We start from the raw sequence: 69857 nt of genomic DNA, 5'->3' as shown, positions 1-69857 counted from the left end.
ACTCTCCATACTGCAGAATAGTTGCACCAATTTACATTCCCACCTACAGTTCACAGTGGTTCCCTTTTAACTACATCTTTGTCAGCCCTTGATACCTGTGGTCTTTTTGCTAACAGCCGCTCTAACAGGTGTGAGGTGGTTTCTATTGCGATTTTGATTTGTATTTCCCTGATGATTAGCGATGTGGAGTGCATTTTCACGTACCTGTTGGCTATCTGTGTGTCTTCTTTGGAAAAATGTTTATTCATGTCATCTGTCCAGGGATTAGTTTTTTTTTTTTTTCTATTGAGTTCTTTATATATGTTGGGTATTAACCCCTTATCAGATATACGTCTTTGCAAATCTTTTCTCTCATTCGGTAGGCTGTCTTCTCCTTTGGGTGATGGTGTCCTTTGCTGCGAAAAAGCTTTTTAGTTTGATGTCCCACTTGCTCATTTTTGCCCTCGTGGCCTTTGGTTCTGGTGTCCATACCGTGCTTCCTTATTGTTTTAATCCTTTACTCTCATAGTCCTTTGAGTTGATTGATCATATTGCTGCTTTGCTTAGAAAGTTTCAATAGAATCCCTTCAGTGACAACCTTAACTTATTGACGGGCAATACGGACACTTCATTTGTTCCCTTTCAGTGTTTGAACCATATTAACTTGTATGGCCTGCCACCAACAAGACGACTACCTAAGCGTCCCTTCCCTTCCTTCCGCCACCTCCAGCTCCATCCACCTCCACCTCCACCCCCACCCCCACCCACACCCACACTTCCACCTTCACCTCCACCTCAGCCCCAACCTCCACCCACACCCACACTTCCACCTTCACCTCCACCTCGGCCCCAACCCCCACCCATACCTCCACTTCCCCCCCACACACATACCTCCACTTCCCCCACCTACCCCCACCCCCCCAACACCCACACCACCACCCACACCCACACCTCCACCTCCACCTCCACCTCGGCCCCAACCCCCACCCATACCTCCACCCCCCCACACCCACACCTCTACCTTCACCTCCACCTCGGCCCCAACCCCCACCCATACCTCCAACTCCCCCCCACCCCCACCCCCACACTTCCACCTTCACCTCCATCTCGGCCCCAACCCCCACCCATACCTCCACCTCCACCCCACCCCCGCCTCCCCCACCCCCCCACACCCACACCTCCACCTTCACCTCCACCTCGGCCCCAACCCCCACCCATACCTCCACCTCCACCCCCACCCACCCCCACTCCCCCACCCCCACTCCCCCACCTCCACCCACCCCACACCTCCACCCACACACCCACACCTCCTCCCACACACCCACACTCACCCACACCCACACCTCCACCCACCCCCACACCCCCCCACCCCCACCCCCACACCTCCACCCCCCAACCCCCACCCCCACACCCACACCCCCACCCCCCACCTCCACCCACCCCCACACCTCCACCCACACATCCACACCTCCTCCCACACACCCACACTCACCCCCACCCCCACCTCCACCTCCACCTTACAGTTTCCATTTTGGCGTCATCTTGAGTCTGGCAGCCACGTTGCTGGGGACCAGTGTTCCCATTCGTGGCACCTCCTTTCTTCTCCCATCTTGCTGTCTGCCCTCACCTGTTGCTGCTCCCTCCTGAATTAATCCCTCTTACCATTCGTCCTAAGTTCTCTCAAAGGGTGTCTATGGGAGGTGAGTTTTCTGAGCTTTTGCATATCACCCTTCCGTTAAATAATAATTGACCGGTGCAGTTTTACATTCAGACCTGCGATCTATCATCACATGGGGGTGTCACTCCACTATGTCTTTGCATCTACATTTGCTCTGGAAAAGTTGGATGCTGGTTTGATTCTTATTCTTTTGTAAGTAACTTTGTCTTCCTGGGCACTGTTGTGATTTTCTCTAGTTCTTTGATATTTTAAAATTTCACTAGTATTTATTTGGTTTTGTTATTCTCCCTCCACCCTCACGTCTATATTGCTCATCATGCCATGAACATTGCAGTAGGATAGAGTGTGCCTTTCGTTCTTGGTTAAAGGTCCTAGTCATTAATAATAATAATATTCGTTATAAAATTCTTAGTTGATATTTTATCTCCTAGTGTTTCCCAATCCACTCTCTCTTTTGTCGTCTTCAGAGAGATTTTATATGACAGAAGTTAGAACTTTTACTTCTATTATCCACAAATCCCAACTGTGCCCTTAGGGTTTCTCTCTCTGTCCCTTACGGATGCCTTTGGGACAGTATTTTCAGCTCATTCATTTATTCCTCAGCTGTGTCTTCTGCCACTGAACACACCTACTGAGTTCTTTATTTCAATAATTACATTGTTCATATCCCTTATCCCCATGTAGGTTCTCCTTCATCCCAGCCGCTTCTTGCTTCAGGTTTTCAATAACCTTCCTTATTTCTCTAAGGATATTTATTATGCCTGTTTTACATGCCTTATTAGCTCCACTTCATTGGGTATAGTTTCTTCCAACCCCCATTGAGGTATTTGGGCCTCCTGGGCATGCTGGCAATTTTGCACTTCAGGAAAGGTTACAATTCAATGCTCTTTAAACCTGATAGTTTTACATTATTATCATTTTTTTGAGCATTGATTTAGAGGTGAAGTAGAGAAACTACTTTATATTCATCCCAAAAATATGGGCAAAAAGAGAGAATTACTGCTTCTGGCCAAAGCAGAGACAATTTTCCAGTTCTCCCTGGTCCCCCTGCAGCTGGGGCGGGCAGTGCCCAGCATGTGGACAGCCTCTCAGCACCACACCCACGCCTTTCCTTGTGGCTTTCTCTGGCATCACTCAATGTACCTGGACTTCAGGTGCCATCCAAAAAGTTGTTGGGGGTGGTCAGAGGTTAATGTCCCCTGGGGCTATCCATACCCAAAGACGGGTAGGAGTGGCTGCATCTGTGTCCCAGCCTCCCCATCCTGCAGTAGGAAATGTGTGTTCTGTCTGGTTTCTCAGAGGGTCTGCAGCAGGCCTGACCCCCAGCTGCCCACAGCCGTGCCTCACTGAGTAACACATCCTTTACTGGCTCCTCTCCTGTCTCTGCTCAGATCTCTGCTTCTTCACCCCTGCTTCCTGAGATCACTTCCCAAATCAACCACCACCCCTAAGTCATTGTCTCCAAGTCTGCTTTTGGGGAAACCCAAGCGAAACAGCCTCTCCTTTCTAGATCTTGCCCTATTCTCATTCTTCTTGTGTGTGTGTTAGTGCTTCAGACTTTGTTTCCTTTGGGGGAACATATGAAACAGTTTAAAATCAGAGAATAATATAAATCGCTGATTTCCAAGAAAATATCTCTGCCTTTTTGGGATTTTCAGCTGACTGCAAGTATGCACTTAAAACCAAACACAACAATAGAAACAGAGCCTAAGAAGAGAGCCTAAAACATCTCCACGGAGGGCAGCATCTACATAGTGAGAGTAGGACAGGAAACTCGACCAATGTCTCCCAGCAATGCTCTAGCCCAGTGCTTCTTAGCCCTTAGGGTGCCCAGGATCACCTGACCTTTCTGTTGAAATACATGCTCTAACTCAGCAGGGTGGGGGCGGGGCCTGAGTGACTGCATTTCTTACAAGCCCAGGAGATGCTGATGTTGGGATTAGGGACTGAACTCTGGGGAGTGAGGGGCTTAAAAATAGCATTAAAAATGAATAATGTAAAGAGCTACAACACTGCCTCACCTGACCCATTTTCCCCTGTTCCCCCGAACCCAACTCAGTTTAGGATGTTTGAAATAAGATAATCTGCTGGTTGGAATGCAAAATGGGGCATGCACTTTGGAAAACTATTTGTGACTGTCCAAGTTGAATGATGTCCCCCCAAAAGATACATCCACCTGGAACCTGTGAATGTGACCTTATTTGGAAATATGGTCTTTGCAGATGTAATTAAGTTGAGGATCTTAATATGAGATCATCCTGAATTATCCATGTGGGCCCCAAACCCAATGACAAGTGTCCTCCTATGAGAAAGAGAAGACAGAGACACAGGGGAGAAGGCCATGTGCACATGGAGGCAGAGATTGGAGAGATGCAGCTATAAGCCCAGGAATGTCTGGAGCCATGAGAAGCTGAAATGGGCAAGGATAGGCCTCCCCTAGAAACTTTGGGGAGAGTGAGATCCTGCCCACATCTTGATTTCAGGATTCTGAACTCCAGAATTGTGAATGAATAAATTACTGTTGTTTTAAGCCATGCAATTAATAGCCATTTGTTACAGCAGCTACAGGAAACTAATACAGTCAGTTTCTTATAGTTAAATATACACTTACCAGATGACCCTGGAGCAATGAAAACTTAGGATCACAGGAAACCCTGCATGAACATTTACAGCAGTTTTGTTACTAATTACCCCAAACCGGAAACAACTCAAATGTCCTTCAGCTGATGAGGAGGTAAACAAACTGTGATATAGCCATACAATGGAATTCAAGTCAGCAATTAGAAGGAACTTTTGATATGTACGTGTGACACAGATGAATTTTAAATGTATTAGGCTAAGTGAGAGAAGTCAGGTTCAGAAAGCCACATACTATATGATTCCATTTATAGGACATTCTAGAAATGGTAGAACTATGGTGATGGAGAATAGATCAGTGGCTGCCAGGGGTTAAGGATGGGTGGGGGTCTGAATACAAAGCAACAGGTCCAGGCATGGGACTCTTCTGTTTTGTTTGTGGTGGTTACGTGACTCGGTATCTTCATCAAGACTTAACAGAACTTACATCCGAGAGAGTGGATTTTACTGTATTAAGATAAAAATAAATTAATAAAAAAAATCTTAGAACTGACATTTTAGATTCAGAGATGCTCACAGTCTTTATACACTTACAGTTTTAGAGTTAGAAACGTCTAGAATTTTCAGAGTAATAATAATAATATGGCCTCTCCATTCTATATTCTGTCAGGGTTGGCACTTCTCTTCCTAATCTGCTTCCGTTCTTGTGAAGTGCTTGGAACAGCACCAGGCTCCTGGCACCTGGCAATCACTCAGAGAGTGTTGGCTGCTATTATTATAGCTATTATTATTATTATTATTACTATTATTATTGGTGCTGTTTTCTGCTGGCCTTTGAGAGGCCCTTTTCCTGATGTGTCCTCCAGCGTCTGCCTCCCAACCTCTCCCTGGTGGTTAATGCCACCTCCTGGTTCTTAGGTTCAGCTGGTGCCACAAATTCTGGTGAGGGAGTCTGGCCCGGGTCAGAAGGCTGAGTGGGCCCAAGCACTGCTGCTGATGTGCCCACGACATCCTGCCTCAGAAACCGCTGTGGTCACAGCTGAGGCGCCTCAGCACAGATGACCAACCTCTGCCTGGCTCCAGGCTTCCTGTGGCAGCTGGCAGGTGGTGGCTGCAGCCATCCGCTTTGCCCAGCCCCTTCAGAGGGTGCTAGGGATGTGGATACAAAGCATGTGTTCCATGTACCACTTGGTCACCATCCTTTTCTGCTCCTGCTCTACTCCTTTCCATGGTGCACATTTTAAGGCTCTCAAGACTACTTAAAAAAGAATACACTTTTATTGACATATAAGATACAGATAGAAAAGTTCACAAATCATAAATGTTCAGCTTAATAAGTTTTCACAGCTCAAGGTCCCTGTGTAACCAACATTCAGATCAAGGAAGAGAATGTTACCAACCCCCAGACCCCTTTCTGCCTCAGTGCCTCTCACAGTTTCTACCTCTCAAAAATACCCCTGTCCTGGCTTGTAACACTAAAGTCTAGTTTTGTCTGCTCTTGAACTTCATATAAACAGAATTATATAGTATATATGCTTTAGTGTGTGACTTCTTTCACTCAACAGAATGGCTTTGAGATTCAGCCATGTTGTTTGTTGCATGTATTTGCTTTATTACTATTTTTTCACATTCTTCTTTACTGCTGTATAGTAGTCATTGTGTGAATATGCAATTTATTTACCCATTCTACTTTTGATTTACTTTTGGTTGGTTTTCAGTTGTTGGTTATTATGAAAAAAACTTCTATGAACACCCTAATATATCCTTTTGCTGGACACATGTTTGCTTCTCTAACTACCTAGGAGTGGGATTGCTGGGTTGTAGATTAGGTGTGTATTTAGTTTTGGTAGATACCATCAGTTTCCTAAAGTGGTTGCACTATTTTACACTCTCTCCAGCCATGTATGACAATTCAGGTTGCTTCACATTGTCAACAGCTCTTGATAAATGAAAACTTATTTTTGTCTTAGATTTTCTGGTGGGTGTGTAGGAGAACCACACTGTGTTTAATTTGTGTTTCCTTGATGACCAAGAAAGTTATTAGCACCTTTCTATGTTTTTATAAGGCTTCTTGAGTACCCTTCTTTATGAAATGTCAATCAAGCTTTTGGCCCACTTATTCTATTGGATTGTCTTTTTCTTATGATTTGTAAGAATTCCTTATAGAATCTAGGCACAAATCCTTTGCTGGAAATATGTAATGAATCTCCTTCCACTCCTTGGGCTGCCAGGCCTACCGTTTTTTTCTCTTGGTGCTAACTGAAAGAATCCTAGTACTTTGAAACTGTGGGTCTTTCTAGCTACTGATGAAAACAAATCTCAGCAAGATAAGAAAAAAATTTTTTCCCCCTTCTTCCATAATCCCAGGAAGCAGATAGGAACCCACATCCTAAAAATATTGGGTAAAAATTGTTTCTAACAATGGAAATCTGTAAGACACCCAAACTTCAGATTTTGTTGTTATGTCCTGTGTAAGTAATTTTTAACCTCTAAAAAAATCTGTCATTATTATTGATTGTGTCATAAGATTTGACATTGCCCAAAAAGAGCTTTGGATTTTTCCTCCAGCTCCAGGGAGGTAACTTCTAAGCCCTTGGAATGTCCTGCCTAATAGTGTCTTTGTTAACCTTGGGCCACAAAGTCAGCCACACTGGTGATCAACCAGATCTATGTGACCAAACTCAGGCAAAGACTGGGCACCAAAGCTTGGGTGAGCTTCCTGGTTGGCAGTGCTCCATCTGTATTGTCACACACTGGTGCTGAGAAACAACTTCTCTGTACAACTGGAATCTGTGAGTACAGAACTCTCCTGGTCCCTGCCCCATGCATCTCTTTCCTTGGCTGATTTTAATCTCTATCTTTCCAATGTAATAAACTATAACCGTGAGCATAACAACTTTTGGTGACTTCTGTGCATCCTCCTAGCAAAGTATCAAAGGTGAGGGTGGTCTTGGGGACCCTTAAACTTGCAGTTAGTGTAGTGTCATAGTAAGCGTGGCTTTGGAGTTCCCCAAATTCTGCAGTTGGTGTCAGAAGTGCAGTTGGTAGTCATGTGGGCTGTTCCTGTATTTCAGTTATCTGACTTAATAATGTATGGCCCTGGTAGTATTATTTGAATTGATACCCCTGTTTTCTGGGCTATGTAAATGTGTGTGAGTTTTCTTTGGTAAACCAGAAGTTAACCATTGGCACATCCTTCTTCCCTCATACATTTTCCTCTGCTAGATTTCTTACTTAAGCCATAAAAATAAGATTATTTTATTTAAATTAAAGTTGCCTTTCCTGATGCTGTTTGCAGCTGACTTCCAATTGCACTCTAGCACACGGGGACTCCAAGAAGAAGATATTCCACTGGAATAGAATCTTAATGGGAATACCCAGCTCAGGACAAGGATTCTCAGCCTCCCTGGCAGGTAGGTGTTGCCATGTGACTACTTTCCAGTCAATGGGCTGTGAGTGGGAAGCAAAGTGCCACTTCTGAGTTTCACCCTTGAAAGGACTGGACATCTTCCCCCCTGACTTCTTTTTCCTTCCCTTTTGGGATGTGGTGAGAGCCTAAACAACCACCTTAGACTCCAAAGTGGAAGCCATGAGTTGTGCACGGTATGTGAGAGAGAAATGAGCTTAAGGATAACACTCAGAAATGGCTCTCCCTGTCAAATCATCTGTGTGATCTGGCACGTGGCTCTGTGTAGAAAGGGCATTTCATTACAATTCACACAAAAGCTCTGGCTGGGCTAATGGTGGCTCTTGTTTTCTTATAAAAATATAATGTGAGCCACAAATGTAAGACTCATAGGTAAATTAAAATTTTCCACTAGCTATGTTAAAACAGTGAAAAGAAACAGATGAAATAATAATAAAAGTAACCTATTTAATAATATACTATATATTAGATTAATAGCAAATATATTGATGTATAATATAGTCAGTAGTGATGTTAATATTGTATATTTATATTATATCATTCATATAATAATCTTTAACATGTAATAATAATAATGTAATTAATAATATATTTTGCTTAACCAAATTTTTCCAAAATACTAATATTCTAGCATATAAGATATAAAAATTATTGCGGTATTTTACAATCTTTTTTTTTCTGCAGTAAGTCTTTGAAATCGGTGTGTGTGTTACAGTCATGGCACATTTTAATTTGGACTCACCACATTTCAGTTACTCAGTAGCCACATGTGGCTGGTGGCTGCTGTATTGAACAATACAGGTCTGGGTCTTGAGGGAGAGAATGAGGGGACACCAGCATACAGGTTATAAGCACTAAGAATGGTGTCCACCCATTGTGCCCTGCAGTTATATTTCTAGAACGTTCTCTGCAATAAATACTTGTACACAGGCACCAGGCTGTATGTATGAGGATGCATACTGTAGAATGAACAAAAATATTGGAAACCACCTAAAATTCCGCCAATAGAGAAGTGATTAAATAAACAACTAACAGTGGGTTTATGATGCTGTTGAAATGAAACAAGGTGTTTTAAAATGTATTTATGAAAACATTCTGAAAAAAAGAGTGATAAAAGCCCATTATTGGGACAATTAATGAAATTTGAATGAGGACTGAGGATTACATAATGGTGTTGTACCAATGTATTACCTCTCCTCATTTTAATAATCGCACTATGGTTCTCACAGAGAATATCCTTGTTCTTAACAGATACACATTGAAGAATTTAGGGACAAAGAGACAGGACATTCCTAATTTACTTTCAAATGACTCAGGGAGAATGCAAATAGACGTACAGATAGAGATACGGATACAGATGGAGGTAGCAATGCAGATCTTGACCTCCTGTATTAGTTTCCAAGAGCTTTTGGCCCCTTGCAATTGCTTTACCAAGTCCTTAAGACAAATCTTTCTTTGCTATTGATTCCGCTTCTCTGGAGAACCCTGATTGACACCCCGACACACAAGTATGTTGTTGGAGCAAACGCAACAATGAATGAATCTGGGTGAAGAGTATATAGGGGGTGCTTTTATTATCCTTCCTACTTCCCCCTTCAAATTCGAAGTTACATCAAAACAAAATGTTGCAAAGAAATTATTCTGAGAAGGGGTTCATAAATTCGCCAAGGGTCCAGAGCATAGAAAATGTAAAGAACCCGTGAATTAAGGCAATATGCAATTTTGTTCCCAAATCTTGAAAAACCAAGAGGGCGTGGCCTGGCCTCCTGAGTCTCACTCAGCTCAAGCGCCCCCTTGAGGTCGGAGTCAGTATAACAACACCCTATTCCTACCTGCACTAAATCCCCCAAAATGGACTTTCAAAATCCTTGCTGAGTAAATGCAGATCATACACATGACTTTGTTTGGTGGAACTAACACTAGTCAAACATTGGGCACCAGCATATTCATCCCCAAACACAAACACCACATTTGTTAAAGACTGGGTGACTGCACTCCAAACTGCTATCAGGAGTTTCTTAATGGTGGTGGGGTTTCTCAATGCTTTTTTTTTTTTTTTGTAGGAGTGGTGCATTTCCAGATTGTTCAGATGTTTGCCATGTGCATGGATGACCTTTGCAATGAGGAGAAAGTTAGATCTTTAAAAACTGAAGGTTGCTGAAAAAAAAACAAAACTGAAGGGTGCTGTAGAAAAACGCTACTTGTAGACAAAAGATGTGGGTGATATATTGTGGAGCTTCAGAAGAGCATGGGAAAAGTGAGCCTGCTTCTGTATTCATCGTCATACTCAGGCTGAAAAAATGGTCCCCAGTGATGTCCACCTAATTCCTGGAAGCTGTGGCGTGATCTTACACAGCAAAATATGAAACTTTGCAGGTAAGGTAAGGATCTTGAAATGGGAGTTTATCCTGGATTATCAAGGGGACCTCAAATGTAATCACCAGGGTCCTTATGTGATGGAGGCAGAGAGAGACTTGAGACACACAGAAGGAGAGAAGGGGATGTGGCCACAGAGGTGGAGGCTGGAGAGATGGTCAGATGGAGGAATGCCGGCAGTCACCAGAAGCTGGAAGAGGCGGGACCAGGTGGAAGCCGACAGACGGAGCCCTTGATTTCGGATTTCTGGCCTCCTGCACTGTGCAGGGATGCCTTTGGGTTGTTTTTACTCATTCAGTGTGTGGTACTCTATTACAGCATCAATAGGACACCGATACAGGATTCTTCGATGGTCTATGCTCAGCCTTTCTCCGTGAGAACCCAGAATGAAGCCCAAAGCATGGTTTTGGCTGGTGGGGGCGGGGGGTGGGGGTAGGCGATGTCAATTTCAAAGCCCCAGGAAGGAAGGCCTGACAGATCTCATTCCCCGGGCCGCCCGCACGGACCTGCTTTGCCTCTCTGGGCCCCAAAGCAACCTGGCTGAAAGGCTGGGGCTCACGATCCCTGCTCCCCGGGAGTTTAAGACAGTTGGACCCTTGAGCTTTTTTTCTGCAGCTGCCTGGGGCCCTGGAAGAAAACAGAGAAATGGTCCCACACGGGGAAACCAAGGCCCAGAGAGAGGCCGAGCTTAGAGGGGGCAGTGGTCTTGATCAGCTGCCTTCCTCCTTCCTGGGGCTGGGAACTTCCTCAGTTTTCTGAGCCCAGCGCCCCTCCTCTGACTGGGGGGTGTTTAGAGCTCCCTGGGTGTGTGCCCTACGGGAGGCGCCCCAGCCGGGGTGCCCAGTGGGCGGACCAATGAGAGCCCCAGAGGGGAGAGCCGGGTCATTTCCTCCCCGGCTATCTGTACCCTCCCTTCGGGCCTTAAAAACCACAAGCTAGTGGGCAGGAGAGAACTTTGGTCAGCGGGGAGCTCCAGACGCCTAAATATGGTGAGTCCCTCAGAAGGGGTGTGCGTGCGGGGACCTGCTCCTCCGCCCTCTCATCCCTGGGGCCCCCTCTCCCTCAGCTCTCCCCTCTTGCTCTCTCCCTTCCCTTCTTCCTTCTCCCTGTCTCCCACTTTCCCCCTGGCCCGACTCTCGGACTCTCCAGGGCCGGGATGGAGCTAAGGAGGGAGGTGGTCAAGGGATGACAGGGCCACAGCAAGACTGGGATCCCAAAGTTCCCCAGGGCACAACAGCTGGCTGGATGACGTCCTTCCTCAAGTGGAGAGATTCCTGAAAAGGCCTTCCAGGCAGTGGGAATGGCAGGAGTGGAGGTTAGGAGGCTGGGAAGAGCCAGTTTGGAAGAATGGTAAAGTGCCTTGCCTGGACCTTTGGGTGTTCGGAACCGTAAGGACAGGGAAACCGAGGCCCAGGGAAGGGTGGTGGTGGCCCAGGTCTTCAGTGGGTGGTGGCAGAACCAGGCTGTCCCCCATGGATTCTGTGGGCCTCGGAGACTGCAGGCTAAATGAGGGGGGCCCCTTGCCCACCTGCATCCTGAAGCCCTGGTCTGGGCGAGGCAGGGTGGCGACTGAGTGCCTGCCGAGGGTCTTGCCTAGCTTCATCTGGGTGAAAATGGAAACAGAGAACACGTGGGCTGGACCAGGGAGGAGCTCGGTGTTGCTGACCCCACTTTTGAGACCCAGCCTGGGCCAACCAGACTTCCAGGGTGGCACCAACTATTAGCTCTGACAGCTTTCCCTTCCTGTAAAATAGTTCCAAGTACCAAAGGGTTGTTAGTGAAAAGTCACACTCCCTGCCCATCCCGGAGCCCCAGACTCCTTGGCACTGCCTCCACGGGCAACCACAGGCACCAGTTTGTGGGGGATCCTTCCAGGAACAGTCTAGCAGGACGCATGTGCGGGGAATGAAATAAACAGTAGTTCGACAAGGGGGCTCAAGTCGAAATGGGTTCAAATTCTGCCTTTCCTGTGTAATAGCTGAGGAAATTTGCTTATTGTGGGCTTCCTTCTCCTTATCTTTAAGATGGGGATAAATAATCCTATAGGATTGGGATCAGGGAGAGAATTAAGTGAGATACTACATGGAAAGCTCTTACAACAGTGCCTGGCATAGAGTTGGCACTCAATGCACATACATGTTCATCCTTTCTTCCCCTGTTGCAAAAGGAAGTATTTTTTTTACACATTATCTCGCATCTTGCTTTTTTTCATGAATAACCTAATGTTATTAACCAGCATTCATTGAGAGCTTACTGCATGCCAGGCACTGTGCGATGCATGTTACATTTACTCATTTCATCTTAAGCACTCTATGAGGAAGGTATCATCGTCCCTGTGAATTTCAAGGGACTTGCCTCTTTCTTTTTATCAGCTGTATAATACTCCAACAAGAGTTTTCATCCCCTATCCATGGAAATTTAGGTTCTCTCCCATAGTGTGTCTTTAAAAGCAAAATTACATCTTTGGACCCAGATCTGGACTTTCAGAACTGCAAATGCTGCATCAAAGGCACGGGCAATTTTTGTTTTAACAGGTATTGCCAAAAGCTGTACCAGTTTATATTTCCCACCCACAGTGCACGAGAGTGTCTGTCTACACCCTCTTCTGCACAGTTACGGCAAACTTTTTTATTTTTGCCACCCTCAGAGGCAGTTCATTGCCTTCTCAAAGGATCTGGACGCTTGCCTTTCCCGCATGGTTTTAAAAATGTGAGCCTTCCTAATCCTCAATGCCTAAGGATTTGGACTCAGTAAGGTGCAAATTCAAGAAGATAAATCTGAGTCGAGACACCCACTGCCCCCTGGTGTCCCATCGGTCACCGGACATAACTTATAATGGTTTTATGTGGTCCTGTGGGTGGATTGTTTAAAGATGCGTCCATTTAGGGACAGGGAGGGGAATGTTCAGGAAACAAAGCTGACTTTGCCTTCTGTGTGCTTAGCATTCTGAAGTGCGTCTTTCTTTCCATTTTTGTTTAGTTATTTCCACTTTTGTGGGAAGACAGTTGTCAGGACTTTCCCTACTGGAAGGTTAGGGAAACTGAAGCCCAGAGAGGGAGGGAAGGGGCTGGGGCAGAGCTGACGGGCACCAGCAGAGCAACTGTGGCCAAGTCGTGCCTCTTGTGTGCGCTTGAAAGTCTTCCTTCTTTCCTACTCCTCTTGGCCATCACCCCCATCTGAGCCCCCATCTTTACTGGCCTGGATCCCTGCTCCAGCCTCCTCTCCGCTCCTCCTGCCTCTGGTCTCACCCTCCCAGGGGCCAGAGGGATCTTTCAAAACAGAAACTCTAATCTCATCCCTCTGCAGCTCAAAGACTATCCATGGCTCCCCATTACCCCAGCATAAAATACAAATTCTTTAACATGGCACCTGTGGATCTTCTAACTTTGTTTTGGCCACTTCATCTTTCATTTTCTGGTGTGTAGCACAGTCTCTCCTTCTTACCTCATGGCCTTTGGCCTTGAGTGTACATTCCCAGCTCCCACCCCACTTTAGGCCTGGTAGCCACTCAGAGAGGGATCTGGAGTCTGACTCCCAGAAGTTCTCTCCTATCTCTGCCACTCCACTTGCCAACTGTGAGGACTCGGAAAGGTCTCTTATCTCTGTAGCTTCAGTTTCCTCATCTGCAAAAACTTGGTTGTTCTGTCGGTTAAATGAGATAATAGGTGAGGAAGGCTGAGCAGAGAGCGAGCCCGTTCTGATGGCTGTTCTCGCGAGAGCCGTGTCTTCGCCTTCACCCTGTTCTCTGATCCATTCACACCTGTCACTGCCGCTGCCCTAATGCAAGCCACCACTGTCCCTCACCTCACCTGGACAATCCCAGTCTCCTCTTCTTCCCAGCTTCTATGTCTCCACCCAACAGACCCGGGCTCTCAAGATGGGGCAGCAAGAGGGTCCCACCCTTGCGGTTGCTGTGAGCTCCTGGGAGGTCTGCAGAGAAGTAGCTGGCACTTAGGAATCCATCAGCAGCCCCCGGGGCTGTGCTGTCTGATAGGGCAGCCACAAGCCACCTGTTGCTATGGAAATTTAATTAAAAGGACAGTCACATAGGGCTGGTGGCTACCATCTGGAGGGCGCACACGGGGCACATTTCCATCAGTGCAGAAAGTTCTGTGGGTCTACGAACCCTTGCCCGGGTCCCACACCAGGCTGCGGTCTCTCCTGAACACTGTTCTCGCCTCTGGTCATTCATTTCTCTCTCCGGGTAGACCAGAACCTCTCCGAGGGCAGGTGCCAGCAATCAGAAACCAATCCCCTGGCCAGATAATATTTGTGTGATGAAGAACTATTCTTAGGATCTTCCTAGATTCCTAGAATTGTAGAACCACATCCTTTTTTTTTTTCTAATGGATGGTGTACTCACTGGTATGGTTCCTATACAAGAAAAACATACATACACAAGAAAAACAAGCATATGTGGTAAAAAGCTCCTTATATGCCCCCCGGCCCCCTACTTCCCCTCTCCCGGGGCAACCACTGATACAAGTTTCCTTTGCTTCTGGAGCTGCCCTAGAGATACAGAGAGATAAAATGATAACGATAGGAGGGAGAGCGGGAGGGAGGGAGGAAGACAGAGTTCCTCTTCTGTAGGTGGCATGCTTTCTACACTGTCTGGTCCTTGCCTTTTCTATTTTACATTAGACCTTGTAGCTCTTTCTACATCAGTACATAAACTTCTTTGTTCATTCTGATTGTATTCTGTTGCCTGGATGTGTATCATTAATTTAGCCAATCCCCTCTTGCTGGACACTTCAGTTATTCCCAACCTTTGTGGGGATGCTGCAGTAGCAAAGCTCTGCGAGCTATTTGCATCAGGACGATCCTGGAAACCGCAGTGTTAGCATCAGCATCTTTTTGCTGCACCAATAAAGTCCGTGTGAGAAAGGGCCCTGGTGAGCAGTGCTGTCAGCTGTAAGGGCAGTGGTGACCGTGTGAGTGCAGGGGCTTGGGAGGCTCCCCTTTTGAGGGGCTGAGCCGCTCTGCCGTCAAGGATGGTGGAGAGCTTGTGAAACCAGCAGAGGCCAGGTGACCTTCATGCATCATGTCAAAGACGAGCTTTCAAAAGATTTAACAACCTGCTAAGATGCAGACCCAGCCTGGCAGGGTCTGGGGCCTCCTGCTGTGCCTGGCGCTAGCGACTGGAGCCTGGGGACCTGAAGGGGGAGCGCAGAGTAGAGAAAGGGAAGCCAGGCAGTTGGCAGGGGGTCGGGAGGCATGGGTGGCTCAGGACCGGGGCTATTTCCCAATGGAGATATGTCAACAGTTTTAACTTTCTATTTTGAAATATTTTCACACTTAGAGATTTCAAGAATAATACAAGGAACTCCCACATATTTTTTACACAGATTTTTCAAATTTGCTTTGTCCGTTGTTATCTGTCTAGTATCTCTATCAATTTATCTATCACTTATCTATCTATCAATCAATCTATTTATCTATCATCTATCCTATCCATCATCTTTTTTCTGAACCATTTGAGCGTAATTTCTAAAAACCTCAGTGTCTGTCTGTCAGGAGGAAGGGCACCCACCTCCATGAGCACAGCACAGTATTGCATCAGAAAAGCTAACACTCAGTGCGGTGCTGTTGTCTAGCCTACAGACCATGCTCAGACTCGCTCAGTGGTCCAAATGATGCCCTTTAGAGTGGATGTCACATTGCACTTGGCTGAGCTGGCTGTTTGGTCCCTGTTCGCCTGGAGCAGCCCCTCAGCTCTCCAGTGCCTTCATGACAGTGGCATTTTTTTTTTAATTGAATGTAATTCACAAAACAAAGAATTCACCATTTTAAAGTGTGCAATTCAGCAACCACCTCTATGTAGTTCCAGAACATTCTCATCACCTATACCCATTAAGCAGTCACTCCCCATCCCCCACCAAGCCCCCAGCCCCTGGCAGTCACCAGCCCATCCTCTGTGTCTCCATGGATTTGCCTGTCCTGGAATTTCATATAAATGGAATCATACAATATATGAGCTTTTGTGTCTGTCATCTTTCACTCAGCGTAATGTTTTTGAGCTTCATCTACATTGTAGCATAGATCAGTGTTTCATTCCTTTTTATGGCTGAGTAATATTCCACTACCTGGAGATACACTGACATTGACATTTTCCCTTTGAATCATTTAAATGGATGGCTCTACCAGCAGTATCCCTGACACCTTAGGCAACACAAAGGGACTAGAAATAAAAAGAGTGGTTCAAAGACCTGAGCTCATCAATAATCAGTCACAATAGTGATAAATAATGATAGCATTGGCTGCCAGTTCTTGTTCCCCTACTGTGTGTCAGGCACTGTGTTAGGGGCCTGAACATGTCTCATCTTATTTAACCCATGAGGTGGGTGTTATAGTGGGTAGAAACCTCAGCCGGAAAATTCAAGCGCACTAAAAAATCCAGCTTTGAATATTTCTGTAACAACAAGCTCTATTTCTCTCTGTCTCCTTGCCCTGGGTTGGTGACAGTGGCCTTCAGGGATGGGCTAGCTCCGAGGGCCACAGAGCTCACCCTTGCAGTGTCCTTACCCCCTCTGTAGCACCCCCTGGGTATTGTCAGGGTGGCCTACATAAGTTTGCTTCGCAGCCTCTACAGGTTTGAAGGGCTATCTACGTGACTTGAACAGGGCAACTTCACCGTCCGGTAACTATTTCCTTATCAAGAAAACGGGCACTTTAACAGAACCTATTAGTAGTTGTGGTTAGGAGTTAAAGAGCTAATGCCATGGCTGGCACATAGTAGGTGCTCAGTAAATACTGGCTGCCTTAGTATGACCATTCCATGCCATGCATGGCTATTTTTCTGCTGTATCTGGTGCCTTGGGGGCACAGATTTGCCTACAAGGCTTTATTTCATTATGGAAAATTTCAAACACACAAAAGTAGAGAGAATAAGATTCTGAATGAACAAAGTATCCATCACTCCGTTCCAACAGTCCCCAGCACTTTGCCAGTCTTATTCATCCACGGTTTTCCTTCCCTTCCGCCCTTCCTTCCTCCCTCCATCTCTCAAGCTATTTCTTTTTCTGGAATGTTTTAAAGCAAACCCAAGATGTCCTACTTTGCCCGCTATGTGTATCTATCAGAAACAGTCTTCTCCTCTTTTTTTCAACATAAACACAATACCATATCACCCTCAATAAAATCAGCACTGATTCCTTACGATTTTCAAATACCCCGTCCGTTTGTAAGTCTCCCAGATTGTCTCAAAAATGTCTTATTTTCCAGTTGATTATTCCAGTCGGAATCCAAGTAAGGTCTCCAAATTGCCTTTGGTTGATATGCCTCTTAAATCTCTTTTAACCCATGACACTGCCCCTTCATTAACGAAAATCATTTGTTTGTGGAAGAAACAAGACCATTTGTCCTGTAGAGTTTCCTGTGGTCTAGTGGAGCTGATTTTGTCCCTATGGTGCTATTTATCATGTTCCTCTTCTCTCCACGTTTCCTGTAATCCAGTCATTTTACATTTAGAACCTTGATTAGATCCACATTCAATTTTTTTTCCAAAAATTCATAGGTGATGCTGTATCTTTTCTACTGCATAACCCTGAGATAGAACAGAATGTCTGTCTGTCTCCTTGAAGTGCTGAGTTTGGTCGGTGGGTTTGAATTGCCAGCCTGGCACGTTTTTGTAAAGTTCCCGTCAGTCTTTCACCTGATGGTTTTATCAGATGTTGGTGATTGCCCTCTAGATCCATTATTTCCTTAATTCTATCATTCCTCTTGAAGGCATTATTCTTAGATTCTTCTCTAAAGAAGGGTGTTCCCACACTGACTCTTTATTTCCTCGAAATATTCTTTATACAGAAATGGCAGGATCAGAAAAAAAAAGGTGACCAATGGGTTCACTTGTTTTTATTATCATTGTGAACTCATAGATCTTCATGTATTAATATGTTTCATTCCATCACAGTTATTATTATTAGGGACCCAAATTGTCCCATCTTTGGTTAGTGTGAGCCCTTTTAGGCTGTCTTTTGTGTCCCCATCATTCCTTAAAGATTTCCTTACTTTCTAGGATGAGATGTTCTGGGCTCATCTTGTGTATTTCCTGTCCCAGAATGGAACCAGCCTTTCTCCAAGGAGTCCTGGTTTCTTTGAGTGGCACTTGGTAATTAGAGACCATAATCTGGGTGCCAAGGCCCTCTTTGTCCTTGAACTCATATCCTTCTCTATTGCTTTCATCACATCTGCCCTCCTTCCAACAATGTAAAACTAATTCTTATTCCTGTTTCTTCTTTTTCCTCTTATTGCTCCCAAATATTTTCTTTGCTCTGAGACTGAGTTTTTGGAATCATGATAGCTAAAACTGATGAACTGCTAGGAATTAACTAGGAAAGAAACAGAGGCACCGAGCTGTAGGAGAACTTGCAGAGGGCCATCCAGGCTTCAAGTAGGACGGCTGGGATCTGGACCCTAGTGCAGTGCTGAACCATTCTGGAACCCAGCGTGAAAGGACACCGTGTGTTCCTCTACGCTCAGCAAAATATCCTCCTGTAGTTAGAACCAAGTAGAAAAAGTAAACGTAGCTCTACCTAAAAAAGAATCCCCAAACAAAAAAAAGCTCCCAAATCCAATAGCAGGACCGTACATAAAGCCCCGCAGTGCGTGATATGTTTGCATGCCATTGTCAACCTGCAAAGCCCCACCCTACCAGGAACATGAACTGTGGGCTGATGGGATGGTTCCCATTGCACAATCACACAGGGTCGTTAAATGAACAAACAGCAGTAGCCTGTCTTTATGTAAAATTTGGATGTTTTCCACCATGGATTTTTCTGGGGGTATTAATTTTAATTCTTTAGAAGACTGCATGAAGATATTATTTATCTTGATGACAGAGGTATTTTGGGTGCCCTTTCTTCCCCTGCTTGAATGTTGTGCCTGAGTATATGAGGCACTGCCCAACCACTGCCTCTGTGGGTAGCCGTGCCCGGGCAGAGCGTAGAGCTGCCCCAGTGGGTGGAAGGCTAGAAAAGGAGGTGAGGGTGGTGGGTGGTGGTGGTGGGGTAACTACCTAGCAGTGTCATCTCAGTTTGTTGGTGACATTAAAAATATCTAATAAGCAGTGTGCCCTGGGCCCTGACCAGTCAATGGACGGTCACAGCTGCAGCAGGTCTAGGCTTTAACCCCTTGATTACTGGACCATGGGGAAGCCCTGGTACCAGAGGGAGGTGGCAGGGATGCCAATTAGCATGGAAGGGTTTTCAATATTTTATAAGTGGTATAAAGAAAGAGCCACCCCAGCTGGCTCTCAGCTCTCAGGGTCCCCATTTCCCAGTGGAAACCTGAGGCTCAGCAAAGTGGAGTGCTGGGAAAAGGGGCATTACGATTAGCACACATAATGTAGGGGTGGGCATGGGGAAGGCAGTACAACACAGAGAAGACAAGTAGTGACTCTATAGCATCTTACTGTGCTGATGGACAGTGACTGTAATGGGGTACGTGGAGGGGACTTGATAATGGGGGGAATCTAGTGACCACAATATTGCTCATGTAATTGTACATTAATGATACCAAGAAAAAAAAAAAAGGGTCGAGCGATGGGTTGAAAGCCACATAGCCTCCCGCCCCCAGCACCGACCTGCAGACTCATACTCTCCCTGCCTCTTTGATTCCACCCAGGACTCCATGGACAATAGCACCTTTGAGTACAATTATGACTCGGAGACTTTGGACCCCAGCATGACAGTGGATGGATTTCCCAAGGTCTCCAAGCTGTACCCTCCAGATGTGATTGCCTTGGTACTCTATGCAGCTGTCTTCCTGGTGGGAGTGCCAGGCAACGCATTGGTGGTCTGCGTGACTGGGTCTGAGGCCAGACGAACCATCAATGCCATCTGGTTTCTTAACCTGGCGGTGGCTGACCTCCTCTCCTGCCTGGCGTTGCCCATGATGTTCACGTCTGTTGTTATGCACAACCACTGGCCCTTTGGCAACGCTGCCTGCCGCATCCTGCCCTCTCTCATCCTGCTCAATATGTACGCCAGCATCTTGCTCCTGGCCACCATCAGCGCCGACCGCTTTATGCTGGTGTTTAATCCCATCTGGTGCCAGAACTACCGAGGGGCTGGCTTGGCCTGGACGGCGTGTGGTGTGGCCTGGGGCTTGGCCCTGTTGCTGACCATACCCTCCTTAGTGTTCCGTGCGGTGCACCAACAGTCCTTTCCATCCAAGTCAATATGCGGCGTTGACTATGGTTCAAAGAATTCACAGATAGAGAACACTGTGGCCAGCCTCCGGCTCGTTGTGGGCTTCCTGTTGCCGCTGGTCACGCTTACAGTCTGCTACACCTTCCTTCTGATCCGAGCCTGGAGCCGCAGCGCCACACGCTCCACCAAGACACTCAAGGTGGTTGTGGCTGTGGTGGCCAGCTTCTTTGTCTTGTGGCTGCCCTATCAGGTGACAGGGATGATAATGGCCTTGGTCTCCAAGGATTCGGAAAGCTTTAAAGCCCTGTTTGCTTGGGACCCCCTGTGTGTCGCCATTGCTTACATCAACTGCTGCATCAACCCCATCATCTACGTGGTCGCTGCCCAGAGCTTCCAAATCCGGTTCCTCAAGTCCCTCCCCTCCAAGATCCGGAACTTGTTGACCGAAGAGTCCACGAGCAGGGACAGCAAGTCCTACACACTCTCCACGGCAGACACCCAAGCCCAGAAGAGCCAGGTGGTATAAGGAGGACCTTCCAGGCCATTGTCTGCCCGGAGCTTCACCTTCATTCCCGTCCATTCTCTTTCTGCTTATTTTAATCCAGCCCTCGGTTTAGGTGGTGGTGTCCCGGGGACCTCTGCTCCACACTGTCCACCGTTCCTGGACTTGTCCTGCATCTTCGAGGGGAACTCTTCTCATTTCCAAGACTAACTCTCCCTTCTAGGGACACCCAACCTTTCCTTCCATCCAAGTACTTTGGAAAACAAACAGAAACCAACATACTCCCATACTGCACTGTCTGTGCTTGAAGAGAGTGTGGCTAGAGGACATCAGATGCGGAGGATACAGACCAGTAGAAACATCCTAACCTTTAAAGAATAGCTATGTATTTATTTTTATGGAGAGCTGGGGGGGAAAAAAACCAAAATAATTAGCATCCCAAGAGTTATTCTTGTTAGGATAAAGCAAAATAACAGGGATCTAGTTAAGCTTTTGTAAAGGTACTTGATTTAAAGAACATTGTTACTTAACTAGCCTTTAAGAAAAGGATGAAGTAAAAAGATGTCACGTGGTTATGGCAGAAGCACTGTGGGGAAGGTTGGCTGAAGGTGAGATTGGGACACATCGGTCAGCAGGTCCAAGGGGTGGGGTCATAGGACAATTTGACTTTTGACTTTGTAACCTGCTGTGTTGTTTGCACTTTTCAAAAAAAATTAAACTTTTAACTTATATGCTGTTGTACGTAGCAGCAAAGAGGGAGCCTACGGAGCCTTGACCTGTTTCTCTCTATAGGAACATGTTGCAAGATGACATTACGACATCACAGTCAGGCTGTTGACATTGACGCAGTTGGGGTACAGGACGTTTGCATCACCACCAGGATCCTGTGATTTCTGTTGTAGCCGGCCCCACTTCCTCCAGCCTCCCCAGCCTTGTCCTGAGCCTCTGACACGCCACGAACCTGTTCTCTGTGATTTTGTCCTTTCAAGGGTTTATCAATGGAATCATATAGCCTGTAACCTTTCAACCTAAAAAAAAAACCATGCATCACTTGACTCATGAAAATAAAAAGTGATAAACATTGAAACATTGTGTTATTTGTCATGGACTTAAAAACGTTTCTGCTTAATGCTTTGTGTGTGTGTGTGTGTGTGTGAATTGACTAGAAATATTCCAGAAACCAGCAGTATCCAGCAGAAATATGCTGCGAGTCACATAAGCCTTAAAGTTCCTAGTGGCAACATTAAAAACTTGAAAAGAAATGGATGAAATAATAGTGCCTTATTTACTAATGTAATATAATTATATGTTATAATAACAACCATGATATGAATACTGTGCTAATGATATTATCTGACTATGTTATGTGGTTAGTATTATATGAATATCAACATATTATATAATAATTATAATTACCAAATATAAAATATTATACAGAAAATATGTATGTAACACACTCATACTATATTAATGTATGTAATAGCTATGCTTTAATACGTTATAGAAATAATAATGCAATACATGTTTATATTATGTTGCTCTCTAAAATTATATTTAATATATAACAATAATAACATAGTCATGTACACTTTGTATAAGCAAAATAGTATATTTTTTTTAACTCAGTACATCCAAAATATATTTTTTCGACATGTAATCTATGTGAACAACTATTAAACAGATCTTTTACTTTTATTCTGGTGCTATGTCTTCAAAATCCTCTGTGCATGTTATACGCACGGCCCATTTCTAGTGCTTAGGAGCCACGTGGGTCACTGACATTGGACTGCATAAGTTATCAACTCCCTGTCCTTCTGCAAGACCAGGCTGAGCCCAGGGAATCGCCTTCCGCATGATTCTGAAGGGAAAAGTAGCTGAATCCTGCTACTACAATACTGGCAACTTGGATACAACTTTTATTTAAAGATATTATCTGAGCACCTAGAAGAGGTGCTCTGCTGGGCTTCCAGAGAGGCTGTGTGTGAGTTTCAATAGTAAATGTTGATACCTGTGCAGACCCCCTGGCAGCAATGGGGAAGATGTAAGCCTAGCTTCCTTCAGGTCTGGGGTTGCACCTGGTACCACGCATGCTCCTGGAATCACCTTCTACTTTGACAGGCAGCATCCCCTCTCTGCCTCCTCCCACTGCTGGGGCCTTGTGGCCCCAGGCCCAGCTGGTTTTCCTCCCTCTTTCTTGGGGTGATCTCGCACTTCTTCCTCTGCCCTTAAATGCTGGCGTATTTGAGTTCTCTCTTGACCATGCATCTTGCTTTTGTGACTTCAGGATGTGGGGTCTCTCTTCAGGATGTGCGGTCTGTACCCACTGATCTCACCCAAACCGACTTTAGCTTCTTCTCCCAACCCTCCCTTTCCTCTCATCTACCCTTCTAGGGGGGCCCAAGCCTGTTTCTGGGACTCAGGCCTGATCCCACCTCTTCCTATCCCACACTCTGCCTGATCCAAGCCCTCCTTCCTCTTCCACTTGGGTCCCTGCCTCTCCTTTTGCTCAGTCTTCGGCACCCAGCCTGTTTTTAAGAGACCATCTCTGTCCCTTTTCTACCTGCCTTCAGGATGCAGCCTTCTCCAGGAAGTCCTCCCTGACTCCTTCCCTTGCCTCACCACCCCCACATTCGCTCTTTGCTCCTGGCTATCCTTCAGTTTTTCGGCTTTGGGGTGTGGGCTGTAGGTGATGAGGTCTTTCCCTCACCCCAGTTCAGGAAGGAGATGCTGTCCCAAGAGCTGGATCCCCACAAGGGTCTTCTAATAACACTTGAAGCCAATGAGTGGGATCCAGGTGGCTTCTCTGAGGTATTGCCCAGTTGCGTCCAGGAGGGAAGTGGGCTCAGGGACCACGTGATTGCCAAATCTTGGCCTGGGGAATTCTGCTGGGTCAACAAGCTCTGAAGAGGAAGTGGTGGGGAAAGGAAGCGGTTGATGGCTTCAGCTGAGAGGACTGTCCCTCCCTTCACCAAGACCCTGTCACCCACCCCCCTGCTCCTCTGACCTGGCTCCCCAAGGCCTGGGGTCAGATCCTCCTCCCCTATGTCTGTGCCATGTAACCTTTCTAAGCACCATACCTCTAACCTTGAGGAGGGTGTTACTTCAGATTAACATTGTCTGATAGAAGTACAATTCCAGCCACATACGTAATTTTACATTTTCCAGCAGCCAAGCAAAAGACAAGCAAAGTGAAACAAAAAGAATCAGGTATAATTAATTTTGGTGATCAATTTTATTGAACCATGTATATTCAGAATATCCTCATTTTAATATGTGCTCAGTATAAAAGGTTATTGAGAGATTTCACTTTTTTTTCCATAACAAGTGGGTTTCAAAAATCCATTATGTATTTTACATTCACAATATCTCAGATTCACCACATTTCAAATGCTCAGTAGCCTCCTGGGGCCAGTGGCTACCATAGTGGCCAGCTGAGGGTTAGAACTCTTTAACTGATGTTCAGACCATCTACAAAATTCTAACATCCAATAGTTTATACTGCTAGCCCTCTGAGGTTCTGCTGTGACATTCTAGAATCTGTGATTCAAATAGTCTGTGACTAACATTGTAGGATCCCATGTGTCAAAATAGCCTATGATTCCAATGTTTTAAGAGTCTGATTTCAACATTCTAGATTTCAGAGTCGTTGACCTAGATCAGAGTCAGCAAATCCGGCCCACTGCTTGTCGTTGCAAATAAAGTTTTATTGGAACACAGCTGTTTCCATTCAGTCTTTTTCTTCTACCAGGGTAGTTTGAGTAGCTGTGACAAAGACCATGAGTACCCTCTAGACCAGCAAAAACTGAAACATTAATTCTTGGCTCCTTTATTGAAAAAGCTTGCTGACCCTTGATTTAAATATTCAAATATTCCGAGATGAATGGTGGTCATATAGATGTTTATGTAATTGTTGTATAACTTATGCATATGTTAATACATTATTTTTCATGCATCAAATATCACATTCTTTTCTATGCGTCAAATATCACATAATAGTATATATTGTTCAAAAAAGATTGATTTCCCTATCTTGGCCATTCACCCTTTCAGGCATCTATAATTCCATTACATCAAACTATGAGATTGCTGAAGTTCATCCTATTTGGGGATGAGGGGTTATAAATATTTATTTATTTATTCCTTTAAAAATTGTGAAATACACATAATATAAAATTCACCATTAGCAGAACTTAGTATTTCACAATGTTGTACAACCATCACTGCCATCTAGTTCCAGAACATTCTCAGCACCTCCAAAGAAAAACCCTGTACCCATTGAGCAGTTACCTCTACTCCACCACCCCCAACCTGCAACTACGAATCTGCTTTCTCAATACAAATTTGCCCACATTCAACCTATTTTGACCTGCAAAAATGGTAATTTCCTACGGGTCCACTGAGTAATCTCCCAAGGTGTTCTCACTCTAAGTTTCCCCTGATGCTGAGGGACTGGTACTCACCCTCTCAGAGTGTGGCCGAGAAAGGAACCCACCTCCCAGAGAGGCCCCTCACATTTTATAGCAGCTGTGCCCCCACCCCTCACCTTCCGAAGCCTGTAGAGACCCTGTCCTGGCTCACAGCATTCCCCAGGTCTCCAGGGAAGAGCCCCCAGGTGCAAGGACCCCAGAAAACCTTAGCCTCCAAGAATCTGAGAAACTAGGTCCTAAGATTCCAGCGCTGGAGAATTTAAGATCAAATCATCAGAGAAAACACATCCGTGCGAACAGAGTGTGAGCTGAGAAACGACAGTCCCCAGCCTTGGCTTTTCCCATCTTTAGCTCTTTTCCTGGCCCCTGCGGGTTCCCCCCGTGCCTCGGGCTGGCTGGGTGTGGGTGATAAGGGGGTCCCCTCTCCATGTCGTGGGGGTGGGGTGAGGGGATGTTTCTGTGCCTACAGGGGTCTGGGGCCGGCTCAGCCTGGACAGGGTCCTGCAGGGAGGGGCTGGGGATGCCCCGGGTCATGTAGCGAGTGTGTCTCTTGACTCAGAAACAACTTCCTCTAACAACATGACTTGAATCTCTAAACAACAGCAGAAGTAATGTGTAAATATATACCGGCACCCTCCACGGTGTCCCGGAGAGAAGTGCAACACGGAAAGCTGCTGAGTAAGGGCCCTAGGGCTGGATGGAGAGCCATTTCCTCCTGCTAAGCCTGCATTATTCTTATGATGGAAATTTTAGGAATTTACATGATATTCTTTTTGTTATTTATTTAACAAACATGCACACAGCAGGCCGTAGGTGTGGGGCACTGCTGTACATGTTTTAAATGTCTTCATTCCATGCTTGTAGCAAAATGTCCTCTTCACGTATGAGGAAGTAGAGGCCCAGACGGGCTGAGGCCCTGCAACTCGTCAATAGTGGGCCTGGAATATAAATCTTAACCATTCTGGGTCTCGAGTTGATGTTCTTAGCCTCTGTGCTGTGCTGGGAGGGAAGTTAAGAACCACCATGGTCAACATTTTCCTGTTTTAAAAATGGAAAACTGAGGTCTACAGAGGAGACCAGACGTGTTTATGTTTTGTCTGCCTCTGAGGCTCCAGGCCCTGACCTTGGCGGTCTTGGCCTTTGTGACCCTGAGCCGTTTCCCTCAGAACAGGGGAGGCGGGTGGCTTTGCTGAGGGCAGAATGGAGGGGCTGGGTACACAGTTGGAGGCTGGGAGGTGGGTGGCGAGCAGTGGGTGCTTGGTGAGGAAGACCTCAGAGAACCCTGTGGGAGCGGGAGTCCAGGCCTAGAGACCCAGCCTCAAAGGTCAGACCACAGGGAAGTCTGGCTTCCAGGAAGCTGGTGGCCTTGGAACTGGGGTTGGTGATACTGGGTCAGCCCTCCACCCACTGGAGCCCTCTATGGCCTCGTCCACTGCCTGGTAATTTTGGGACGTGTGAGTCATGGGACAAATACAGGACAAACACACCCTGGGAATAGGAAAAAGCCACTCCTGTTTTTCCCTGGCTATGAAGAGATTTGCTGGTGCCCATGAGGTGGCTGTACCCAGGAGTGTCCCGCAGGAACCCTGCCTAATAGACGGACATCGGGGCATCCACCACCTACCAGAGGCAGTGGAGAGACCCCAGACCTCCTGGGTCCTGGCTGTGGTCCTGGACGTGCTCCCAGGAGGCATTTGGCCACATTGGGATCCTCTTCCAACAGAAGGTAAGGATGGAGGGAGGGAGGGCGGGAAGGACAGCCTGTGGGGAGGTGGAGAGGGGGAAGGGAGGAAGGGGGACACGTTCACCGTCTTGGACTTTGAGATTCATTATTTTCAGAATCTGGGAATCAGAACTAAACTACTAAACTTTGGGATGTGGAATCTTACCCCGAGCATGTTGGAATCCACATGGGAGTCCCAGATCCTTGGAATTTACTTGGGCAGCCCAGCAGAAAGCTCTCCTTTGTCAAAGGGTTCACAGTTAGGTGCCTAGGAAATAGCAGTTTTCGAACTTGCTAGGGTTCCTGCGACTTCCGGGGCTTCCTCCAAATGGCACCCTGCCCTTCCACTTGTAGTTCCACCTCTGAAGAAAGATTCCTTATTTTCACGTTTGACACGTGCACAGAAATGAGTGCACATCAGACCTGGCAGTGCTGGGTATCTCCGCGGGCTGAGCCCACCCAGGTAACCAGTAACCAGGGTCAGAAACAGCGCAAGCCCAGGCCAGAGCTCCCCCTGCACCACACCCCCAGGCCCTGCTGCCCCCTCCCTTCCCCCAGAATCCTTCTGCCGGTTTTGAACTTTCTGTGAATGGGGTCATTCAGTACATTCTCCTGTGTGTCCGCCTGACCCTTTCTTCTCAATACTCTATGGATGAAACCCAGCCACCTTCTCATGCGTGCTTTGTTCATCCCACTGTGACGGGATATTCCTGTGCGGGAACATGCCACGGTATGTGTAGTCACTCTCCTGTGGGTGAATGCTTTGCTGGTTTCCCATCTGGTGGCTGTGAACATTCTGGTCCACGCCTTCTGGTGAGCATATGTGTGCCTCTCCGGGAGGCAAGCAGGGCATTTTATGTTCGGTTTCAGTAGACTTCGCCCCATGATTTCCCAGAGCAAGACCAGCTGATGAGGCACAAACATGCATGTGCCAAGGGCCCCCACAAGGGTGTTTGTAACCTCAAGGAACTGAAAGAAACCTCAGTGACCACCAAATAGCAACTAAGCATGTGCCAGGTAGTGTTCTAGACGCTGGGGACCCAGCTGAGCCCAAAGACAGGAAGAGCTGGCACCCTGGGAAACGGGAATGATGACAGCACCTGCCTCTTAGGGTTATTATAAGGGTATGCCTGGTACACAACCGGTGCTCAATAAATGTCATCTATTACTTGAATTACTATAAAATAATAATCCTGGCAATTATGTTTTATATACAGATATAATTTATTCACTATAGAAAATAATAAGATAATAAAGCTGCTCATGATTATCGTTTTTTGTCCTCTGGTCCAAGACTGGTTAATAAGCATGACACGTCCGGCCAGTGGACTGATTTTAAAGCCACCATCAGGAAGGAGCTGACATGTGTGCACATGGGGGGAGATCATAGGAAAGATTAAGAGATGGCACAGCGGGTCTTGAATGTTCCACTTCTGTTTAATATGTTAAAAGGGAAATATCATTGACTAACTGAACTGTCTACTCGCAGAAAATTTCCCAATTTCCGCTGGGAGGAGCTGGGAAGGGTGGGGCTTTGGCTGGAGAGAGAGGGTGCGCATGGTGGTGGCATCAGCAGCCGCTCCTGTCTAACGCTGCGGACCCGGCGTGGGGCGCAGCACCTGGCTCCTGTGAGCTTGAACTCTCCTAATGCCTCTAAGGTAGGGAGAGCAGTACTCTTCATTCTACAGACCAGGAAGCTGAGGCACAGAGATGTTGAGTGACTTGCCCAAGGCCACACAGCTGGCAGGGGCGTGCATTATTAAAGCCTGCACACATTTTACTCCAGTGATGGAAAGAGTGTGAAAAGAGAGTGCCCGAGTCCAAACACATGCACAAAGTGGCTTGGTCTTTTGGCAGCTAATGAGGGGGTGGAGGGGAGTGCCCCAACTTCTCCTCTGCTCTTCCTGTTGTGTCAGCCCCAGCCCATGCCCTGGGAAGTGCCAGCCGCTCAGAAGAGTCAGCAGAGAGCCGCTGGCTCAGGTCATGCTGACATCACTGGGGACAATCTACCTGCTACCTGAGTCCTTGCTTTGTGCCACGTGCTTCACACATAGTCACTCCTCAAGGCCTCCCCAAACCGGTGAGGTAGGTTTACCTTGATACCTCTCATCTCTCAGAGGAGGAAACTGAAAGAGAGCTGGCGGACGCCGAGTCACAGAGCCTGGGACTGCTTTGGGCCACTGGCTATACTGTCTTTTAATGTTAGATTTTTGGATGGTAATATTCTAGGGTCCAGAGTCCCTAGACTGGGACTAACCCAGTTTGAAACTCAGCTCTGTTACTTGCTTAGCTGAGTGATCTTAGATAAGTTACTTAACTTCTCTGTGCCTCAGTCTCCTCATCTGCAGAATGGGTATAATGACAGCATTGAAAGCAGATGGTTGTTACTAGGATCAAAGAATATAACATTTAAAGGTGCCTGAAGCTTTACCCAACACGTACCACAAAGTGTGCAGTAGATGGTGGCTTCTAAGAATAATCATAGTGGTTATTATTATTATTGCGATGATGGGGCATATTGTTTCTCTGCTCAGCACCCTCCTATGGCTCCCATCTCCCGTGAAATAAAAGATGAAATCCTTTCAGTGCCCCACGTGGCCCCTGATAGCTCCCTGTTCTCACCTCCTTTCTGTCCCCCTCACCTACTGCATTCTCACGACACCCGCCTCTCGCTTCTCCTTGAACGTGACCGTGACGTTCCCCACGCCGGGCCCTTGTGCCGGCTGTTCCCTCGGCCTGGAGCTTCTTCCTCCTCTTCCTCTCTGGCTTGGCTCAAATGTCACCTGCTCAGAAAGGCCCTCCTTGACCACTCATTTAAAACTCCAGCATAGGGAATTTAAAATGCCCTGTGTGATTCTGGTTTCCTTTGCCACGGCATCTATCACCTTTCAAGATACTGCGTATTTGCTTATTGATTTCTCTGCTGTCTGGCTTGTCTCCCCAGAGTGTCAGCAACAAGAGGAGAGAGGTTTTTGTGTGGTGCTCTCTGTGCATCCCGTGTCTGGGACTCAGAGCTTCGTTGGATCCGTGAATGAATCTCCTGATGGAGAATTCAAGATTGTATTTTTTCCTGTTTTCCTAACAGCATCATTACTTTTTAAAATTGCTCTACTAGGATTCCAGGAATGTTCTGTTTCTCAATCTGGGTGCCGCTTACACGGTGTGTACAGGTCGTGAGCTGTACCAGTGTGATGAGGGCACTTCGCAGTCTGCATGTTTTACCATGATCTAGTTTATGTAAAAAAAAAAATAACAGAATTGCTCCAGAGGTATCTTTTTGAGGCACCAAGATTCGAAAACACCGATGAAGAAGAATGAAGACAAATACTTTGCTGTGAATACATATGAACCTTTCCCCTCTTCATAGATATTCATATTCCAGTATTTTAAGATCCAGAATTCTAGGTTGCTAATGGGTTAGTGTTCTACCATCCCAGTTTTCTGTCCAAAAAGGTAGCCACCAGATAAGTGTAGCCATTTACATTCATTAAAATCAAGTAAAACTGAAAATTTAGTTTCTCAGTTGCCCTGGTTCCCTTTCAAACGCTCAGCAGCCCCCCGTGCCTGGCAGTTACCACGTAAGCACAGATACAGAACATTTCCACCAACAGGGGAAATTTGATAGGCATTGCTGTGCTGGGACCCCACATGATAATTGGCTAGGGTTCTGATAGTGTAATAGTTTGGAATTCTAAGATTTTTAAAATCACAATCACGTTCTAACATCATAATATGCCAGAATCCCAAGATGTTACTAAACTGGGGTTCTAACATGGTAAAATTCTAGAATTCCAGGATACCCCTGAGCTAGGGCTCTGACACTTTGGCATTCTAGAACCCCAATATTCTAACATGCTGGGGTTCTGTGTTGTACTACTCTTGAATTCCAGGATGCTACCAGCTCATTCTAATATTATAGTTGTCTGGAATTCCAATATCCTAATGCACTGCGGTTCTCATTGTTATAGGTTTGTCTCCAAGAGGCTGATGGGCTGGGGCTCCTACACGGGAGGATTCCAAGGGCTGAGAGCTTTCGCCCCTGAGGCTTCCCGGCATTTCTCTCCTGCCCAGGTGCCCGGGGCCTGGATGGAGAACACTTCTCTCCGCTACGAGTATGGGGACTACAGCGAGATTCCGGATCTCCCCGTGGACTGTGCTGATGGCACCTGCGTCTCCGTCGACCCCCTCCGCACGGCCCCGCTCCTGCTGTATGCTGCCGTCTTTCTGGTGGGAGTGCCGGGCAATGCCACGGTGGCCTGGGTGACGAGGAATGAGGCCCGCCAGCGGGTGGGTGCCCTTTGGTTCCTCCACCTGGCCGTGGCGGACCTGCTGTGCTGTTTGTCTCTCCCCGTCCTGGCAGTGCCCATCGCCCACGGGGGCCACTGGCCCTACGGGGCCGTGGGCTGTCGGGCGCTGCCCTCTGTCATCCTGCTGTCCATGTACGCCAGCGTCCTCCTTTTGGCTGCCCTCAGCGCCGACCTCTGCCTGCTGGCCCTCAGGCCTGCCCAGTGGCCTACAGCTGGGCGTGCATGCCGGGTGCAGGGGGCCTGTGGGGCAGCCTGGACACTGGCCCTGCTGCTCACTGTGCCCTCGGCCGTCTACCGCCGGCTGCACCAGGAGCATTTCCCACAGCGGCTGGAGTGTGTGGTGGACTACGGTGGCTCGGCCATAGCTGAAAACACAGTGTCTGCCACCCGGTTTATTTTTGGCTTCCTAGGGCCGCTGGTGGTCGTGGCCAGCTGCTACAGTGCCCTCCTTTGCCGCGCGGCCCGAGGCTGCTGGCCACTGGGCACAGCCGTTGTGGTGGGGTTTTTTGTCTGCTGGGCCCCCTACCACACACTGGGGCTGGTACTTACCATAGCCTCACCACACTCCATGCTCTTGGCCAGGGCCCTGAAGGCTGAACCCCTGGTCGTGGGCCTTGCCCTTGCTCACAGCTGCCTCAATCCCATGCTCTTCCTGTATTTTGGGAGGACTCGGCTCCGCCAGTCCCTGCCAGCTGCGTGTCGCTGGGCCCTGAAGGAGTCGCAGAGCAATGATGAGAGTGTGGTCAGCAAGAAGTCCACCAGCCATGACCTGGTCTCGGAGATGGAGGTGTAAGCTGGAGGGAAACTGGTTTGTATCTTCCTATCCCATTTCACAAATATGGATGGCTTCAGGCACAGCTGGATCCAGCAGTTCAGTGATATCATCATTTATTCCTTTATTCATTCAACAAACATTCATTATGCACCTGCTGTGGGCAAGGGCACTGGGGATGTAGCAGTGGCCAAAAGAGACATAAATCCTTTCCCTGAGGCAGCTGAAAGTCTAATGGAGGAAGACACAATAAGCAAAGAAATAAAGAAATATGAAAAATGTTAAGTAGTGATAAGTGCTAAGCGATTTAAAGGGGACAAAGAGGGCTGAGTGGGGCAGAGATATAGGTGGGCCAGGCAAGGTCCCTTTGGTAAGGTGATATATGAGCCAAGACCTGAAGGAGGGGGGAGTCATGCACACTTAAATCTGGAATAAAAGCATTCCAGACAGAGGCAACATTCCAGGGTGGGTCATGCTCGGTATATTCCAGGAACAGTAAGAGCCCAGTGTGGATAGAGCAGAACAAGCAAGAGGGAGAGTGGCAGGAGATGAAGGGAGATGGGCCGCAGGTGGCTGGACTTTGAAAGACTCCTAGGCCATAGCAAGTGTTTGGAGATCCATGGGATGGTTCTGAGCTACCATTAGCAGATAAAATATAATTCCCCAATAAAATATGAGTCTAAGATGAACAAGAAAAATTTTTTAGTATGAGTATGTCCCATGCAATATTTGAGACATACTAAAAAATTTTTGTTGTTTGTTTGAAATTCACACATTATTGAGCATTCTGTATTTTTTTTTTTTTTCTAAATCAGGCAACCCTTTTCTGAGTAGAGAAGTGTTTTGATTTGACTTAGATTTTACTAGGATCCCTCAAGTTGCTGGTGGAGACTATGAGGGATGGGAAGGGAAGTGAAGAGGCTACTGCAATCGTCTAAGCATGAAGTGATGATGACTTGGATCAGGAGAACAGCAGCAGAGGTGGTGAGAGGGTGACAGATTATGGATCTTTCTGGAAAGAAAGGCCATGTCCAAGCTCCTTAGGTTGGTATTTGAGGCTTCTCTTTACTACTGGACACACTTATATTCTAGCTGCTCAGAGCCTATAACAGACCAACATAATGGCCCCTAATAAGGCCTGCATCCGAATCTCCCAAACCTGTGAATATGTGAACTTACATGACAAAAGGAACTTGGCAAATGTGATTAAGTTAAGGATCTTGAGGTGGGCAGGCAGAGTATCCTAGATTGTTAGGATGGATTCAGTGATATCAAAAAGGGTCCTTATAAGAAGCCGCTGGAGGTCAGAGTCAGTAGCAGATGTGACAGTGGAAGCAAATGCCAAGCAGCGTGAGGAAAGGGCCATGAATGAAGAGATGCAGGCAGCCTCAAGAAGCTGAGAAAGGCCAGGAAATGGATGCTCTCCAAAGCCCCAGAAGGGGGTTTGCTGACACCTTGATTTTAGATTTCTGACCTCCAAATCTTTAGTAGAATACATTTGTACTGTTTCAAGTCCCTAAGTTTGTAGTAACTTGTTATAGCAACTGCAGGCAGCTAGTACTGACCTTCTGGGCTGTATTGTTATCATGCTTCTGGGCCTTTTCTCAACCTGGTACTACTGCCCGGAAGCCCTTCAGATCTGTGCTACCCAATCTGGTAATCACCAGCTGTTTGTGGCTATTTAACTTCAAATGAACTCAAATTGAAAATTCAATTCCTTAGTCCTACTAGCCTCAGATCAAGGCTCAGTAGCCACATGTGGCTGGTGGCTACCATACTGAGCAGTGCAGATATAACACATTTCTATCATTGCAGAAAGTTCTATTTAGACAAGGCTGCTTGAGATTCTCACCTGCTCAAAGCTCTTGAATCTTACAGTAGTGGCACCAGTGTGTAGAGCTGTTACTCCACAACAGGACTTTATAGTTTCTTCTTTAAGGTAATTTTTCCAAAAAGCCAGAGGTAGGGGGAGAGGCTTCATTTTATAAGCTGAGGCCCAGAAAGGGGGGTCATTTGTCCAAGATCACATGGCAAGGAAATTATAGAGCTGAGCTTTGATCCCACATTTACTTGACTCCAGGGCTCATGCTCTGAATCACAGAAATATTCCTTCAATGTCTTGTTCAAATGACACTTCCTCCAGGAAGCCCTCTCTGATTCATTCTCCTCTCCAGGAGGAAACAGTGTCCTTCTCCTTCAAGCTTTTGGAACGCAAGTTCCCAGCTAAACTGTATGTTCCCCAAGGGCAACATACCGGACATTTTCATTTCTGTCTCTCCCCCACACACCTCAAGCCTTTGAAAGAACCAAACTATCTTTATTTGTCTATACCCTGTTTTCTTCCAACTAGTCTGTGAGCTCCCCAGTGGTAGGGATCTCTTTTTTCTTTATATGATACAGGGACACACAGTAGGTCCTCAACAATAAATTTTTTTATTCCTTAGTATTTTATTTAGAATTTTCATGCATGAATTATTAAGACCAAGACTGCCTTGTAGAATGAATTATGCCCTGGGACAATTTATACAGCTTCATGAGATATTGGGGGGAAATCCTGTTGTTAATCCATTGGGTCCAGGTGCCACTGAGGAAAGTTCTTCTTTGATACATTTTATAAAAAACTTTAGTGGTTTTTTTTGAAATCTCTTTTCTTTTTTTTATTTTATTGCATCAGCCTTACTTTTTGTTAAGAAGAGTCAATTACTTGAAAGCTTTCACATGTATTTTGTGCAATTTTACATAGAAGTCCCTTGGTCATTAAAACTAATCTTGCTTTTCATTTGTTGTAACTTCCCCTTTTTTGTTCTTTAGTCTGTTCTTCCGGTTTTGTTTGATTTCATCAAGAAGGTATTAATTCCCTTAAGCATTAAAAAAACTGTGTTTTAATGGTTTTTCCAAGAGCTAGTTTCAAGTTTGCTATTTTTCCCAGTGTTGGTAGTTTGTGACTTTATTCTTAATTTCATATTTGGCGTTTACTTCCTTCCATTTTCCTCTTTAAAATAAGTTGTAGTTCTCTTTTGCAGATTTCAAGCAGAGTATGTACTCTAATGACTTCCCCGTCTTCTTTCGGTAATGACATTTGAATTGGCCTAAGTTCTCCTTTCCCAAAGGTTGATAATTACATCCAACTTTCCACTTGACATCCCAACTCAATGCCAATACCCAACTCAAATTTAATATGTTTAAAATGGAACTCTAATTTTCTCTCTCAGCCTCTTTTGGCATCTTCCCAGTAGCTCCACATTTCCAGGTGCTAGGGCCAAAAACTTTGGGATTATCCTTAATTCCTCTCCTCTCACATTCTGTGGCCAATCCACTGGCCAATCCCCCTGGGTTCCACCTTCAAACATCTGTAGAATCTGACCACTTCTCACCATCTTCTCTGCCATCACCCCGTCTAGCTGCCTCCATCTCCATGTACTACAGCAGCCTCCTCCCTGGTTCCCCTTTCTCATCTCAGCCCTCTCCAGTCTGTCTCCCACATGGCAGCCAAAGGATTCTGTTAAAATCGAAGTCAGATCATGTCTCATGTTCCCCCTTTGCTCAAACTCCTCCCATGGCTCCTACCTCACTCGGCAGAAGCAGGTGTATATGATCTGCCCCCCTCCTCTCCCCACCTCATTCCCCACTATTCCCCCCTCCCTCACTCCAGCCACCCAAGCCTGCTTGGTGGTCCTTGAATCCCTAAAATTTGTTGTGCCACTCAGTCTTCAGTTTGCTGTTTCCTTTGCCTAGAATGCTCTTCCCCCAGGAATCTCCACAGTTTGCTGCCTCACTTTTTTCCGTTCTCTCCTCAAATGCTACTTTCTTGGATGCTGTCTTCCTTGGCTATATTATTTAAACCAACGTCACTCCTGGCCCCTTTCCTGCTTTGTTTATCTCCATAGAGCAGGCACGTACTCTTATGGGTTGAGTTTATTCTCCTCGGTTCTTATCCCCGCAGCAGCAAAGAATTGGAAGGCAGAGACACAGTAGCGAAGCAGAACGAGAATTTTATTTGAATATATTCCAAATGAAGAGTGGACCAGAGTTAGGTTAGACAAAGGCAGGTTGCTAGTTACTGTAAGGCTTAATTCTGTGGGTTTTTTGGCAGGGCAGAGAAGTCCTTGATTGACAGTCTTTGGCCTTGGGGGGCCTGTCTCATTGGCAAAAATAAGACATGGGCTTGGGCGGTGCTCTGATGGTTTTGGTGACGGTTCTCTGATTTTTTTTTTTTTTTTCTAAATCTGGGGAGTGTCTGTGCTTGGAAGCTTCTCATGTGGGAAGTTGTTTTTCTTCTGGGGAGTGTCTGGACATTCCAAGTCACTCCTGGTCCTTGAAACTTCAGCTAATTAACTCTGGGAGTCTTTTGGTTCTCTGGTTTCATCTGGTTAACTCTCTGAGTCCCTTTTAGTGGGTTTTACTAGCTTTAGTCTCTCTCCACCCCGCTCATACCCATCTTTCTGCCTAACAGTACTGCTTGCCGTTTTATTTGTTCTTGTTTATGTGTCTGTCTTCCCCACTAAAACATGAGCAGGGTCTGTGTGTTTGTTCACTGCTGTATCCTCAGTGCCTAGAACTGACTCCAGAACTGACGGGTTTGTACCTTCTTCAAGGCAATATTATCTAAAGCAAACAGGAGACTGAAAGGAAAGACAGAATAATGAAGATGAAAGATCTAACATTTATCTAGCACAGACATGCACAGTAGTGAAAAAGGTTTATGTACCTTATGTATGCTTTTCATTTATCTTTCCCAACAAATGTAGACATAATCCCTCTGGAGGACACAGGACCTCGGAGACAGAAACGGTCCCTGCCTTCAAGGATCTGGGCAGGTGGGCTGGATTATTTATTAGTAAATTGATAGGGTCAATTAATACATTAATAAAATTATGCATTAGTAATTATGAATTATAAGGAATAAATCACGGGAATGTTTTAGTGTTAAAACCCAGGCGTTCGGGAGATCCCGGGGTGCAAGTGGCTGTTCAAGGGACAAGGTAGAGTGTGGGGCCTTGGGGAGGCGCTTGGCAGGTCTCCACTGCAACGCCTCTACCGATCCTTAGAGGGCGCAGCGTCACCCGTGGCTCCGCCCGAACCGAGGCGGGGCCGGAGCGTGTTGTGCGCAGGCTGCCGCAGGCTGAGAGTGGGTCATGGGCATTCGTAGCAGCTCACTGGTTCCTCTGTCTGCCGTGGGGCGGGGCTTATGACATGCCGATACGTGCGCAGGCGCAGAACCGGCTTCGGAGCTTGAGGGGCATTGGGACCGGAAGTTGGAGCTTTCGCGGCGGTGAGTGAGACAGGGAGGGGTGAGGCGGGGCGGCGGCGGCCGCCGGGCGACAGCCGGGTCGTGTAGCTGGGGAGCTTGCGGAGGGAAAGCCCGAGATGAGGAGATGTGTTGAAGGAGGCTGAGGGGCCGGGGGGAAGCGGAGATAGCGCCTCGTATTATCTCGGGGAAGGAGAGGCCCGAGACAAAGAAACGGAATCACGAAAAGAAGTTTCGAGAACCTGAGAGACGGGAAGACCGGAGAGAGGACGGAAGCTGAAAACTAGAGCGATCGAGTGCAAGAAGATACGGGTTCCGAGAGAGGCCCAGGGAGACCGGGAGAGAAATGTGATCGCACCATGAACTTGGGAGATAGGAAAGCAAGATCAGAGTGGAAATTAGGAAACGGGAATAGAAGAGGACAATTTAAATGGGAGACCGACAGGCTTGTTCATCTTAACAAAAGTTTACTAACGAAAATGGGTTTATTCAGGAATAGAAAATTGTGATTTGGGATAAGCAAGCTGTGGCAAAAACCATAGGCTAGTGCAACAAAGCAGAGGGATGGTATTTCATGGAGAAGAAAGAAGTTGGGGGGATTTGTGCTTAATGAAAGCCCATTGGAGAAAAGCAGGTGATCAGGGTGATGGCAGTTTCTCCTTGGCTGAGTTGCAAGAGGAGCTGGTTTTTTGTGGGAGGCGGAACGTATGTCTTTCCCCGTTGGGGTTTGGAATTGATGGGGAGAGTGGTAGGGCAGGAGAGTTCCCCCCTTCTGGCTTCCTGATACCATTTTAGTGAGGTTTCCCTTTATAGATTTTCACAGACCGAACCATGGGGGGATGACTGACAGATACGGAGAGATGGAGACAGTAAACGGGGAGAACCTGACACGCTGGCAGAGGATTGAGAGAAGAGCCAGTGGAGGGAAGGGGAGTTGGAGAGAAAGCGAGAGATGTGAGCCGGCTGGGAACTGGGTGACAAACGCAGATGGAGCGAGCAGTCCTGAGTGTAGTGAAATGGAGGGAGATGAACTTGGACAGTGCAGGTGGAGTCATGGGGAGAGTCTGCAGAACCGAAAATCAGATAAATGGAGAGAGATGGGCCCAGTGTCACCTTACAAATGGAGGGACAGAGCCAGACATGCAAAATCAAGCTGAAAAAATGAAGAAAGGACTAGATGGAGCCTGAATCCCTAGATTTGAATTCCTCATTTGCCGCTTAGTACTTAGCCTCTCTGTGGCTCAGTACCTTGAGGAGTGATGATAGCACCTTTTTAGGGTTGTGAGGAGAGCATAGGTGTGTGTGTGTGTGTGCGCGCGCAGGCGTGCGTGCTTATCAATACGCTTGATTCAGAGCAGTACCTGATAACGAGTGATCACTAATCTAGCTGTCATTAAAGCTTCAGACGATTGGGAGACAAAATATTCAATGGAGAAGTGGAGGGAGATGATGAGGTAGTCATGATGGCAAATGAGGACTGGAGAGACAGAAATGGAAAAGGGAACTGAGGAGGTATGAAGAGGACAAATGGGGAAAGATGGCTGCAGAGGATTATCAGACTAAAATCAGATTCATGGAGAGAGATGAGCCAGACCAGGAAAGGGAAGAACTGAGAATGTTGAGCAAGGTGGGCTGAAAAAGACAGACTGAGACCTGAAGATGGAGAGGCAGGAGAGAGAGAGGGAAACCAAGCAAACCTCTAAGACAGGAGCCTAGGAAGGCAGTCCGAGAGACCAAGCGACGTCAGAGACACAGCTACAGAGAAACTACAGATCCAGAGAATCTAAAGTAGCCAAGGGAATAGACTCCTCGAGAGCTGTGGGGATGCTCTCAGTTGGGTCCATGTGTACAAAGGCAGCTTGCAGCCTGATGGGAATTCTCTCCCTCTCTTTCCTAGTCCTTCCCTGAGACTCACTGGCTCAGTATCCCAGTAGCCCTGTCCCTCTCCTTTTCCCTCAGAACAGGAATTCCCTCTGAAGCTGCTCTAGCATCACCCAGCCCGGGTGTTTACCAGTAAGTGATGTGCACTTCCCACAGGCTCCTGCTTCAACAAGAAATAACTCTGCCAGCTCACAAGTTCTTCCTCGGTTGAAACCTGTATCTGGCTCTAACTCTCGGTTGGCCTGAGTTCCCCCTGAGACCACAGAGGTCAGATCTCCCAACCGTAATGACCCTTGAGACAACAATGCAGAGTAGGTGAAAGCATTGCTAATAGCCTTATGAAGGCAAAGTGTCCCAAATACTACACTGTTTTGAGATGGGCATTGTCCCATTTTGAAGATGAAGGAAATAGCCTCAAAGAAGTTAATTTGCTCATGATCACACATCTAGTGAATAATGAAACTGAGATTCAAACCCATACCTGCCTGATGACAAAACCTTTACCAAGGAAGGCTGAGAATCAATTTAAGTTCATGAACTCTTTTAAGAATCTGAGTGATGGACTTCCCTTCAGAAAACTGCACAGGTGAAGGTATGCCTTCTATTGAGGATTTAAGCAGTTGAGAGAAACAACTTCAAGCACAAATACACTTTATTGTGTAGCTGAAAAAGGGAGTGTTGAAGGGAATTAAGCTTCAAGCACTAAATGCCGTCTTGTTGCTTGGTGACTGTACTTGCGCGTGCCTCATTGTGCCCATGGGAAGCTTTTCTCTTAAGATAGATTTCTAGGAAAGATTGTATCATGTTTAATTGCTCCTTATTTCTGTCATCCTTGCCCAGGGATCAAATGAGGGCTTTCTCTCCTGGCAACCTAGTGCAAATCCTAGAGGAAGGCCTTGATTGGCCCTCTGCAGGTCATGTGTCCAGTTCTTAGCCCAAGTGCTGCTTAAGGAGGTACTATGATTGGCCAGGCCTTTGTAGCTTGCCCAACCAATAGGGGTTCTCTGACTTAATTATAACTATGTGGAATCTGAGGAAGGTGGATACTGTTACCAGAAAAAGAAATACCAGGCAGGCAAAAACAGTGTGTAACATGCTTGCAAAATTGTGCATTAATTTCAAAGGTTCCTGGGAGTTCCTGAAGTTCAGTGAACCCTGGATTTAGAACCCTTGCCTTATTTAGTATATTACACCTCTCTCCTGACAAAGTTCTGTTGTGGATTGGCCATGTGACGTATGTTCCTTCAGGCCCCAGATCAAACGTTTCCTCTTCTGAGGCTCCTTCCCTGACTCCAAAGCATGGTCAGGCAGTTCCTTTGGGTTCCTGTAGCCCGAGTCACTGGATTGTCAGAGTCTGCTGCGATGTCTGTCTCTTGCACCTGACCGTGACCACCGTTCGGGTTCAGGGCGGCCTCACTCATTACTGTCGCTCTTCCTAGTCCAGTGCTTTCAAAACTGCAAGCTTTCAGTAAATGTTTCTAAAAATGAATGTCTTCTGTTCTCTCCCCACAGCATTCAAGGTCTGAAAACCCAGGATGAACTTGTGTCCATCCACAGGTCACTGCAGGAGTCGTGAAGTGCCCTGTGTGTCAGCAGCTCGACCCAGGTCCTGGCCGCTTGCTCTGTCATCGCCTGTGGTGGGCCTGTGCCATCAGTGAGGAGGGGAATTGGCTCTTGGGAGAGGCAGCGTTCCCTTAGTGCAGGCACTGGCTTCTCAAAACTGCAGGAGGCGGCGTGGACGAGAACATCTGGTCTCAGGGATCAGAACGGAGGCCAGTTTTGGGACAGTGCTGTGATTAGCCACGGCATGCCTCCTCCCAGAGTTAAGGAGGGCAGGGGTCACCGAGACCGACCCTGGACTTCCAGTGAGGAGGAGGCCGTGAAGAAATGGGACTGGAATTGTCCAGAGACACGTCGCCTCCTCGGGGATGCTTTCTTCCGTGATGAAGATTACATCCGGCAGGGTTCTGAGGAATGCCAGAAGTTCTGGACCTTCTTTGAGCGCTTGCAGAGATTCCAGAACCTCAAGACCACCAGGAAGGAGGAGAAGGACACCAGGCATCCTGGGCACCGCGTCCCAGCCCTGGCCGACCTACCTCGCACTTATGACCCACGTTACCGCATCAACCTCTCGGTCCTTGGCCCCGACACTCGGGGCTCTCAGGGGCTGGACAGGCACTTGCCCCCCGAGAGAGTGTCCGAGTTCCGCCGAGCCCTGCTGCACTACCTGGACTTCGGCCAGAAGCAGGCGTTTGGGCGGCTGGCCAAGCTGCAGCGGGAGCGGGCAGCGCTTCCCATCGCCCAGTATGGGAGCCGCATCCTGCAGATGCTGAAGGAGCACCAGGTGGTGGTGGTGGCCGGTGACACGGGCTGCGGCAAGTCCACACAGGTGCCGCAGTACCTGCTGGCTGCCGGCTTCAGTCACGTGGCGTGCACCCAGCCGCGGCGAATCGCCTGCATCTCCCTGGCCAAGCGCGTTGGCTTTGAAAGCCTCAGTCAGTATGGTTCTCAGGTGAGGGGGACATTACAGGTGTCCGGTTTTTCCAGTGTGAGCTGGAGGACTAAGTTGCTTGCCCAGACGGTAGTATCGATAAAAGCTACAAAAGCATTTACCTTGACCCAGCGATGACTCCTCTAGAAACTCATCTGCAGGTTGACCTGATAAGGTCCAAATACAAAGGCACTAATGTTGCCCCATGTAGCTCTTGAACAGTGAGAAATTGGAAATGTCCTAAATCAGTCTTTTTTTTTAGCAGCCATTAAAAAAAGGATGGGGACCCTTCCTCACTAATGATTTCTACGGTTCTAATCCAAGCTCTACCACCTAAAAACGGTTATTGAAGTTGTGATCTAAGCTTAGAAGGATCATGTATCATAAGTATGTAGCTGAGTGAGTTTTCCCAAACTGAATATATTAATGTAACCAGCACTCGGATAAAAAAAACCAAGTTTACCAGACCCCAGAAATCCTCTTGTTTCTCTCCCATTCCAGTTATTGCCTTGAGGCCCCAAGGCTTGTCACTATTCTGAGTGATAGGTTATTGTCCTTGTGCTGGATTATGACACTGGAGTTAAAGATAGAACATCACAGATTTTTGCTTCTTTCCTTTACTTTTATAAATGGAATCCTGAAGCGCATTCTCTTTTGAGCCTGGCCTCTGTTCGGTCGTAGCGGTGAGCTTGATCTGCGGTGCAGCGTGTAGCTGCGTGGCGTTCCACTTGGAAGCCCCCAGCCTCTGTTGCTGGGAATTGCGCGTTCCCAGTTTGGGGCTCTGGTGTGAAAGTGCTGCTATAAACATCCTAGAACATACCTATTGGTGTCTTTTGGTACATATTTCTGTTGGGCGTATATCTAGAACTGGGATGGGTGGGTCATCAATTCTGCATATATGTTTAGTTTTAGAAGATACTGCCAAACCATTTTGCAAAGTGATCCTGCCGATTCACACTCCTACCATTGGTGTATAGCGTGTTCCACACCACCAACCCTTTGTTATCGTTAGTCTTTTTCATTTTGGCTTCTCTGGTGGGTGTGTAGTGGTGTTATATTTTAATTTGCATTGTGGGTCATTTTGCATTTCCTCGATGACTAAGCACCTTTTCATGTTTTTATTAGCCGTTTGGAGGTCCTCTTTTGCGACATTTTTCCCTGCTCACATCTTTTTCCCATGTGTCTTTTGTGTTGTCCTTGTTCTTAATTTATAGGGCTTTGTAGATTCGGGATATGAGTCCTTTATAGGATTTGCATACTGCAAATCTTGTCTCCTACATTTGAATTGTCTTTCATTTTCTGAATTGTGTCTTTTAATGATGTTGTCTTTTCATTTAAATATAATCCAGTCTCTCATTTTCTTTTTGTGGTTGACAGTCTTTGGATTCTGTTTAAGAAATATTTGTGGACTCTTAAAGTCTTAAAGATGGTCTATGTCTTTTTCTAAAAAATAATTACATTTAGAGCTATAGCCATAATTCATCTGAAATCAATGTGTGTGTCTGGGTATGGCGTGAGGTAGGGGTTAAGATACGTTTCCTCTCGATACCATTTTTTAGCCATGTTACCGTGTATGAGTGACCTCAGTTCCCCCATACGTGGGGTGAGAATAAGGATAGCTCTCATGTTGCTTAATGGTTGAGAGGATGAAGTGAGCTGGTACGCGTAAAGCATTTAGAGGAATTCCTGGCACAGAGGAAGGACTCAAAGAAAGGTTAACTATGAATAATTAGTATCATATACCAGGCTGTGTGCCAAACACTTCATGTGTATCCCACCACCAGCATCCAGGTGGAAAATGTGTTTGAGGGATGGGACTGCTTGCCCCAAATCCGAGGCGCTGAGCAGTGAACGTGGCTTCCAAACCCAAGCCTATGGGACTCCAGGGTCTGACTGGGGCGGGGGCGGCATTTGCTCAGGTTTTTGTTTGGGGCAGGGTGAGCAGCTGGTGCCCCAGCCCAGGGCCCTGTCCTGACTGCACCCTCCCCACCCCAGGTTGGCTACCAGATCCGCTTTGAGAGCACGCGTTCAGCGGCCACCAAGATCGTATTCCTGACGGTGGGGCTGCTGCTGAGGCAAATCCAGCGGGAGCCCAGCCTGCCGCAGTACCAGGTCCTGATCGTGGACGAGGTCCATGAGCGGCACCTCCACAACGACTTCCTCCTGGGCGTCCTCCGGCGTCTGCTGCCCCGGCGGCCGGACCTCAAGGTCATCCTCATGTCGGCCACCATCAACATCTCGCTCTTCTCCAGCTACTTCGGCAGCGCCCCCGTGGTGCAGGTGCCGGGGAGGCTCTTCCCCATCACGGTCAGTGCCGGCTCTCCCCCACATCCCCAGTCCGCCCGCCTGGTCTCTGGCCAGCCCGGACATGGCCTTTCTCTGAGGCTGTAATTCAGGACACTCTCTTTCTCTCTATTTTGAAGCTGCCATGTTTTCTGACTATTTACAATGTGCTGGGCAGAGTACTAAGTGCTTCTTAAAGGAGACCCAAGAGCATAAAGGCTCAAATAAGATAGAAGTTTCTTCCTTTTCTATAATAGTCCAGCTGGCCCAGGCTGGTGGCAATGCTGTTGCGTGTCCTTCAGGGACCCAGGCTCCTCCTCTCTCCTTGTTCTACCATCTCATAGGGCAGAGTTTCTCCTACTCCATATTCTTGCCATTTGGGGCTGGATCATTCTTGGTTGTGGGGCTGCCCTGTGGATTATAGGGTGTTTATAGCACCCTGGCCCCTACCCACCAGATGTCAGCAGCATTCTCCTCCCTGAGTTATGATGGCCAAAAATGTTTCTGTATGTTGCTAAATGTCCCTTGGGGGCAGAGCCCCCCTCCAACCCCCCCAGTACCAACCACTGTCCTAGGGAGTTGCCCTGGTCTGTGTGGTCAGTGTGGGGAGAGGGAAGGAGCCTCAGCCCAGGAAAGCTGTGTCTTTAGGTGGGACGTGACCTCGCAGCTGCTTCCGTCTCATCTCTGAGCCCCACTGGCTGCAGGGAAGCTGGCAAATGTCAGCTCTCTCTCAGTGACAGCGTGCCAAGGAAGGAAATAACAGACTTTCTGGGGACACGATGGGTCTCCCACACCACTTGACATGCCTGATCCCCCCCATGCCCACAGTGGTCCTGGGGTGAGCCTGACTTGCCCGCATGTCATTAAACACGCCACCCACCTGAGATGCAGCTGCTGCTGAAGAAGCTGAACAAGAGACAGACCTTCTGGGTGAAAGAAAGAGGAGTATGGTCTTCATGAAATGTAATGTTTTCTAGGTCCTCTTATAATTTTCTTGACTCAAACTAGGTGGAGAGGCTTTTAGCACCCCAAATCTTCCATTTCCCTAGATGCTTTTTCCATACAGCCCCCCTATCTTTCCACCTGTCTGCTGTGGCTTGCGTATTGGTTTTGTCAATAATAATTGCTCCACAATTAGCACACAGGAGCTCATGCGAGCCCCTTACCACAGCCTTGGTGTTGCGGTGCCAGGAATTTCTACCCACTAGGGGTAAAACTGATGCTTAGAGATGGACTTGACTCCCGCCCTCAGACAGACGTGGCCCTGTGCTGCGTCGCCTCTGTTTGCCCTTCCAGGTCCCCTTTTCCCTTGCTCACCTCCTGTCTTTCCCAGGAGGCTGACCGCTAATGGACCGTCTCCTGCTGGCTTCTGGTCGGCTGGTCCCTGGGCCTGCAGTGGGCTGTGTCCCTCAGCTGAAGTCCCAGCTGCTTTCAAGTCCAGCTGCACTCTCCACCCAGTTCTCTCCTTGGTGGTTTTGATAACCACTCCTTCCTCTTGTAGCTTTGGACCAAAAATTGGTAACAGCTCTGAAGTTCTGGCACCAGGGAACCACACTGTCCCTTGTGGCTTCTGGTTCTAAGTACCCATCATCCTGTCTTCTAAGCAGCCATAAAAAAGAGTGAGGATGCTTTTTGAGAGGTGATTTCTAGAGTTTTTATCCTGGCTCCACCTGTTAAAATGTTGTTGTTAAAGTTATACTCTGAACACAAAAGATTGTGTGTATCATATGTGTGTAGCTTAGTTTTCACAAATTAAATGCCTATATGCAGTCATCACCCAGATTAAAAACATATCAAACATGACCAGCACCCCTAAAGCCTTCCAGTTAACTTCGATATTTTGTCCGTTTATTACATCTTCCTCAAATTAACCTACATGTGTGCCATCTGCTTCCTGGCTGATCTGTGTCTACTCCATCCGCCTGTGGACTTCCTGCCCCGATGATCTGAGTTGAGTGACAGGTGTGCTCCTGTGGGGGGCTGTCTCCTCACAGGTTGTGTATCAGCCACAGGAGGCGGAGCCAACAACGTCCAAGTCGGAGAAGCTGGACCCACAGCCTTTCCTGAGGGTACTGGAGGCCATTGACAATAAGTACCCACCCGAGGAGCGGGGTGACCTTCTCGTCTTCCTCAGCGGCATGGCAGAGATCAGCGCCGTGCTCGAGGCCGCCCAGACCTACGCCAGTCACACCCAGCGCTGGGTGGTGCTGCCTCTGCACAGCGCCCTGTCTGTGGCCGACCAGGACAAGGTACCCTGTGCGGCTGGGCCGAGGGGGGGCAGGCAGGGGTCTAGCTTGGCCAGGGGAGAAGGAGGGGCCCAGGGAGGGGGTGTGATTCCACAAACCCAGGGCTGCGGGCTGCAGAGGGGGCTGCTCACGCCTTTTGGGTGGGGAAGTGTGTGCCAGGGTGAGCTTCCTGGTGAGGTGGGAGGCTCTGGGCCGAGCTTCGGATGGCAAAGAGAATTCTGAGTAGGAGAGGGAAGAAGCCAGTGTAGGGAGGGGGACAGGCTCGAGCAAAGTTGTGGAGACGGGCATCTGAGGCGGGTGTGGGGAGAGGTCAAGAGACCACTGGCTGGAATGGAAGGGTGTTAGGAGAGAGGCCCTGGGTCACTGTGTTAAATATTTATTGCCATGTAACAAATTACCCCAAAACCTAGCACCTCAGAATAGTAAAAATTCAGGATCACATATAGTTTTTGTAGACCAGGAGCATGGAGTGGCTTAGCTGGATGGTTCTGGCTTGGGGTCTCTCCTGAGGGTGTGGTTGGCTGTCAGCTGGGTCTGCTGTTGTCCGAAGGCTTGACTGGGCTAGAGGATCCCCTTCTGAGACGGTGCACCCACACAGCTGGCTGTTGGCGGGGGGTCTCAGGCATGGTAGATGGCTCTCCCCCAGAGACCAGAGCAGAAGCCGCAGTGTCTTTGACGACCTAGCCTTGGAAATCACAAACCATCTTTCTACAGTATCCCACTAGTTAACCTGTTTTGCCCTGTTCGATGGGAAGGTTCTGGATGAGGGTGTGAGTCTCACTGGGGCTCCCTGGAGGCTGACTGCCAGTCACCTCGGGAAGAGTCTCTTCAGGTCACTCTCGGTTGTTTATTGATTGAAGAAACCACCTCTGAGTGAGGCCCTAGTGCTTCCCGTTGCACTGAGGGGCCCCTTTGGGACACAGCGGCAGCCAGGATATGGCCCTTCCCCTCAAGCAGCTGCTGGTCTGTTGGAGGAGATGGCAAGTAGTCGACAATCTTACAGAGGAAAGTTCTGTATACTCACAGAGCAGTCTTGGTCTATTCAGGAAAGGCTTCCTGGAGGAAGGAACCCCCACAGCTGAGAGCTGAGAAAGCTGCAGCCTAGAAAGGGGGCCAGGAGAAGAGTGTTCCACCTATCGTGCTGGGAGCACTCACTGCATGTGGGCCTGAGTTCTGAGCTCTGAGCTCTGTGCACACCCGTCTCCTTCATTCCTCCTGGCAGCCCTTCTGCCAGGTCCTGTTGTTACTCCCATTCAACAGGTACAGAAACTGAGGCGTGGGCACTTGTGCAAAGTCACAGAAGGGGTAGAGCCAGGCTGTGGAACTTGGTCATTTGGCATCAGAGCCTGTGCTTTTAACCCAAGGTTAGCAAGCTTTCTGCAAAGGGCCAGGGGGTACATATTTTTAGGTTTTCTGGGCCATTTTGCCTCTGTCACGACTACTCACCGCTACCATTACAGCAGGAGAGCAGCCATAGGCTGACCAGGTGAGACTGTTTGCCATTAAACTTAATCTACAAAAACAGGTGGCAGGCTGGCTTTGGCCCACAGGCCATAGTAGCTGCTCCACACTGTTGATCATCATGCTGTCTCTTGGGTCCTGCAGTGAAAGATGGGGGTGGCTAGGGTCCAGATTGTGAGGGGAAGTCCGGAGAGAAGGGACTGGAGAGGAGGGCAGGGTGAGACCGCCAGGGGCCTTGAAGAGGGCGTGGTGCCTGGGCTTTGCCCTGTGTGCCTTGGGGGACCATGAAGGCTCTGGCCTGGGTGGTGTGCTGGAGGACGAGCACCTCTGAGATGGGGACTCGAGGGGGAAAGGGTGCAGCGGAAGGCCCTGAGGCTCTTTTGGCCATGACTGTAGGTGCCTGTGGGACATCCAGGAGGAGTCCAGAAGGGCACTGGACGCACGGGTCAGGAAGGGCTGAGTTACTCTCTGATGTCACCTCCTCGCTTCCCCTAGGTGTTTGATGTGGCCCCCGCTGGAGTCCGGAAATGCATCCTCTCCACCAATATTGCCGAGACCTCAGTCACCATTGATGGGATCCGCTTTGTAGTAGATTCTGGTAAGGGCTGTCCCCAACTACCCCAGGGACCTAGAGGGAAGTGTGGGGTTTGGAGACCTGTAGGTGTAGGGAGGGAACTCCAGACTGTAGCAGTGGGTAGGTGACATTTAGGGCTGGGAGCACAGACATCTCCATCTTTCTCAGACATTGCAGACTTGCTCCTGCCTCAGGGCCTTTGCACTTCCTGTTGTCTCTGCTGAGAGCTGCTTTCTCAGACAGCCTCATAGCTCACTCCCTCACTCCCTCACATCCTTTCAGACCTGCCTGCTAGAGAAGCCCACCTTGTCCACTTCATCCGAGCGATCTCCCCCTTCCCTTTCTGCTGTCGTCTCCCTTATGAGCCTTTTCTTCCTAGTGTGAGCATTGTATTTATATCTGTTGATACATTATTGCCTGTCTTCCCAACTAGACTCCTCTGAAAAGTCAGCTTAGCATTGTTGGGAGACACGGGAGTGGGCGTGGGCAGGTGCCCTGCCGGCCCTGTGACCAAGGTCACATCGGGCGATGCTGTGTGTGGCAGTTTGCTCACTGTGAAATGGCAGTAACAGCGTCTCCCTCAGCTCAGTGCAGGAGTAAATGAGTTAATAGGCTTGCGTACTTAGGATGGTACCTGCTGCAGAGTGAACACTGGATGATTGTTAGCAGTTACCTTATGTCTTAAATCCGGGAGGCCGTCGGTGATGAAACATTCCATAACTTTATGTACTACTAAGAAAATTGTAAAATGCTGTCCATTTAACACTGACATGCCATTGATTTGAAGGTGCATCCCATTTTCAGGGGCAGTAAAAGGTGAGAAAAGGTTGGTGTTAGAATTGATGAAATGTGGCCTTCCATTCAGCCCCACAGTTCACAGATCTGTTGAGACCAGGGGCTTTATTTTGCTCACAGCTGTAGCCCTAGTGCTAGTACAGTGCCTGGCATGCAGTAGGTGCTTAAATACTAGTCAGATGATGGAGCTTTTGAATAAGCAAAGACTTGAGAAAATAAATGAAAAGATGTGTGGATGAGGAAAGAATATTTTACCAAAATGTCAGGGTCGGGCCCAGAATAAACTCTTGGTCAGTGTTCACGGAATGAAGGAGCAAGTGAGGGTGTTGGAGTGAACAGCTGGGGGAGGGCTGCGCACGCCGAGTGCACAGGTGGCTACTGCACACAGATCCCCTCCCTTGCTGCCCCTCCTCCCCACAGGGAAGGTGAAGGAGATGAGCTATGACCCCCAGGCCAAACTGCAGCGGCTGCAGGAGTTCTGGATCAGTCAGGCCAGTGCTGAGCAGCGCAAGGGCCGGGCGGGCCGCACGGGGCCTGGCGTCTGCTTCCGCCTCTATGCCGAATCGGACTACGATGCCTTCGCCCCCTATGCTGTTCCGGAGATTCGGCGGGTAGCCCTGGATGCGTTGGTGCTGCAGGTGAGACGTGGGCAGGGAGGGGACTGCGTCCTGGATGTTGGGGCCTGGGACGAACTTGGGAGACGTTTAGACAGGCCCTGTCCCAGGATTTCAGGACCAGGAAGGGCAGGGCTGGGCAGGCCACTGAGTGCGACTCATCCCTTCCAAGTGTCAGATCCCATGTTTAGATATGAATTGTCTCCCAAATGCACAGAGTCATGGCTTAGAATGCCTTCAGCTGTAACAGAGTGGCCTTTAAAACCGGGGTTTCTGGATACATTTTATGTCATGACTCATGTCACAGTAGTAAGTTTCACTTAGGTTAGGCTGCTGGGACAAAAGACCCACACATACAAGGGCCAGCACAGCCGGAGGTGAGTTCTCAGGTTGGTGGGCCGCTTCCTGTATGCAGGGACCCAGGCCCCCTTCCTCCTGTGGCCCTATCGCCTCCCTGGGGTCTCTTCATCAGCTGTGCCGGCCAGCAGTGGGAGGTAGGAGCCTGGGGATGAGTTGGGGCTGGCGGAGGGCCAGGTCTGCTGGTAGTGGGTCCCTGCTGCTCACCCTCTGGGCTCAGAGCTGGTGGTGGCTGCAGCGCCCCACAGGGGAGGGTGGGCAGTGCCATCTCTGGGAAGTGGGGAGGAGCCCATGGCATCTGCCGCACAGGTGTGAGCATAGGAGTGGCCCAAACCAGCCCCCTTCCTGGGCTGATGCACTCGGAGAATTTGTATTTGACTTAATTTTTTTTAAATGCCAGTTATGACCCACTCTGTGGAGTTCCTGACCCACATAGCCTGCTGTTTGAAGAACACTGGCTTGAACAGTATGGAAAATGTACCATTTCACATAAGAAGTCAACCAAGCTAGGGAGGCTCCTGGCCTGGTTATGTGAATGGATCAGTGCCTTTATAAAGGGTTGGGAGCTTTTTCTGTTTTTCCAGCCTCTGTCTGCCAGCAGCTCCTAATAATTATTATCTCCTAATAATAATGATGATGAAGATCATGGCGATGGTACTTACTGTGGGCTAGGCACCATTGCTCTATGTACATAACTTGATGTTCACGAAAACCCTTTGGGGTAATCTCATCGTTCCAGTTTATGGATGAGGAAACAGGTGCACAGAGAGGTAAAGTAACTTGATGCAGGTCACGTAGCTGGCCAGCAGCAGAGCCTGCTTCACGAGTGCCCCCTGGCTCTGGCAGCTGTGGGTAGAAGCACCCTGAGGCAGAAGCAAAGAGCTGCCCCTTTGTGGGTCTTGCTTTTAAGGCCACGGGACCCTTTCCCAGAAGCCCCCGGCTCATCTCCTCTCCTGTCAGCAGAATTGAGTGTCAGGGTCACTGCGTCTGCTCTCTGACCTGGGGTTGTCCAGGGGCATGGCAGGGCCTGAGTGGCCAGAGCAGGGACTTGCAGACCCAGCTACACATTGGAATCGTGGAGAGCTTAGAAAACAAATATGTATCTTAACCCACACCCAGAGCTTCTAATTTAAAGGTCTTCTAATGAGTGTTGAGTGATCTCTCCAACATACCAAAGTTTGGTGCGCAGGGAGGAGGGTGGAATGGCCGGCTACCGGGTGGACGGCCAGACTCAGGGTACCCTCTGCATCAGGGCCGGGCACTCAGGTCCCTCACTGGGAGACTGGCTGAGCGCCCAGGCCCTCTGAGCTTTCCTTTCACACTCTCATGGGCACTCGAGCCACCATGCCAGCTCTTCCTTCACTCACCCTCAGGATGTACCGTTAGCTTATCCTATGCCACGCCTGGTGATGGGTATGTGTTTCACTTCACTGTCCCCACACCTGCTGCCACTCTGGACCTCTGAATTAATCAGGATTTCTTGGTCAAAAGTGAGAGAAACCCACCTGAAACTATTGTAAGCAGGAAAGGGGATTTTATAGATCTGTGTATCCATTGTGGGAGGTGTTCCTGGCTCAGGAACAATTAAGGATTCCTCCATTGACTGTGGGTGGGCCAATTTCCAGCAATGGGAAAATACACAGCAGCTCTGGGCTTCTGTCTGGGCTCCTCACACTGGAGAGGGTGCCGGCAAAGTCCTGGGGCGGATTCTGATTGGCCCAGCTCAGGCAGCCTGGGGACTGAGAAACTGAGACTGGTTCAGCTTAGGTCGTGTGCTCGCTCCCTGGCCAGGGTCTGAGAGAAGAGGTGCTGGGCAGGCAGACAGATGGTGGCTGTCCCCCCCGTGTCTGCACGATGGGCCTTGACATTGGGAGTTTTAAAGTATTGCAAGTTTGCGATTGCTGACCCCTGCCAAATGCTCCACAGTGGCCCATGTGTTCCCCATTCCTGAGAGTTTCGGTTCTCATTCCAGATGAAGAGTATGAGTGTGGGGGATCCCCGAACCTTCCCCTTCATCGAGCCCCCCCCACCAGCCAGCCTGGAAACAGCCATCCTCTACCTCCGGGACCAGGGAGCCTTGGACAGCTCAGAAGCCCTCACGCCCATTGGGTCCCTGCTGGCCCAGCTGCCCGTGGATATTGTGATTGGTGAGGACCTCCCTGGGGTGACCACCCGGAGCTCCAGCAGTGGCCGTGGCATACCACTCACTCTCTGAGTGACACATAGGCAAGCGTGTTCCTTCTCTGGGCTCTGTTCATTCACTCACAAGTCCTCAGTGCCAGGCACTATTCCAGGCACCAGGGATCCAGCAGTAAACAAGTGTCTGTTTCGATACGTCTCTCTGCACAGCCCAGCCTCAGCTCCACCCTGGTGGCCCCTCTTTTGCTGTTGTAAGGACGCCAGAGCTGCCTGCTCCTTCCTCTTGCTCATTCCTGAGTCATCCCTGCCCCTCCCAAGAAGCTCGCTGACCAAAGCATGTTCATCTGGCGTGATTTTCCTGACTCGAGCCATTCTATTTCTGCCACTAATCTGCGGCCCACGGATATTCCTCACTGATCATGACACACCCTGCCCCTGTGGCACCGTTTCCCAACATGATGTTCTGTAGAACCTTCTGCCTGCGTTACGTCGTTGAAGTCTCCTGTCATTGCGAAACCCGGGAGCTTCAGTGCAGACAGGAGGCTGGGTAGCAGCAGCTCTGAGGGCCTCCCATGGCTACGAGATAGTTATTTTTATTTGTTTTGAGAGGAAATAGGGCTAGAGCAAGGAGAATCAGATCTGAGAAGAAAAAGGACATTCTGTGAGCATTTGCTGTGTGTCAGACAAAGGCTTTATGGACCTTATATCAGTTCATTCTCAGCTGGTGAGGTCAGGGCCTCTGGGCGCCCCTTCGCACAGACGAGGCATGTGAAGCTCAGCCAGGGGTGGAGATACATGGAGGGTCTGGAGCACAGGAGCCATAAAGCCAGGATTTGATCAGGCAGGAGGCAGGGTAGGAATGAGTGACTCACTTTCCAAATGAGGAAAACGAGGCTCAGAGAAAGGTTGTCGTTTGCTCACCCAGTGTCACACATAGGGTAGAGCTGGGAGGTGACCTGGTCAGCAGTCTTACTCTGTGCCGGGTGAGGCCCTGAGCCCCTCACAGGTGAGACAGTTGATCCTCACAGCCAGGAGACCCTGCTGTTCACCCATTTCACAGATGGGGAAACAGGCCCAAAGGGTTGGAGGGACATGCCAGAGGTGACAGCTGGGGGTCCTGCACGGCCTTGTTTTACTGCCTACTTTTATTTTACGGGGCTAGATGTGTACTAGGAACTTTTCCAGAGAGGCCATCAGGGAGGATGAGTCAGACGCATGACGTGCAGGCACTGACGGGGACAGGCGGCTCACGTCTGGCTAGTGCAGCCAGGGAACGGGATTCCTGCCTTCCTGTCCGGGCTGCTGGCAGAGGGCAGTGGCTCTCCCCCCCTTCCTCCCCACCTGCCCCACTGTGCTGGCTTCCTCCCCCTTTCTCAGCCCCTCTCTTTCCTCCCTCTGGGTCGCCCCTCCTTCCTCTGCCTCCACCTTGGAGGAGAACCGAAGCTGTGGTGGCCATGCTGGCAGTAGTAGCCCTCGCCTCAGCGCCTGCCACACACCCAGGGAGGCGGGAACTGTGGTTCTCTCAGCTGCAGTGGGGACACCGAGGCCTTGCCCAAGGTCATGTAACCATAGTGCAGTGTGGGTTTGATCTGTCCCTCTGGGCGAGATAAGAGGGATGTCGGGGAGCAGGACGGGGCGGGAGCCCCCGAGGCTCAGCCTGGAATCTGCCCCAGGGAAGATGCTGATCCTGGGCTCCATGTTCCGTCTGGCGGAGCCCGTGCTCACCATCGCGGCCGCCCTCAGCGTCCAGTCCCCCTTCACCCGCAGCGCCCAGAGCAACCTGGAGTGTGCGGCTGCCCGGCGGCCCCTGGAGAGTGACCAGGGTGACCCCTTCACACTTTTCAATGTCTTCAACAACTGGGTGCAGGTGAGGCTGGTGACTGGGCCACATGTCTGTCTCATTCTATGTGGGGCCAGGGGCTCCCGGAGGCTGTGACTTCTCCTCATGCCTCCCACCCCTACCCAAGGGGGGCTTGTCTTCACCTTCCATTCCCACAGGCATGGGACCAGCACATGCAGGGTGGCACCTGGATGTCCAGCCCATGTTTCCCGAGCCCCTCCTCGGGACCTGGCCCTGTGCTGGGCTGTACTGGGGATACAGTGGTGGCTAAGACCACCTGGACCTGCCCTCCTGGGGCGCACAGGCCAGTGCAGGGAGACAGACCCGTCCTAGACAGTGACCACCCAGAACGGGCTGTAGTGGGGAGTCCAGGGTGCTGAGAGAGCCCAGAGGGGATATCTGACCCCGTGTGGTCTGGGACAGCTTCCTGGAGGAGGGGACAGGAGGGCTGAGACCTGGGAGGAGAGCAGGCCTCCCTCCTGACCCATGTCCTCCCCATGGCTGGGGTTTGGGTCCATGCTGGGGTGGGCTGCCTGGTGGCTGGGCCCCCTGCCCCCTCCCCCAGCTGGAGGCCCTGACACCCTGGTATCTGTACCTCCACCCAGGTGAAATCTGAACGGAGCAGAAACTCTCGCAAGTGGTGCCGCCGCCGGGGCATAGAGGAGCATCGGCTGTACGAGATGGCCAACCTGCGGCGCCAGTTCAAGGTGTGGCTCAGGACGAGGCGGGGGTGGGGTGCCGGAGCGGTGTGGGTGCACTCCAGAACACACCCTTTCTCCGTTTGACAGTGATCAGAGTCCCTCCCTACCCCCACCTCCTCCACCACCAGCCAGCTGGGTGTGCGGGTGGCCCGGCAGGGCAAAGGGGTAGTGGTCCAGGCGGCTCCCGGAGGGGTGTTCAGGGTCGGTGGTCACGGCATTCCTCATGAAGAGCCTCCCTCCATGGCGGTGAGCTGCTGCTCAGGTGGAGTGCTGGGAGGCCACATGGGGCCGTGGCTGGGGCACCGGATCTGGAGCCGATGTCCCAGTGGTGAACCCCAGCTCTGCCATTCACTGCCACTGTGACCCTGGCCACGCTGTTGCGCCTCTCTGGGCCTCAGCTCTCCCTTTGGGAACGGGGAGGATGAGAACAGCAGCTGCCTGCCTCATGGCCATCCTGTGGGGCTTGTGAGTTGATACATGGAGAACGAGAACAGCCCGCACCCACATGGGCCCCGTGAGGATTTGCAGAGTTCAGTGTCACTATGCGGTTCTGCCACTGGTTTGTGTCATTGATGTTCCGTGGGCGCCTTTCCACTGAGCACAAAGGGACCCTGCTTCTGTGCCCTTGTCAGGGGTCGGGTGGCAGGCCAACAGCGAAAGTAAGATGAGTCCTGTGTTCTCCATTCCCTTCAGTTACGGGTAGACAGATTAAGGCCCCAAGAGGGTGGCCACCCGACCAAGGCGTTCCATGCAATTTTAGGGGTCCTCACATTGGGGGCCACTGACTCCCGGCCATTCTCAGCAGTCACCATCTCCGGCCTTTTGGGCAGTGTTTCAACCTTTCTTGGGCCCCAGACACTGAGACACTAACGAAAGGTGGGCGCCTCACGCTCTGGGTTGGACACACACACACATGCACAATGTCTTGTGTCCCCCATTGGTCAGGGCTCAGTGAGAAACAGAGGGTTCAGTCTGGTATAGGCAGTGGGAGGCTGCTGAGGAAGGTGTGGCCGGGGGGAGGGCAGGGGGCTCCAGTACACACCAGAATCACCCTGGGGTCCGCGCTGGGGAGGGGTGGGTCTGTTAAATGCAGATTCCCTGTGCTGCCTGCTGAGATTCTGATTCAGGGTGAGGCCCAGGACTTGACATTTCTTTTATTTAATTTTTTTAGGTTTTAGATAATTTATTAGGCAGTAATAGATAATTGATACAAGCATACATGCCTGTAATGTTTAAAATAGATGACATTGTCCCAGATAATAACCAACAATGAAGGAAAGGTGTTATTACTGCCATTACCGAAAGTTCCTCAGAGTCATTTGAGTTCAAGCAGTTATACTGAATGTTGCTGCTCTTACAGTAAATACAACTTACCATATATAAACTAGTGTATTCAAGTTCATACTATATATAAAAACAATAAAATTCAAATAGCTGGCTTGCCCTATAATAATATTAATTAAGAGTTTGAAAAGAATCAGATCATCCCCCAGATACTTTTTGAATTAAAGAGACTGCTTAAATACACAAAAATAGGACTTGGCATTTCTGACAAATCCCTGGATGCCCCGATGCTGCCACTCCTGTTTGGAGAGTCACATTCTGAGAACCACATGTAGGAAACCCATCGGGCCAGGGCTGGGGCAGCCCTGGAGGGGCTGTCAGAGTGTAACCCGCAGGAAGGGCCCTGGGCAGTGAGCGCCCGGCCTCCCGTACCCCCTGACCCCAGCCCAGGTGTTCAGTGGCCAGAGACAACAGTGGCTCTCATGGAGCAGCCGTCTGTGCCCACATTGTTGTTACACAGTCCCCTACAACCCCCAGCAACCCAACAGGAAGTCCTGGGAGGGGTCCCCATTTTCCATTTGAAGAAAATTAGAGCTCAGAAGGGTGAGATGGTTTGCCAGCAAGCAGACTGGAAGCTTGTCTGTCCCAGAGCGCACTCGGCCTGTCACGTCCCTGACGCGGGCTCCACTGCCCCCAGGAGCTGTTGGAGGACCATGGGCTGCTGGCTGGCGCCCAAGCCCCGAAGCCAGGAGACAGCTACAGTCGGCTGAGGGAGCGCCGGGAGCGCCGGGCGCTGTACCAGCTGAAGCGCCAGCACGAGGAGTGCGGGGCGCGCCGGCGCAAGGTGCTGCGGCTGGAGGAGGGCCAGGCCAGCGGCTCCAGCGATGAGGAGCGGGGCAGCGCGGCCTCCCGAAGGGCCGGCGACCAGGTGGACATCCAGGTGGGCACCCGGGGCTGTCTGCAGCCTGGGGCAAGTCAGGGTGGAGTTTACCAGAGTAGGGACATGGCCTACCTTGGGTTCTGAGGGGACACGGGCCTGCCCTGGGGGCTTGAGGGGGTACGGGCCTGGCCTGGGGTCTGTGGGGACACAGGCTCTGCCTGGGGTCTAAGGGGACACGGGCCTGGCCTGGGGTCTGTGCGGACACAGGCTCTCCTTGGGGTCTGAGGGGACACGGGCCTGCCCTGGGGGCTTGAGGGGGTACGGGCCTGGCCCGGGGTCTGTGCGGACACAGGCTCTCCCTGGGGTCTGACGGGACACGGGCCTGCCCTGGCGTTTGAGGGGACAAGGCTTTGCCCTGCCCTCAGGAGATGGGTTTCCATGGATGGGCCCTGGTCCTGGAAGTCTGCAGAACCCCTGGGCCTGTATGTCCTAATAGTAGCCCCTGGGTAGTGGGGAGCCCCCAGGAACCCACCTCCCCTGCCTTCCCGCCAGGATGTGAAGTTTAAGCTGCGGCACAACCTGGAGCAGCTGCAGGCAGCTGCCAGCTCGGCCCAGGCCCTGAGCCGAGACCAGATGGCCCTGCTCAAGCTGGTGCTGGGCCGGGGCCTCTACCCCCAGCTTGCCGTCCCAGACCCATTCAACAGCAGCCGCAAGGACTCGGACCAGGTGGGCCTCTCTGCTCCTGTCCCATGTGTGTTTTGTCACTCAGTGCATCTTCAAGGCGCTTACTCTGTGCTGGGGACACAGTGGTGACTGGAATAGTCCTGGCCCTGTCCTCATGGGACTCCAGTACAGTGTCGGGGACATACCTGTCCCAAGATATGACTCAGAATGGTTGGGGCTGGTCGGGGAGCCCAGGGGCTGGTGGAGCACAGAGGAACACCTGGACTGCCTGGGAGGACGTCAGGGAAGGCTTCCTGGAGGAGGGGATTTCTGAGTTGAGACATGGAGGGGGAACCTGGCCAAGAGAGGGGAGGAAGAGTGCCCTGGGTGGCAGGAGGAGCAGGTCCAAGGGCCTCTGTCTCCTGGCGCCTGCCTTTGGCCTTTCCAGATTTTCCACACCAAGACCAAGCAGGGTGCTGTGCTGCACCCCACCTGTGTCTTCGCCAGCAGCCCTGAGGTGCTGCACCCACAGGAGCAGGAGGCCAGGGGCAGCGAGGGGAGCCGAGGTACCGTGAGTCCAGGCCCCCCAGCCCAGCGCCCTGGGAAGGTGTGGGCCCCTGTGCCTTGCGGGCCTGTGCCCACACCGGACGGGCTAGTTAGGTGCTTTGTCTGCACTCTGGAACCCGACCTGCCTTTCCCCCTGACTGTAAGGGAAGCGCCATGCTATATTAAAATGGTGAACAGACGAGGTTTAGTTTTATAAACGTGAGATAAAAATTTCTGTCTCTAATCTTTAACTGCTATAAATTCCTAGTCAGTTTACCCCAGTTGCATTGTTTTTTCCTTTATTTTTTAGTTTTGAGAAGTTCAGACATCAGGTAGAGAGTGTGGCGAGCCTGCAGGGGCTCACGCAGCCTCTGTGGCCGTCAACATTCTGCCGTCCTTGTTTCTTCTGTTTCCTTGCTTTTTTCCCCTTTTTCCTGGATAATTTTAGATCAGGTCCTGGACATCATAGCATTTTTTAATAATAGAAGTAAAGGCCATTTTCTGCATTATCATACTGCTGCTACCATTCCTGACAAAACAATGTTTCTGCAAAGCCATATTCATTACGACAAAGTATTTAAAAATAAGTGACATTTTATTGTAACACACATGAGCATATTCTTTACGTGGAGTGTCAATGGCCCATGTGGGTCCGGAAGCCCGTGGTGGGGGCTGGGGGGTCATTGGATGGCCCAAGGAGGGCCTGAGCTCCTGACCCTTTCAGATGACAAGGACAAGATGAGCAGCCAGCACCAGCTCCTCACCTTCGTGTCCCTGCTGGAGACCAACAAACCATACCTGGTGAACTGCGTCCGCGTCCCCGCCCTCCAAGTGAGTCCCTGCCCCGTGGCTCCCAGCCCCCGGGTTTGGTGACTGTCCCCAGGGCTGGAGGCACAGATCCTGCCCTTCATTCATTACCTGCTGAGCGGCTGCTGTGGGCGAGGAGCTGTTGGAGGGGCTGAGAACAGAGCAGTGAGCAAACAAGCCTGGTCCCTGCTCTCCTGGACTCGCCTCTAGCAGGGGAGGACAGAAAATAGCAAAAAAGACAGTAAAGTGCTAAATGATATGTCAGCCAAGGGTAAGTGTTCAGGGAACATAAAGGTAGGGAAAAGGGATTGGGGAGGGGTGGGCTGAGGGTGAGGGTAGGAGGCAGGTTGTCATGTGCAATAAGGTGATCAGGGTGGGCCTCACTGATAAAGTGCTATTGAGCAAAGACCTGAAGGAGAATAAGGAGGGATCCCTGGGGAATATCTGGGGTAAGAATGTTCTAGGCAGAGGGAACAGCAAGTGCAAAGGCCCTGAGGCACAGGCGTGCCTGCTGTGCACAGGAAACTGCTGGAGCACAGCCGATAAGGGGGGAGTGATGGAGATGAGGTCAGAGGCAGATCATACCAGAACCCCCTTCCTCCCTCCTCCCACCCCACCCCTGAGGCAGGAGCAGAGCTGGGATAGGGTCTGATGTGGGGTGGAAGCAGGGAGCAAAGCAAAAAGGCCCCTGTAGTCATCCAGGTGGGAAGGGATGGTGGCTGGACCAGGTGAAGGCTGAGTAAGTGCTCAGGATGCAGGTACACCTGCGCACCTGTCTGCAGCAGTAAGTGCGTGGCCCAACAGCAGGGGGGGTCACACCTGCGACCTCACTATATGTCACCTGCAGATCTAGGCTCCGCTATGATTCTCACTTTATAGAGGAGAAAACAAGGCTCTGGGGGCATGTCACTCGCCTAAGCCACTCAGTGAGCAAGAGGCTGAACCAGAGCTGCAGGGCTTCCCCTGCCCGTCAGGTGGGTGGCCCCATTACTTGGATGTCCTCGCTTCAGTCTCCGGGAACTTGGAGGAGAGAGACCCTCGGGGCTCCCCAAGCCTCAGGAGATTTTCTTGATGCTGTGCTTTGCACTGGCGCCATGGAAGCTGACTCTAGCCTGCTCGGCTGTGTATTTGTGCCGACACTTATTGAGCACCCTGCTCACACCAGGCACCAGTTACTGCTCCGGGTGCTGGGGTGCGGCCGCGGTCACAATCGGCAACAGCCCATTTTTGTAGGACTTGTACGTGAGTGGGGGAGGTGGGCAGTCAGCAGAAACACAAGTAAGTGTAAGCGATAAGGCCAGATGCTCGCATCAGTGCTAGAGAGAAGCAGTAGAGCCGGGGAAGGGGACAGCCGTTCGCTGTTAGTGAAACTCGAGGCCGCAAAGATTCGCCGGCTGAGAGGCTGCCTGGTGTTTCAGCCCCTCCTCCACCCGTACAGTTTGTTCATGATGGAGAATTTTCAGCACACAAGGTAGACAGAATAGCATGTTAAACTCGTGTTTCACCACCAGCCCCCCAAACGGCTGACCCGCAGCCAGTCCTGCCTTTCTGTCCCCATCCCATCCCATAGAGTCTCCCCCAGTATGGTAGCTTGACAGCTCCCAAACAGAAAAGGTGAGACAAGTCTGCAGCGGGTGCCCACTCCCACAGCCCCACAGACGAACAGGCGGTCTGGTTGCTTTAGCACACACCTGTCCCTCTCGCCACTCTTCAATCCGTTTTGATAGGTGGGTGTGCTTTTTAATTTTTGATGCATTTAAAAGTAAGTTGCTGCCATCAGCGCCCTTCACCCTTAAGCACTTCAGCATGCGTCCCATTAAGTAGCGTTCCATATGTGTTTATGGATTTTGAGAATAAAATTTATGTAGAGTGACATGCAAATGCTAGGTATGCCATTTGACAAGTGCTGACAGATGTCTGCATGTGTCCCCAGCCTGTGCAGAGGTAGACGTTGCCCTGAGCCGTCAGCCTCTGACGCAGGCAGGGGCTGTCCTGACTTAGGACATCCTCTGCATTCTGCTCTTTAGTCTTTATTAGTCTTGTCTCTCCAGGTAGAATGCCGGCTCCCCAGGGGCAGGGGCTTTGTCTTGTTCACACTGTGTCTCCAGCCCCTGGCAGTATGCCTGGCGTGCTGTGGGCATGTGGCCAGTGTGTGCGGGGCCCAGGTGGGCGACGGGCCCAGGCGGGCTGGGTTCTCTAAGCTGGCTTCCTACCCCTCATACCCAGTCTCCCGTCCCCTCTCTTCCAGTCCCTCCTGCTGTTCAGCCGGTCCCTGGACACCAATGGTGACTGTTCCCGCCTGGTGGCTGACGGCTGGCTGGAGCTCCAGCTTGCCGACAGCGAGAGTGCTGTCCGGCTCCTGGCGGCTTCTCTGCGGCTCCGGGCCCACTGGGAAAGTACCCTGGACCAGCAGCTGGCCCATCAGGCCCGACGGCAGCTGGGGGAGGAAGAGGAGGAGGCGGCTCCAGTCAGCCTCAGGGAGGTGGCAGCTCTGAGCAAGGAACTGCTGCAGTTCACGGCATCCAAGGTATGTGCTACCAGGGGCCCCTGGCTAGAGGGGCTGTCCACTGCACAGATTGACTCCAGAAGGCCTGGCTTCCAGTTCCTTCAGTGTGCACACATTTGGGGTTTTTTCAAGCCAGAGAGGTTGATGACAAGCCCAAAGTCACACAGCTGGTATGGGGTGAAGCCAGGATTTGACCCCAGAGCCTGGCTCCAGACAGACTCCTAGCCCCTGCAGGCCTCACTGAGCAGATGTTGATGAAGCGCCTGCTGTATGTGTGGTGCATATTACGGTTGTGCAGGATGTGAGAGGAAGCTGTGAGGTATCTATTTGTGGAAGGCAGATGGGCACAATTGGACAGAGCAGGTTTGAAAGCCCCCCACCTTTTTAAATAGAGAGTTGAGAATTACCCCGGATTCTACTATGTGCTGGGGGGGTGGGAGAGAAGGGTGTAATTCAGGATGACTTCCTGAAGGAGTTGAGAGACCCAGTGAGCCAGGGAAGAGGACAGGCTTATGTGCCAGGGGCAGAGGAGCAAGGTGGTCAGACTTAAGGTCTGGGTGTGGTAGTGACAAGGAGCAAAGAAGTGGCCTGGGGAAAACAGTTGAGATGGCAGCTGGAGCATCAGGGTGTGTCTTACACAAGCCTCTAGTCATAAGAGTCTGAAGCCATGTTATGATTGGCTCAAGCAATTAACCCCCATACTGGAAAAGTCCAGAGGTGGACTTCAGGCATGGCTGGATCCAGGTGTGCTGATACTATTTCCCCTATTTCCTGTCTTTCCTCAGGTGCCCTACAGCCTCCGGCAGCTCACAGGGCTGGAAGTCCAGAATCTCTATGTGGGACCTCAGACTGTCACGGCTGCCCCCAGCCTCCCTGGCCTCTTTGGCAGCTCTGCCCTGTCTCCCCACCCCACCAAAGGGGGCTACGGAGTCACCGACTTCCTCACCTACAACTGCCTCACTGTGAGCATAGACCCCCACCTCAGCCCCTCACCCTCCTGCCCCTGAAGGTGGGATTTCAAAGTCTTCCACACTACGAACCACATTCCAACTTAGTGTAGGGATGTGCTTTTAGAATGGGGCCTGCCATCCCCCAGGGGTTCCAAAAATGGTCCCAGGCTGGCAACTGGGGGCAGGATAAAGGGGCCAAGCCCTTATGTAGCCTTTCTGCTTCAGAGCGACACAGACCTGTACAGTGACTGTCTCCGCACCTTCTGGACCTGTCCGCACTGCGGCCTGCACATGCCCCTGACGCCGCTGGAGCGTATGGCCCACGAGAACACCTGCCCTGAGGCCCCGGAGAATGGTTCCCCAGGTAAGGACCTGTGTCCACCCAGCTGTCTGTCCATCCCACATTGATTTGCTAGACATTCTGGGCTTGACCTGAACCCTCTGGCCCTGCGTGGTCCACACCTGGACTTTGTCACAAAGACCTCGTTCCCGTTCCTTTGTGTCTGTCTCAGGTCTGCCTCTGTGTCTCTGTCTTTTTGTCTCTGTCGACTGTGTTCTCTTGTTCTTTTCTCTGCCCCACAGCTGTCTCTGCCTTGGCCGTGTCCACCCTGTTGTCACTTGGGGACACCCCAGTGAGCAGACCCAGCACAGAGTCTGCTGCAGTGCCCTGCACACCGCACACGGGCCTTGTGGGGGAGTCAGCAGTTGGGCCACATGGTCTTTACCCCAGGAAACTTCTCTGTCTCTCTTCAGTCTCTGTATCTCTCCTTGTGTCTTTCTCCGTCTCTCTCACCCCCTGGGACACAAAGTAAAGATTTGCCTGTGTGTGTTATTAATCAAGGAAGGCTTCCTAGAGGAGGCAGATTCCCCAAAGGCTGGGAGCACCTGAGCTGGATGCTGGGATCTGGGTGGGGCGAGAGCACACAGTGGAGTGCCCTCTCACAGCCTCCCTTCTCCCCTGTAGGGGCTGAGGACACCGCCCCTGAGCCCCTCCAGAAGGTGTCTGCCCTGCAGAGGCCCTACCATTGTAAGACCTGCCAGAAGGACTTCATGTTCACACCTACAGAGGTGCTGCGGCACCGGAGGCAGCATGTGTGAACCCAGCCGGGCTGCTCCTAGGCCAGGACCAGGACTCCCGCCTGAACCCCCAGGCTGGACTCAGAGCTGTGGTCTGGCCCCGCCCAGTGGGGAGAGGTGTGAAGATGTGAGTAAAATCTCATGTACTGGCCTGGACCGCCACGCCTACACCTGCCCCACCTGGAAGTCACTGCTGCCCCTGTGGGCCTTCCCCAGGATCTAGCTCCCTTCCCTCCTGCTGCAGCGAGCCATCAAGTGTCCTGGGGCAGATGGGGAGGTAAGGCTAAGCAGGACTTCAGATTCCAGGTACAGAATGTCTTGGAAGACACAAACTACCAGAGCTTGCTCAAAAAGAAATCAGTAAATTGAGCAACTCTGTATTCTGTTAAGGAAGTTTACTTGTAGTTACAAACAGAACAGGCGTGGATGGGCTCACAGGTGACCTCTACCAGATAGGGAGGAAGGACATAAGCACCCACTCACGACGTGGAAGGGGACACGTCTGGACTATGAGGCCAGCATTGCCCTCCTGCCAAAACCAGGCTAAGACAGTACAAGGAAAGAAAACTACAGGCCGGTGTCCCTTATGAACAGATACACAAATCCAGCAACTCATCTTCAGAGATTATATAAAAATAAGAGTGCATTACAACTGAGTGGGGTTTATTATGCAAAGTTGGCTTAACATTTGAAAATCAGAGCAACTCACCACATTAAAAACAAAATAAATTTGATAAATTTCAACACCTTGTGGCCTTGGGCAAACCTGCCACCTCTCTGTGGCAGCATTTCTGTCTCTGACAAACCAACACAGCTAAACTTTTTCCTGGAGGTTTCATACACGGAAACCTCAGAAAGCCCATACGTGTATTTGTCTCTTGAGCTTAAAAACGATGCACATGATTGCCTCCGGCAGGGACTGCAGACTGAGTAGAAACCTCTCCAGGAGTTTTAAGCAGGAAGGGACTTAATAAGGGGATTGAGGGGCGGGGAGGCTGGAGCCCGCTCTGGGCCGGCCCTCGGCAGTGACACCCAGGACGGCAGCACAGAACCCACCCGCGGGGGGCGCTGCTGCCTCCGAGGCCGCCGCCGGAAGCGCTGGGCTCAAGAACGCCCATCCCGGCTGTGACCCTGGGTCACTTCTGCTTCTGGAGGGAGTCGACCCACTGGAACCTGGGCTACATCCGGCATCCAGCTGCGAGGACGTCTGGGAGATGCAGCTGCTGCCTCCTGCCTGCGCTGCCTGCGCGGGGCGGTCAGCCGGGCCCGCCCGGCACCTGCGCGGTGAACACGGGAGGCCGCGGGGAGGGCACAGAAAAGCGGACGTGGGGAAGGAAAGCAAGCTCCTCCGCGGCTCACCGCCCGAGGGCAGCCCCCTGCCCGGCGCTCCTCACACTGGGTCCTCCCTGAGGCTGACCCCAAGTGTTCCCCACATCCTCCAAAGTCCTGCCTAAAGCGGCCTTCTCAGAAACGGTGGTGAAAGATCCGAGTGTAGACAGCCCGCTGGCAAAATCCCACTTCCGGTTGCCCTTTTGGACTGTTTCTGTTGTCGGTTTTGCATATGTTGAATCCTTGTCCACAGATTGAATTCCTATTTTTAAAGTTTTCTCCATTATAGAAAATTTTCAGAAGCTGGAAAAAGTGGTAAGGAGAGAGAATCCTCTGGAATCCCCCGCCCAGGAGACTGCGGGCGCGCGGTTTGTGAGACAAGCTCCAGCGTGGGTGGCGGCAGGCCCTCTCTGCTGTTTTCGGTAAACGATCATAACATAAGCACGTCCCGGTTACCACACGTGCGTCCCACCCCTCGCTCTCGGCCGCGGAGGCCTCCCTCCCCCGAGCTCAGGCCGGTCCAGTCCGTTACCTCATTTCCTCCCATTCTGCACAGGCCCCAGTGGACCTACCTGCCTTTGCATTATGCGTTTCCCCAAACTTACGGCTGTTTCCTTAGGGCACATTCCCAAGGGTGCAATCCTTGGCTCAGAAGTAAGAGCATTTGTGGGGAGTCTTTGGCACACACTGCAGAATCTCTGCTCCTTTTTAACCATCTGCATTTCTGTCCAGCTTACAAAAGAAATTGCCAGCACTTCGGCAAATCCTCAGTAGCACCTGCTATGTGCCAGGCAATGTTCTAAACCCTTCACATATATGGATTTGCTTAATCTTTGGCACAACCTAGCAAGATAGATACTCTCATTAGCCAACATTTTGTAGATGGAGAGGCTGAGGCACAGAGAGGTTGAGTAAGCTGCCCAAGGTTACACAGCAAGTCTGTAGCAGAGCTGGATTTGAATCCAGACTGGCTCCTGGGTCCATACTTTTAACCACAATTCTATGCTGCTGTCAGACATTCTCTTTCACAACCAAGTAGAGTTCCATGGCATAATTTATTCAGCCATCACCTGACTTGTGAGTGTTTCCATGGCTTCCAGTTTTTCTGATATAATAAGGGGTGGGCCCAGGTTTTGTGGGGCCTGAAGTTCATACAGTTTTGGAAAAACTAGAATTACAAAGTTAGGTGCCAAGTCTTGGAAAGGGTTCACGCAAGGTTCACACCAGGCGGGAGGCCCTCAGCCCTGGCCCTGGAGCGCCGTGGCCAGCCTCTCCCTGTCAGGGGTCCTCGTGGGCCTGGTCTCTTTTGGTCAGCATGACACTGCACATTGCACGGAGCTGTGGCCTGTTCACCCTGCTGTGTGAATTCATCACAACTTTATTCTTTTACAGATGGGTGTTCGGCTGCACTACAGGTACAAGTAATATTGCTCCAAACACCCCGCACCTGGCTTTTGGTGAACACATTGGTGCATTTCTGAGGAGTAAGTCCCCCGGGTGGAATGCTGGCATAGGCCCGACATCAGTTCGGGTTTAATAGATGCCTTGAAATTGTTTTCCAAAGTCGTTACACTAATCGGCGCTCCCCCCAGCAATGGAGGAGAGGTCCGCGTGTGCCAGCACTGACATGCTGGTGTCAGTATGTTTTATTGTAGCTGCTGCAGTGATATTTATTGTGGTTTGAATGCATTTCCATGATGACTAATGATGATAGTTATCTTTTCATGGGCTTATTAACAATTTATCTATTTTTTGTAGTTTATATTCAGTATTTTGATTCTTACAAAGGAGTATTATTACTGTCTTCTTTGTACATATAGTTTATATAATTTGTATATTTATATAATATATAGTTCTTTATATAATATGTCAAATATATATATTGTGGGTATTTTTTTCTATACTTGCCCTTCCATTTTCTTACAGCAGAAGTTTTAAACGTTGATGAAAGTTATCATTTTTCTTTTATTATTTGCACTTTAAAATTATTTTTATTATATTTTATCTATTTAAAATTTATTTTTAATAATTTTATTCTTATTTTCACATTTGTCCTTATTTTATTTTGTCATATATTTATATGTATTTGTTTTTGTTATTTTTATAATTTTATTTTTCATTATTGGTACTTGTTACATTTACTTTTTGTGTGCTACCTAAGAAATCTTTGCTTACCCCCACGGTAATGAAGTTTTTCTCCTATGTTTTCTTCTAGAAGTTTTATAGTTTTAGATTTTACTTTTAGGTCCATGATTCATTTCCAGTTAGTTTTTATGTATAACATGAGTTAAGAGTCAAGGCCCATGTTTCTACAGATGAATGTCTAATTTTTCGAGCATTATTTGTTGAAAAGATTATTCATTCCCATTTGAATTAATTCATCCCCCTTATGGAAAATCAATTGACTATATCCATGTGGTTTTATTTCTAGGATTTGTGTGACGTATTTGTTGACACTTACCCTGTATCACATTGTCTTGATTACTGTAGCGTTATAGTAAGTCTCAAAATCAGATAGTGTAAAATCCTCCGACTATATTCTTTTTTTTTTTAATGAGCTTGGGAAAGAATTTATTCATTTATTTGTTTTTATTAACGTATTATTGATATACATTCTTATGAAGGTTTCACATGAAAAACAATGTGGTTACTACATTCACCCATATTATTCTGTGCCCCCCATACCCCACCGTAGTCACTGCCCATCAGTGTACTAAGATGCCACAGAGTCACTATTTGCCTTCTCTGTGCTACACTGTCTTCCCCCCGATCCCCCCCACACTGTGTGCCAATCATAATGCCGCTCAATCCCCTTCTCCCTCCCTCCCCACCTGCCCTCTCCACCCCTCCCCTTTGGTAACCACTAGTCCCTTCTTGGAGTCTGTGAGTCTGCTGCTGTTTTGTTCCTTCAGTTTTGCTTCATTGTTATACTCCGCAAATGAGGGAAATCATTTGGTTATTTGTCTTTTTCTGCCTGGCTTATTTCACTGAGCATAATATCCTCCAGCTCCATCCATGTTGTTGCAAATGGTAGGATTTGTTTCTTTCTTATGGCTGAATAATATTCCATTGTTATATATGTACCATATCTTCTTTATCCATTCATCTACTGATGGACATTTAGATTGCTTCCATTTCTTGGCTATTGTAAATAGTGTTGCAATAAAGATAGGGGTGCATATGTCTTTTTGAATCTGAGAAATTATATTCTTTGGGTAAATTCCTAGGAGTGGAATTCCTGGGTCAAATGGTATTTCTATTTTTAGTTTTTTGAGGAACCTCCATATTGCTTTCCATATGGTTAAACTAGCTTACATTCTCACCAGCAGTGTATGAGGGTTCCCCTTTCTCCGCATCCTCGCCAGCATTTGTTGTTCTTAGTTTTTTTGATTCTGGCCATTCTTACTGGTGGGAGGTGATATCTCATTGTGGTTTTTATTTGCATTTCCCTGCTAATTGGTGATGTGGGGCATCTTTTCATGTGCCTGTTGGCCATCTGAATTTCTTCTTTGGAAAATTGTCTGTTGATATCCTCCACCCATTTTTTTAATCAGGTTATTTGCTTTTTGAGTGTTGAGGTGTGTGAGTTCTTTATATATTTTGGATGTTAACCCCTTGTCTGATATGTCATTTACACATATATTCTCCCATACTGTAGGATGCCTTTTTGTTCTGCTGATGGTGTCCTTTGCTGTACAGAAGCTTTTTAGTTTGATGTAGTCCCATGTGTCCATTCTTGTTTTTGTTTCCCTTGCCCGAGGAGATGCATTCAGGAAGGAGTTGCTCATGTTTATATTCAAGAGAGTTTTGCCTATGTTTTCTTGTAAGAGTTTTAGGGTTTCATGACTTACATTCAGGTCTTTGATCCATTTTGAGTTTACTTTTGTGTGTGGGGTTAGACAATAATCCAGTTTCATTCTCTTGCATGTAGCTGTCCAGTTTTGCCAACACCAGTTGTTGGAGAGGCTGTCATTTCCCCATTGTATGTCCATGGCTCTTTTATCGTGTGTTAATTGTCCATATATGCTTGGGTTTATATCTGGGCTCTCTAGTCTGTTCCAGTGGTCTATGGGGTCTGTTCTTGTGCAAGTACCAGACTATATTCTTTGTCAAAATACTTCTGGCTTCTAGGTCCTTCCTGTGCTTCTTCACAGGTGTTTTAAAATCAGCTTGTCAATTTCTACAAAAGCCTGCTGGGATTTCAACTGGAATTGCCATGACTCTGTAGATATTAGAGGAAATTGACATTTTGACATTTCAGCAATAGTAGCCTTCCAATCCATGAGTATGGTGTACCTCTCCTTTTAAAAAATTTACTGCAGATCTTCTTTAATTTCTCTCAGCAGTGTTTCATGGTGTAAAGACCTGTACAACCATAGAGCAAGCCTGTAGGCCCCAGTTTGGGGGCCCCTGGTGCTGATTGTTGGTGCATTAGGGAACTTCAAGGGCAGGGAGTAGACAGGGAGAACACTATCATCTCTGCTTTATATGTCTGCTTCCTTGCCTGTCAAATGGAGCTGATAATAGTTCCCAACACAAAGTTGTTGTGAGTGTTGGATGCGTAATTCACGTGCTTAGAATGATGCTTAGCACATGCTAGGTGCTCAGCAAAAGTAGCTACAGTTACCACTAATGCAGTATGAAAGGTAAGAAGGATGTGCCTGTCAGTGACCTATCTGTGACATCAGAGAAATGGGGCCATTTCCAAGTCAGAAATCCAAGTATAACTCTATACTCTGACCTGCTGCATCGAATCCATCCCTAAACCCTCCTTTTTGCTGCTTTTTTTTTTTTTAACAAGATGTGCCATATTTTTCGGGTCACCATGCCATCATTGGGATCTTCTGGGATGGACCAGAATTCAGTGTAATCACCACTCGGTGCACAGGGGTGAGCTCCCCACTTCAGCAGAGAGGACCATCCTCACCTGTATGCCGTCAGGCTCGCGTGCAGCACTGTGGTCCTAGCCCCGCAGGCTCCTCACCCGCCCCTGTCAGGCTCTGCCTGCCCTGCCCCCTCCCCACTGCACTGCTCTGGGCCAGGTCGCTGTTGACTTCCAGTGGTTACTCGGCTAGTCGTCATCCTCTTAGTGTTCAGCAGCCGATGCTCGCTCCCTTCTCCCAGGCCTAACCACAGGTTCCCGTACCAGCGCTGGGGGGACCACCTTCTCTGAGGGGGCACCTTGTGCTTGGCCGTTTACCTGCCGCCGTGAGTTGTTGGGGTCAGCACACTGGTGATCTTTAGGAGAGAGAGACTAATTTGATGGCAC

General features: G+C 49.3%; 3 protein-coding genes across 8 annotated transcripts; all 3 read left to right on the top strand.

Annotated features, from left to right (window-relative positions):
* Positions 1-10896: 10896 nt before the first annotated feature.
* Positions 10897-21774, top strand: C5AR1 (complement C5a receptor 1). 2 transcript variants are annotated; one of them, XR_001853521.3, is made up of 3 exons: positions 10897-11026; positions 19659-21295; positions 21480-21774. XR_001853521.3 is itself a non-coding variant. In XM_017663195.3 (2 exons), exons 1-2 carry the CDS (start codon positions 11024-11026, stop codon positions 20709-20711), a joined length of 1056 nt encoding a protein of 351 aa, XP_017518684.1. In that variant the 5' UTR covers positions 10897-11023; the 3' UTR covers positions 20712-21774. The 2 variants fall into 2 exon arrangements, 1 of the variants encoding a protein (XP_017518684.1); XM_017663195.3 differs by having other exon boundaries at positions 19659-21774.
* Positions 21775-26611: 4837 nt separating this feature from the next.
* On the top strand, positions 26612-32197 carry C5AR2 (complement C5a receptor 2). 3 transcript variants are annotated; one of them, XM_073226850.1, is made up of 2 exons: positions 26612-26840; positions 30806-32197. In XM_073226850.1, exon 2 carries the CDS (start codon positions 30825-30827, stop codon positions 31935-31937), a length of 1113 nt encoding a protein of 370 aa, XP_073082951.1. In that variant the 5' UTR covers positions 26612-26840; positions 30806-30824; the 3' UTR covers positions 31938-32197. The 3 variants fall into 3 exon arrangements, with proteins under 3 accessions (XP_073082951.1, XP_073082952.1, XP_073082950.1); XM_073226851.1 differs by having other exon boundaries at positions 26618-26840; positions 30909-32197; XM_073226849.1 differs by lacking the exon at positions 26612-26840 and adding an exon at positions 28435-28922 and having other exon boundaries at positions 30909-32197.
* A 4913-nt stretch (positions 32198-37110) lies between these two features.
* Positions 37111-64005, top strand: DHX34 (DExH-box helicase 34). 3 transcript variants are annotated; one of them, XM_073226848.1, is made up of 17 exons: positions 37111-37188; positions 40558-41557; positions 43532-43843; positions 45814-46068; positions 48022-48124; positions 49316-49533; positions 51839-52013; positions 53679-53872; positions 54451-54552; positions 56528-56770; positions 57263-57436; positions 57822-57939; positions 58644-58750; positions 60975-61253; positions 62018-62194; positions 62408-62546; positions 63147-64005. In XM_073226848.1, exons 2-17 carry the CDS (start codon positions 40853-40855, stop codon positions 63278-63280), a joined length of 3435 nt encoding a protein of 1144 aa, XP_073082949.1. In that variant the 5' UTR covers positions 37111-37188; positions 40558-40852; the 3' UTR covers positions 63281-64005. The 3 variants fall into 3 exon arrangements, with proteins under 3 accessions (XP_073082949.1, XP_036860896.2, XP_036860895.2); XM_037005001.2 differs by lacking the exon at positions 37111-37188 and adding an exon at positions 37235-37798; XM_037005000.2 differs by lacking the exon at positions 37111-37188 and adding an exon at positions 39202-39637.
* Positions 64006-69857: the final 5852 nt, after the last annotated feature.

The sequence above is a fragment of the Manis javanica genome, chromosome 17 (assembly GCF_040802235.1).
Source record: "Manis javanica isolate MJ-LG chromosome 17, MJ_LKY, whole genome shotgun sequence".
NCBI classification, from domain to species: domain Eukaryota; kingdom Metazoa; phylum Chordata; class Mammalia; order Pholidota; family Manidae; genus Manis; species Manis javanica.
This window is presented reverse-complemented; position numbering and strand designations above follow the sequence as displayed.

What these genes read in the sequence shown, in the direction of transcription:
- DHX34 (XM_073226848.1), top strand. Translation starts at nt 40,853, where the DNA reads ATGCCTCCTCCCAGAGTTAAGGAGGGCAGGGGTCACCGAGACCGACCC. An exon ending in CCGCTTTGTAGTAGATTCTG is followed by an intron (nt 48,125 to 49,315) that starts GTAAGGGCTGTC and finishes TCCTCCCCACAG; the next exon opens with GGAAGGTGAAGGAGATGAGC. An exon ending in TGCAGTTCACGGCATCCAAG is followed by an intron (nt 61,254 to 62,017) that starts GTATGTGCTACC and finishes GTCTTTCCTCAG; the next exon opens with GTGCCCTACAGCCTCCGGCA.
- C5AR2 (XM_073226849.1), top strand. Translation starts at nt 28,698, where the DNA reads ATGAGGGGGTGGAGGGGAGTGCCCCAACTTCTCCTCTGCTCTTCCTGT. An exon ending in GGCCTCCCCAAACCGGTGAG is followed by an intron (nt 28,923 to 30,908) that starts GTAGGTTTACCT and finishes TCTCCTGCCCAG; the next exon opens with GTGCCCGGGGCCTGGATGGA.